The 72,089-nt window shown below is 39.3% G+C and overlaps 1 long non-coding RNA gene across 3 annotated transcripts; it reads right to left on the minus strand.

Annotated features, from left to right (window-relative positions):
- Positions 1-18,489: 18,489 nt before the first annotated feature.
- LOC144219882 (uncharacterized) lies at positions 18,490-42,498 on the minus strand. Of its 3 annotated transcripts, none has more exons than XR_013331532.1 (6): positions 42,291-42,498; positions 36,862-36,954; positions 35,569-35,662; positions 29,240-29,581; positions 27,382-27,457; positions 18,490-18,726 (listed from the first exon to the last, which is right to left on the minus strand). It is a non-coding gene; the product is annotated as an uncharacterized LOC144219882 (long non-coding RNA). The 3 variants fall into 3 exon arrangements; XR_013331531.1 differs by lacking the exon at positions 18,490-18,726 and adding an exon at positions 26,568-26,759; XR_013331530.1 differs by lacking the exon at positions 18,490-18,726 and adding an exon at positions 26,568-26,763.
- Positions 42,499-72,089: the final 29,591 nt, after the last annotated feature.

Raw genomic sequence — 72,089 nt, forward strand, 5'->3', positions numbered from 1 at the left:
GTGTATTTGTATGGGAAAGGCATTGTGGCTTTATATGAGAATGTCTCTTATTCTTAGCACGGGCATGCTGAAATGTTTCAAGAAGAAACGTCATGATCTCTGCTCCTTACTTCCATAGGGATGAGGAAATATATATGTAAATATATGTGTTTGTGTATGTGGATATAGAGAATGGAGTGACCATGATGAAATCTTAACAATTGTTGGAAATTGATAACAGTTGTACATGTATTCATTGTACTAGTTCAGGGGTCAGTGAATTTTTTCTGTTAAAGGTAAATGCTACCTTTTCAGGTAGTCCTATTTACATAAAAGGTGACTATAGTAAGTAAGAGATATATTTTGCTTGGTGGGCCATAAGGTCTCTGCCTCAGCTCCTCAGCACTGCCCTGAGTTCCAAAGCCACCATAGATGATGAATCCAGGGATGGGCATGGCTGGCAGGCATGGTTGGCCAATCCCTGTACTACTCTTCTAATTTTTATGTAATTGTAGATTCTTATCATGTCAAGTTAAGAGAAAGAAAAGGGAGTCCTGATGTACAAGGTCGAAGTATGAAATACCCACAATGAAACAGTCATGGACGAAGGTTGGAGGAAGGGTGCCCTGTGGTCCCTGCTAAAGGCCATGAGTTTTGTGTGTGGGTGATGGACAGTCAATGAAAACATTGCTTACTCGCCTTTCAACTAACTGCCTCTTCTCAGAGCTTGAGCTCCAAATCACAATGCATTTTAGCATTTGACCCTTTCAGATTTTCCTTACTTCCATATAGGTTATTATTGTTTCCTCTTTACCTCCAAATGCTTCTTATGTATAGTTACTAAGATTCAAAAATATCTAGATGTACTCAAGTCTGCCTCTATTGATTTTCCCAGTTAGCAACTGTGTGAAAAGAAGAAAAGGTTCGGGCGATTTGTGAACCAGTTGCAGGAGATTATTTCATTCCTTAAGACCTCACCTCAGGGCTGCCTCCTCTGGCAGGACTTATCTGCTTTGGCAGCTGGGGGACTCTGGGACTTCCTCTTTCCTGACATGAACCACAAATAGGCATGGAACTAGTAAGGGAGTTCATTGGTTTGGAAAAGCGAGCAGCCGGAGGTCTCAGGTAAATGGACAGGAAATGCTAAAACGCTGTCCCTTCAGGATCAATCAGCTCTTAGCTTGCATTTTATCTAAGTAGGCACTAGAACGAGAGCTTGGAGTTTTTCCCTTAGTAAAGCTGCTGCTTTCCAGCATCTCCATGGACCCCTGCTTGCACAATGCCTCCACCTGTGCTCTCTCTGGATGGGGGACAGTCTTATCAGACAAACGGTCTGTTGGAAAGAGTCAGTCGGCCTCATCTGGCAATTAGGCTAAAGATAAGCTATTCATCTCTTTCACATTTGCAGATAAAGTCATGCTTCTCTTTCAAGGGGTTTCACTCTGGGGATAGATGGTGTTTCCGACCACACGGTTTTGACTGATAGTTTTGGCACTGGACTGGGAATCGAGAGGTCAGAGCTCCACTCATATCCAACCATCTTACTATTCATAGATCTTGGTAAGTTATTCCCTTTCTCAAGCGGAGCTGAGATTATTTTAATAAGATCAGGTGGGAAGTTCTGATCAATTTCAGTTCATACCTTCTATCTAATGCATGTTTATTGATCTATTTTGGGGGTTTATTTTGTTTTCTAGTCAAGAAGCTAATTTATCTATCTTAAATAAAAACTCCACGGGGCACCTGGGTGGCTATGTTGGTTAAGCATCTGACTTCAGCTCAGATCATGATTTTGTAGCTCACCAGCCCTGTGTCAGACTCTGTGCTGACAGCTCGGTGAGCTTGGAGACTGCTTCCAATTCTATGTCTTCCTCTCTCTTTCTGCCCGTCCCGTGCTCATGCTCTGTCTCTATCTCTCAAAAATAAATAAAATGTTAAAAAAATTAAAAAGAATTCCAGGGGCGCCTGGGTGGCTTAGTCGGTTAAGCGTCCAACTTTCACTTAGGTCATGATCTCGTGGTTCGTGGGTTCGAGCCCCGCGTTGGGCTCTGTGCTGACTGCCAGCTCAGAGCCTGGAGCCTGTTTCAGAGTCTGTGACTCCCTCTCTCTCTGACCCTCCCCTGCTCACGCTGTCTCTCTCTCTCTCTCCTAGAAATAAATAAATTTAAAAAAACATTAAAAAAAAAAAAGAATTCCAGAGGAAGAGGGGTGCCTTGGTGGCTCAGTCAGTTAAGCCTCAGAATCTTTGATTTCTGATCAGGTCATGATCTTATGGTTCGTGAGGTTCTAACTCTTCCTCTCTCTACCCTTTCCGCCTGCTCACACACATGTGCATGGTCCCCACCCTCACCCCGCCCCACCACCTCTCTGTAAATAAATAAATAAACTTTAAAAAGTTCCAGAGGTAGAATCTGTCAATTCAACTGTGGAGTTTAGCAGATAAGGAAAATAGTGACTAAAGAAAACACACACACACACACACACACACACACTCCCTTGATGTTTTTGGTGACAGTTCCTTCTGAGAACAAATATGTCAGGACTCAAGGAGAAATTTTAACTTGCTGTGCCATTCTTATGCTTAACGGAATAAAAAGAAAGAAGGGAAACTAACATGATGGGTTGTTTTTTTTTACTAACACGATTTCTTATTAAACTGTAGCACATGCTAAAAAATTCTTATCCTAATGTATAATGCATACAGTTCATGATGATGACCCCTGAGAACTGCTTTTACTGCCCTTTCATTTGTAGCTCCTGCTGAACTTTGAGCTGAACGAAGGGAGAGAATCTCAAACCCTGTTCTGTCTCCACTACTCCGTCAGTTTACAGTGCTCCACAAATACCTGGTTAATCAAATGAAATTGAATTAAATCAACTTCTTCAATGATTCCCAGAGTTTGCTGTTAGCAAATAAAGAAAGTGAGAATCAATGGAATCAGGCAGGTCTCTTCCCTAGAATAGAAAAAAGTGCAGTCAGGATTGGAAGCTCAATGTGCCAGATTCCCAGTCAACTTGCGTTCCACAAAACCATTCTCTCTTGTAAGATTATTATTTAGCACAGCCACATTAGTGAACCCAAGGGACTTCAGGCTGCACACAGAAAACCCTTGATTGACCCCCACCATCCTCACCAGGAAGCCCAGTTTCAAGCGCTAGCAGATACCAACAATTCTACTGCAATGAAATAATTTCATCTGGTGAGTTGAAGGCTTTGATCGCCTCGGCGCTAAAAACCTTGGGGATCTCACAAGTAAATTATCAGACGTTGATCCTTTTTTTTTTTTAATAGTTTATTGTCAAGTTGGTTTCCATATAACACCCAGTGCTCATCCCTACAAGTGCCCTCCTCCATGCCCATCACCCCCCATCACCCCCGCACCCCCATCAGTCCTCAGTTTGTTCTCAGCATTCAAGAGTCTATCATGGTTTGCCTCCCTCCCTCTCCCCCTGATCCTTTTATTTAAATGAAAGGTCTTACTCCACCAATACATGTTTCTTTGCTTTTCAGAGTTTAAATACCAGTCACTATGGAGAAACAGATGGGGGAATGAACATCAGGAAGAAGGGGAAATTAAGAAATGTCAAATAATCTGATTCTGTCGTCACAGTTACTGCACTTCCATTTTCCCCCCAGCACCCTTCTCCCAGCATCACAGGCATCCAAGTCATTAGCTGGAAAAGCTTAGCACCTCATGAAGAGTGTGCATTACTTCACTTTTTGAGACAGAGACCTTGTTAAGGCCAAAAGAAAATAAATCTCTGATGGCAAAGGAGGATTGCTATTTTGGGATTTGGGGTTCTGCCCAGCAACCCCCAAGTCACCTTTTTTCTCTGACCATGGATATGAGATCCTTGGAGATACACATAAAAATGCTTGTGTGAAATTAAAGCATGGAGAGCAAAGGAAATGCATTTTTCAGGGGAAAGCATTTTTATGAAGATATGCATCTCATTAGGCTCATTTGATTCTTTAAAATTGTTTCTTTTAAGTGAAGGGGAATGAAAAATCCTGTATAATTCCATAACCGTAAAATTCGATGACTCAATGATTCAGTTTTATACAGGATATATTGGTAGTCAAAATATGAAAAAAACATTATTTTGGAAGAGATTTCCCAAATGAAATGGATTCACCATGTAGATTAGAGAGTGAAGCATGCCTAGAGGTGTCCAATCATAAACTAGATCATTATTTGGCAAATATATTATAGAAATCAGTCCTGCAAAACATTCAGTCCAGAGCTCATATACCAGAGGATCACCTGAGGTATTGCTTAAAAAGTAATCATTAAAATCTCTGATGATACAGTTCAGGAATGTGCATTTCAAATAATTTAACAGGAAATTCTGATAAAGCCTAAAATCTGGGAAGTCTTGTAAACATATTTGGACTCGATGATAATTATATACCCTTTCAGACCATTTTGCTTCTTCGTTTACATTTTTTTTCCTTAAAAGAATTCTGTTTGTTTGAAGGAAGTGAGGGTGGGGTACAACATCAACTAGCGTTCCTGAGTTGGGAGCAACAGAAACAAATTCTGTTAAAAAAATTCTCACATAACCTGGGCGCCTGGATGGCTCAGTTGGTTAAGCATCTGACTTCAGCTCAGGTCATGATCTCACAGTTCGTGGGTTCGGGCCCCGAGTCAGGCTCTGTGCTGACAGCTAGCTCAGAGCCTGGAGCCTGCTTCAGATTCTATATATCCCTCTCTCTCTGACCCTCCCCTGCTCATGCTGTCTCTCTTTCTCTCTCTAAGAAATAAATAAAACATTAAAAAAAATTCTCACAGAACCAAAGAGAAAATAGTTACAAAATGCAGCCCTCAGAAGCACGTGACTTGCAGTCACTCTTGTGAACCTGCATAGCAGGTTCTTTATCTCTTGAAAGCCTTGTTTCTAAAATAACCCAGTTCCAGTTAGTTTCAGATTTCCAGATTAAGATTCAACACTTTATGAGGAAAGTCACTCTAATTGGAAACAGAGAGGTAAAATTAGCTGTTAATGTATCACATGATCTCATGTATAGTAAATCCCCCCAAATCCACAAGAAAGTTACTAGAACTAATAAATGAATCTGGCAAAGTTGCAGGGTACAAGTCCAACACACAAAAGTCAGCTGTGTTTCTATATACCACTAATGAACAACCCCAAAAGGAAACAAAGTGGGCAGTTTAATTTATAATAGCATCTAAAAGAATCAAATATTAAGAATAAGTATAACCAAAGAGGTGAAAGTCCTATACGTGGAGAACTATAAGAAGTTGCTGAAAGAAATTAGGGAGGACCTAAGTAAAAAGGAAGATACCCTGTGTTCATGGACAGGAGGACTTAACATTGTTAAGATGTCAATACCATCCAAAGCAATCTACAAATTTAACACAATTCCTACCAAAATTCTAGCAGCTTTTTTTTCTGATATGGAAAAGCCAATTCTCAAATTCATGTGGAATTGCAAGGGGCTCTGAATATCCAAAGCATTCTTGAAGAAGAAGAATGAAGTTGGAGGACTCAAACTTGACAACTTTGAAACTTACTATAAAATTGTAGTAATTACAACAGTATGGAACTTGCCTAAGGACAGACATACAGACCAATGGAATTGAAAAGAGGGCCCAGAAATAAACTCTCTAACATTTATGGTTAATCTGTTTTAAAAGTATGCCAAGACTACAATATTGCTTGAAAAACTGGATATTCACGTGCAAAAGAAGGAAGTTGCACCCTTACCTAACACCAAATACAAAATTAAACTCAAAATGGATCAAGGAACTAAACTGAGTACTTAAAACTACAAAACTCTTAGAAGAAAACATTGGAAAAAATTTTCATGACATTGGATTTGGCAATGATCTCACAAATATGACACTGAAAGCACAGGCAACAAAAGAACAAACAGGTAAATTGGAATTCATCAAAATTAAGAACTTTATGCATCAAAGAACACTATCAAGAAAAAAGAGATCTGTAAATTCTATATCTGACACGAGATTAATATCCACAATATATAAAGAACTCCTACAACTGAACAACAATAAAACTCCCAAACTTTTCAACTCAAAAATGGGCAAACAACTTGAACAGACATTTTTCTCGAGAAGATATCCAAATGGCCAGTATGGACATGAAAAGATACTTATTATCATTAGTGATTAGGGAAATGAAAATCAAAACACCAATGAGGTACCAGTTAACTTCACAATGACTTGGATGGCTAATATGAAACAAAACAAATCAAAACGAGTCAAGGATGTGAGAAATTGAAATACAGCTGTGTTACTGGCAGGAACTGGCAGAAATGTGAAATGATGCAATCACCATGGAAAATGATTTGGTTCCTTAAACCAAAAAAGACCTACCATAGGACCTGTTCTCCCCCCAAAGAATTGAGATATATATTTCAAAAAAGAACTACAGTATATATTAAATATATAAATTATATATACTGTGTGTAAATTATATACATAATACATGAAAGATGTATATATCTTAAGAATGTTTATATATATATGTGTGTATATACATATATGTGTGTGTGTATATATATATATATGACTCAAACAGATATCTGCACACTAAAGTTCATAGCATCGTTATTCACAAAAGTCAAAGGTGAAAAAACCCAAATGACCATCAACAGAGCAAGTCATTTATCTAAATGAATTATGGTTTATGCATACCACGGAATATTATTCACCCATAGAAAGGAATGAAGTTTTGATATAGGCTACGAGATGGATAAACTTTGAAAACACTATTCTAAGTAGAATAAGCCAGATATTTAAAAAAAAGTCCAAATGTGTGTGACCCCACTTGTATGAGTTCCCTAAAATAGGTAAATTTGTAGAGCCAGAAAGTAGAGTAGAGGTTATTAGGGGCTGGGTGGGATGAGGAATGTGCAGTGGGTGCTTAATGGGTACAGAGTTTCCATTTGGGATGAGGAGAAGAAAAGTTTTGGCTAAGGATGGTGATGTGGTACACAGCACTGTTAGTGTACTGAACACCGGTAAAGCATCCACTCACAAATGGTTACAGTGATAAATATTATGCTATGTATATTTCATCACAATATTTAAAAAAGGGGGGCAAATTACCTCCAGAAAAAGAATGCCATTATCAGTGTAGCCTTGGGTCCTATGTCCACTCCTTGACTGGACGCAGGGGTTGCAAGGTGGGGGGTTAAGGTATGGAAAGCAAAGTACACCTTGGTAGTTGACCTCAGCCAGACTGCCACGTGGGAAAGGATTGTTTCCCCAAAGGAAAATCGGGAGGGGCCAGAGAGAGCTGATGTTCACGGCAGAGGTATCAGAAGGGAGACTAATTCTCTGTATCCACAAACTATTAATCTGTCAAATTCTCATCTGCATAACAAAAGGATGATTCAGCCGGTGCTGGCAGATGTAATTTGTGTCTGCTGCTCTGAAGATTCCATTAATTCTTGGCTATTTAATGCATACCTCAATTAAGTAACTTAGAATCAAAGACTTCTTATAGAAAGGATCAAACACTTCAGTCCCTTCCAGAGAGTGATTTATGAATAACTGTACTTAAATGTATTTATTTAAAATGGAGAGTATTCAGTATATACTCAGGCCCCACAACACCTCTATGATCTTAAACTTGCCCAACACACGTGTCTGGGTTACTACCTGCTCCTTGTAGACATTAACATGGAAACCTGAACTTATGGTGAGTCGGAAAGCATGTGCGAGACAAGTTGGTCTAATCACCTTTGACTCCAAGAGAAAACTCAGATGACCACTTGAGCTCCAGATACCTGGTGGGGCTGATAATCCCTGGAGGGAAGACTACCACCTTCAAAGCACTGACCATAGGAGTGAGGCCCCCCCGAGAACCATGCCAGACACTGCCTCTCGCTCCTGACACCTCCACATCTTCTCTTAGGTCTTTGCCTCACTCGTTTGTCTTCATAGCACTTATTACTACTGATGTGTTCTTTATTCATTGGTTTTCTTGCTGCTTCCTCTCTTAGGATATGTCTAGAAAGAAGGAAGGATCTTTGGTTTGTTCACTGCTCGGCTCAGAGCACCTAGTACAGCGTGGGCAGATTTCACTAGCACAAAGCAGGGAGACTATAAATATTTGGTGAAAGAATAAATGCACATTCTAATTCTGAAAGGTCAACTTTCAAAAACTTCCGTCAGCATCTCCTTCTCCCACAAAACTGAAATTATGTCTGAGTCACAGAGCTTCACCTGGCCCTGTCTGCTGTCTCCTTTCACAGCAAATAAGCAGATACCACAACAAAAATGCAACTGATACAACTGTTCATGTGCTTATCCCTCCACTGCATTCTTACTCTTCAAATACAGCGATGGTGTGAGCCACTCAGGGAACATTTATGAAAAGAATAAAGTAAAGTGATTTGGGAAGTGAACTCTCACCAAGAGTGAACCTAAACAAATGAGCTTTTAAGGTCGAATGTAATCTTTATCTCTTCTCCCTACTGGTCAAATTCAAGAAAGTATATTGGTTCTGATTTGTTGTCCTAGTTATTTAAGCTTCTTGCTTCTAGCTGAGAATATCAAGATTAAAAGATAAAGGTTGGGACAAAGGTGGATTGTAGAATGCTAAAAATATCTGTGATTGTTTTTTCAACAGAGCCAGTATAGTAGGATCTAAATTAATCCTGGATTACTAATTCTTTTATGATCAATCATATGAGAGATCAAAAAAAGGCAGTATTACAATTTTTGATCTTTCTAAACTAGCTCCTGAGGTTTAAGTGAGTTCAAGAATACAAGAATTAAAAAGAAGTCCAGGGGCACCTGGGTGCCTCAGTTGATTAAGCGTCGAACTTTGGCTCAGTTCATTATCTCACGGTTTGTGAGTTCAAGCCCCAGGTCTTGTTCTGTGCTGACAACTTGGAGCCTGGAGCCTGCTTCAGATTCTGTGTGTGTCTCTCTCTCTCTGTTCCTCCCCCACTCGTGCTCTGTCTCTCTGTCTCTCTCAAAAATAAATAAATATTGAAATAAATAAATAAATAATTCAAGTACACTTAAAAGTTATAGTTTGAGAGTTAATTATTTTGAAATTTTCACAGGAATATATGAATACAGCATTTAGAATATACTGATAATAAATATATGCATTCACACAATAACCATACATCATACACTTATGTTTGTATATAGGTTAATATTTTATATATTATGTAATTTTACATGTGACATTTTCCCCTGTTTCACTAAATATTCTTTAAAATTGTAATAGCTATTGGGGCACCTGAGTGGCTCAGTCGGTTATGCATCTGTCTTCAGCTCAAGTTAAGATATTGCAGTTTGTGAGTTCGAGCCCCGCTTGAGACTCTGTGCTAACAGCTCAGAGGCTAGAGCTTGCTTTGGATTCTGTGTCTCCCTCTCAGTCTCTGCCCCTTCCCCATTCATATTCTCTCTCTCTCAAAAAGAAATAAACATGAAAATAAATAAAAATAAAATTGCAGTAGCTATTTTTTCAACATTTGGATCTTTCATTTACTCATTCCCTTATGGCAGGCATTGATAGACTGATAGATTGAAAAACTCACCACGAACCCCTAGGCTTCTCTGTATTTTTGTAATGCAACTTAGAAACCTCTGCTGTGGGGGTGCGTGGGTCCTCAGTTGAGCGTCTGACCTTTGATTTTGACTCAGGTCATGATCTCACGGTTCAAGAGTTCAAGGCCATCATCGGGCTCTGTGTTCATGGTGCAGAGCCTGCTTGGGATTCTCTCACCCTCTCTCTTACTCTAGGACATGTGCGCACTCTCTCTCTCAAAATAAATAAACTTAAAAAAAAGAAACTTCTGCTACAAAAAAGTGAAGTCTGTTTCCACATAGGTCTCTATGACATACTTTGACTAATGGAATGTTGTAGAAGTGGCTATCCAGGCTCTGAGCCTACACATCGGGAGGCCTTGTCAACTTCTGCTTCTCTCCTTGGAAACCGGACAAGTCCGAGCTCACCTTCTGGTGAGGGTTGCACGGGAAATCACGAGAAACAGGGGCCCAGTTCTCCAGTTGCCCAGCTGACAGCCAACTAACATCTAGCAGCAGAACGGCCCAGCTAATGACCACGGGTGAATTAGCAAGTTCGTCCAAACAGAAGAAACAAGCAGCTGAACCAGGAAGTATCTGGCTATCATCCTCTATTTACATGGCTTCTGTTTGCTCCATTCTGTTTTTCCTTACTGTGGGAAAATAGGTGGAAAGTAACATCTTTACCGTTTTAACTATAAAATTGCATTAAGTATATTTGCAATGTTCACAATTATTTCCAGAATTTTCATCATCCCAAACAGAAACTCTATGCCCACGAAGCAGCAACTCCTGATTATCTCCCCCCCATAGCTTTGATAATCTCTTTTCTACTTTCCGTTTCTATGAATTTCCCTACTCTAGCTACCTCATGCAAGTGTAATCATACAATATTTGGCTTTTTGTGTCTGGCTTATTTCACTTAGTATAATATTTTCAGGATTCATCGATGTTGTAGCACGTATTGGCACTTCATTCCTCTTATTGGCTGAAGAGTATTTGCTGGTGCGTATCTACCACATTGGGTTTATCCACTCATGTGTTGATGGACATTTGGGTTGTTTCCACCTCTTTTTTTTTTTAATGTTTTATTTATTTCTAGGAGAGAGAGAGAAAGAGACAGTGTGAGCAGGGGAGGCTCAGAGAGAGAGGGAGTCACAGACTGAAACAGGCTCCAGGCTCTGAGCTGGCAGTCAGCACAGAGCCTGACACGGGGCTCGAACCCACGAACTGCGAGATCATGACCTAAGTGAAAGTCGGACGCTTAACCGACTAAGCCACCCAGGCACCCCTGGGTTGTTTCCACCTCTTGGATGTTGTGAATAATAGTGCTGGGAACACTGGTGCACTAGTATCTGGGTGAGGGCTTGTGTTCAGTTCTTTGGGAAGCTACCTAAAAGTGGAATTGCTGAGTCAAATAGTAATTCCACATTTAACATTTTGAGGAACTACCAAACTGTTTTCCATAGGGACTACATCATTTGACATCCTTCTAGCAATTCACAAAGGTTCTAGTTTCTCTACATCCTTGACAACATTTTTTATTTTCAGCTTTTTAAAAAATTTGAGAGAGAGAGAAAAAGACAGAGAGAGAGAGAGTGAGAGAGAGAGAGTAGGGAGCAGGCAGAGAAAGGTGGAACCTTAAGCAGGCTCCATACTCAGCGCAAAGCCTAACATAGGCCTTGATCTCACAACCCTGAGATCATAACCTGAGCCAAAATCAAAAGTCAAATGCTTAACTAACTGAACAACGCAGGTGCCCCCTCAGTTGTTGTTTTTTTTATAATAGCTATCCCATGAATGTGAATTTTGATTTGCGTAGATTTCCATTTTCTTAATGACCAATTATGTTGAGCATCTTTTTTATGGATTTATTCGCTATTTGCATATTTTCTTTAGGGAAATGTCTGTTTAAGTCCATTGACCACTTTTTAATTTGGTTGCGTATCTTTTTGTTATTGATTTGTAGGAGTTCTTAACTTTTTGTGTGTGTTCATTCATCCCTGACAGAGAGAGAGACAGAGTGTGAATGGGTAAGAGAGAGAGAGAGAGGCACAGAATCCCAAGCAGGCTCCAGGCTCCAAGCTGTCAGCACAGAGCCCAATGTGGGGTTCAAACCCACGAGCCACAAGATCATGACCTGAGCCGAAGTTGAACACTTAACCGACTGAGCCACCCAGGTGCCCCTGTGGGAGTTCTTTATCTGTAACCCCCTCCCACTACACCATGAACTCAGAGAGTGCCAACCGTTCATGACCAGTATCAAAGTAGACTTGTGCACATAGCAGGTTCTCAATGTATGTTGGGTAAGTTAAATTATTACCAAATCATAATCATGGTACCTGGACACCAGATAGGTTGACATTTCCTTGTAAACTGTAGTGCATTTGTCTTCCTGATAAGGGTATGTACTTCTAACCTTTCTAAACACTGCGTAGCACTGAGCCATGCAATAAACATTTATTCATCCCTTTGGGGGCCTTAGAATGGACCATAATTAAATTAGTATTCTGACTTTAAAAAGAAAAGAATAGGGGCGCCTGGGTGGCTCTGTTAAGCCATCCAACTTCTACTCAAGTCACGATCTCACGGTCTGTGGGTTTGAGCCCAGCCTCCTGCTCCATGTTGACAGCTCAGAGCCTGGAGCCTGCTTTGGATTTTGTGACTCCCCTCCCCCTCTCCCTCCCTCCTCCACTTGCCCTCTATGTATCAAAAATAAATAAACATTAAAATTTTTTTAAAAAAGGAAAAACTGAAAAATCAAGGAAAAGGAAAAATAGATGGAAGAAATTACAAAAAAAAGAAGACTTTTGCTCCATCTAGAAGCTATCTAGCAATTGGAGATTTTGGCAGCAAAGAGAGAGAATGCCACAGTGTGGTCTGCTTTGAGAAAAGGCCAACAACGACAAGAACCCTCACATTGGTGTGCTGGGCTTGCTCAGGAACAGAAATTAGGTCTTCCATCATTCTCATTAAAGGCTCTGGAAGTCTGAGTGCTGCTGAACTGAGCACTTCAAGGTCTTGCGAAAGGAAAGTGCTGTTCCTTATTTTTGCCACCTTCCTTGTGCTGGAGGAAATAAGAAACAGCTCTGAGACTAATAACAGTAGAAATGGCATCCAAAGCTGCGGAGTCCAGTGGCACTTTCCAAAGGGAGTATAAATAATTAAGCATCTCTCCAGGCAAGCCAGAAGGAAGAAAGGGGAGCGAATTGCAAAGCATAGCTGCCATTTCAACTCCACTCTGCCATGTTCCTTAAGGGGAAAGGGATGGGGGCGGGGGGAGCGATGATAAAATTGTGGCATTGGAAAGAACACTTGTTTGCTGACTGCTGTATTCGTTTATTCAGTGGCTAGTGAGCATTTATCATCAGAGACCAGTCAAGAGGCTACTGGCTAGGAACTTTGAGATATTGTCTACTCCGACTTCTTTATTCTTTCATGAAGAACCATCTAAACTACGAGCCTGCAAGGGGAGTTCTGTGCACAAAATGACACCCGTTTTATCCAAATCTGGAACTACAACCTAGTTTCCCGACTTGCCTATGAATATACTTTTAAGGACACTCCACGTTAACTTTTAAAAATGTGCTTTTTTCTGGGGTGCCTGGGGGGCTCAGTCAGTTAAGCTTCTGCCTCTTGATTTCTGCTTAAGATAAACTCTTGCCCACCCCAGTCTGCTCCCCCTATGATGCCCCATCTCAGGAAAAACAAACCTTCCTCTTCCACTTGCTCATGGAAAACACTCTGAGTGATAGATTCCTTTTTTCCCTACGTTCTCCACATGTAATCCGTCAGCAAATTTTCTCAGCTCTAACTTCAAAATATACACAGAAATCAACCATTTTTCTCCGTATCTCCATATTACTATGGCCACTCTGACCCAAAGCTCCTTGTGTTTTGCCTGGACTCTCACAATAGTCCCCTAACTGGGCATCCTATATCTCCCTACATCTAAGTCCAGTCCCAACATGGCACCCCAATGGCCACCCACCTCACTCAGACTAATAACCAAAACCTTCACTGTCTCACCTGGACCCTTGCTATCTTTCAGGTCACAGCCCCAAGCCTCTCCCAGTTGTTCTTTCTGCGGCAGCCATCTTACCCCTTGCTGTTCCTCACAGGTACTAAGCATGCCCTGTCTCAGCATATTTGCATTAGCTGCTCCCACTGTCCTTAATGCTTTTCTGCTAGACTTCCACCTGGTTCATCTTCACTTCGTAGAGATCTTTGCTAACACCAATACCTCATCCCTCTGGCCCCTTCCTCTGCTTTATTTTTCATTTTGGTACTTATCACCATCTGACACATGCTTTCCTTTTTGTTTTCTCCTTCTAGAACAGAAGCACCATGAAAGCAGGGACTTCATTTATTTCTGTTTCCTTCTACATCATTGCATTAGCTCTAGGACTCTAAAGTTCTAATTTTAAAGAGGCCATTTTCTCCCTGTAGGAAAAAAAAAAGTTGTGGGGACCCTGGATGGCTCAGTCGGATAAACTTCAGCTCAGGTCATGATCTCACAGCTCGTGGATTTCAAGCCCTGTGTCACAGGCTCTGTGCTGACAGCTCAGAGCCTGGAGCTGCTTCGGATTCTGTCTCCCTCTCTCCTGCCTCTCCCCTGCTCACGCTCTGTCTCTCTCTCTCTCTCTTTCTCTCTCAAAAATAAATAAGCATTAAAAAACTTAGAAAAAAATTTGTATTTCAAAACTACAATACTTCCCGAGTAAATAAAAAGATAAAGGGTTATGGGGCAAGGTGATGGCAGAAGGTAAAAAGGGAAGATGCCAGATTCGTTGGGGGAAAACTTTTGCCTTGAGTGGAGGAAACCTTGATTCTAGATTTTAGGGTAAGAAGGTAGTATTCAAACTTCAGGGGAATATAATTTTTCCCATGAGGCAGCAGGTTAAATAAACCAACAAAACAGCTCAGAATAGAGGCCATCATGGTGGCTTAGAGCATATCTGGGAATGGAAAAATGGAAACAGAGGGCAAGGTTAAGAAGACATCTGCTCTGGCTGGGTAGTGAGAGGAAGTTTTAGTTCACTAGAAGGAAACCACAGTCCAGACCTAAGATGTGGTTTGGCTCCAATCAGCTAAATCTAAGGAGTTTTAAATTAATGTTTCAAATACTTCAGCATGTCAGGTTGTTGGATTATTTGATACAAATTTTTTTGTGTTCCTTACACAAAACACAAATGTGATTATCTTAACTGATGTTGAGAAAGCATTTGGGAGAACCCAACAAGTCCTCCTAGTGAAACAAACAAGTATTTAAGAGGAAAAAGATACTTTCATAATTTGATAAAATATTCTTATCTTAACATTCTTATGAAAAGTAAGAAAAAAAAGACCAAGAGAACAGAATTATCACTTTTGGTTAATATACTCCTGGGGGTTTTATGCCACACATGTAATTGATACAGGGTTAGACTTATTTGAAAGCATGATACAAAGTTATTATTCTTATTCATAGGCAATGAGATGAGAAAACTCAAGGGCCATCTGCAAACTATGAAAACCAATAAAAAATATTCAAGGCAGTAGTTTTGTAAAAAAAAAAAAAAAAGAGGGGGGCACCTGGGTGGCTAAGTCAGTTAAGTATCTGACTCTTGATCTCAGCTCATGTCAAGCCCCTCACTGGGCTCCACCCTGGGCATGAAGTCTACTTAAAAAAAAAAAAGAAGAAGAAGAAAGAAAAAAAGGAAATACCTAGTTGTTTAGTATACTAAAGCTTTAACTAAATAAAAAGCTTTATGAGAGAAACCAAATTCTCTTAACACATTGTTTGGAAGAAGTACATAGAAATCTATTTAACAAAAACTGTTCAGGACTTACATGTGGTAATTTTCAAAGAGGAAATATAACTTGAGCAAATGCCATAAAAACTATTTTGGTGGGAGGGAGGATTGAATGTTTGTATGGCATCAGATCTTTCTGAAGTAATATGCCAATTGATACTTTTTCTGTAATAAGTCTATAATTTCCCTATGGTAAATGTATACTCTCTTATAAGAAAAAAATTCAAATATTATTAAAGGTACCTGAAAGGTTAGTCATCGCTTAATTGCATACCTTATGAATTGATGGAATGAACAGCTTACAGAAAAATAATATAGAAAATAATTGTGATACAGAAATATCAGGGATAAGGGTGCTTGGGTGGCTGGGTTGGTTGAGTGTCAGACCCTTGATTTGGGCTCAGGTCATGATCCCAGGGTTATGGAATCCAGGTCTGTGTTGGGCTCTTCTCTGAGCATGAAGCCTATTAAGTTTCTCTCTCTCTCTCTCTCTCTTTTTCTCTCTCTCTTTCTGTCTGCCACTCTACCCTGCCTGTGTTCTCTCTCTCAAAAAAAAAAAAAAAAAAGAAATATCAGGGATAAATAAGGACTGAATTTTAATAACTGTATTTCATATAAGAAAGTCTTCCTTAGATAACACGTTTCACTTTGGAAACAGATCATCTGTGACCGTTGATGAATTAAACAGTTCAAACTTCATATGCATATTAGTCATCTTTGCCATGGTAATAAACAGGCCATAATCTCAGTGGTGTAGAGCAAGGAGCCTGCATTTCTCACTCAGATTATATGTCAGCAGCTGCAGGTGGCTGCGATTGCTCTTTCTTATTTTCTCATTTGGGGTCCCAGGCTGAATGAGCCATCCCTCTTTGAAGACTACCATTCTCCTGGAGGAAGCAAACAATAAATATCTAATGGGAATCATGCTCCCTTCAGGTGAGAATCATGCTCCCTTCAGGTCAGATTCACAAAAGCCCCATCCATTCACATTCAATGTCCGAAGCAGGTCAGAAGGCCAAGCCCAATGACAAGGGGTCAGGGACAAATACTCCTTCCATGGTGAGGGTGGGCACTACAAGTCATGTCAACATGAGCAGACATACAATCCTTCTCCAAGGAAGTGGGGTGAGGTGGGATGCCTGGGGAAAGATTTACTGTCTGGCTGATAGAATTCCCAAGAGGTCAGTTTCTAGGTGGGGAAATAAGGTTCTCTCTTGCTCAATTCTCTTCCCCTTGACCCTGCCCCTCATCTTTTTTGATCAAAGAATATACCCAGAAAAGAGTTTCTTTACTAAGCTGGGTTTTTGTTTGTTTGTTTGTTTGTTTTTTTCCTTTTTACAACTTGAACCCCACAGACATTTATAAGTTAATGATTTATTTATTGGTTTCCTTACTTTATTTATTTTGAGAGAGAGAGAAAGAGAGCGAGAGCAGGGGAGGGACAGAGAGAGGGGAGAGAGAGAGAATCCCAAGGGGGCTCTGCACCATATCAGCACAGATGGTGCAGACATGGGGTCTGAACCCACCCACTGTGAGATCACGACCTGAGCCGAAACCAAGAGTCAGGCCTTTAACGGACTAAGCCACCCAGGTGACCCATAGGTAAATAATTTATTAAATTAAACATATATATATTGAAGGCAAACATGTGCTGGGCATTATGGTGAATAGTAAATAGTTTTTTTTTCATTTTCTGTTCATTTAAAGCCACTCAATAGAATGCAAAAGCAGTCACACATATATATATTATTTCATATATAATCATAACGGGTTCCCTAGTGCCCCAGAAGTGAATTTTTCTCCTGAAGGCTAACGAGTTGGAGGAAATGTAATGTAGATTGGATAAAAGACAAGGAAGCAGCAATATGAAATAAGAGGAACTTCGTACAGTGTTTATATGAACATACCTTATTGATCCTGATTTGTTTTAAATACCTGTAGTTAAAGGAAACTGAGATGAATGTTGATAAAATGGTGAGCAATCCACTTAATCCATAAGGAAATGGAATTGGCAAAGATATGCATTATGCCTTTCAAAGGATGAATTTGGAAGACTTCAGGGTCATGAGAGTGTTTTCATAATCAGACCCATTTGAAAGCAATTAAATCCAGCTTAAATGATAAGGCTTTGTATTACTTCTGTCATGGTTGGGGGCTGTGGGTGAACATACCATGTTCAGTTGCCACAAAGAATGAAGAATTGGAAGGGAGATGATAACTGATCATATAATCGTAGTCTGCTGGGGGTGGAATAAAAGTGTCAGTGAGTTAACGTAATCAAACTGAAGAATGCAGTGTCAGAGGGATCACTCAGCTACACCTTTGGGGACAATCTCAGGCTGCGGACAATGAAGGGGCAACACATCACCTGCCACAAATGGTCTCTGGAAATGTGTGAAAGTGCCCAGCCCCATAGCTCCCCAGCTCCCTGCTGACGGGGACAAGTGGCTGTCTTCGCCTGCATTCTACACCTCTCAGTCAACAAAAGCAGACCCTGAAGAGTTCTAGGTAGAGTTAAATGTTTCTTCAAGGTCACCCCCATGGACTCCCTCTCAGGCCTTTTCCTGAAGTTCACGTAACCCACGGATACATAGAGCAAGGTGATGAAGACTTAGAGCCCACATGTCAATCAGCCTACCTCCTTTACCACCGAAAAGATGTGTGTGATCAGACAGGGGACTTCACACTTCTGTGTTCTGGTTTCCTGAATCATAAAATAAGGATACTTATATTACCTATCCCTTATCTGGTCATCTTCGGACCAGAAATGGTACAGGTTTCAAAACATTTTTGGGTGTTCTAATATGATATATGTGGAATAGCCTGTTTAACAGAAGAGGTAGGTTGGTGTGCCTATAATAAAAGCACCTATAACCAAAAACATAAATATTTCCACAGGAAAAGCATACGACTATTCTCAGTAGGCAAAATGAAGGTAAATGATAAATGGTCACACATCACTTCAGGTCAGGTGTTCATGCCCAAAGAATGAGAAGCAAGCACATATACCAATAATTCTCTTTCCAAGCCTGTAGAATACTTGAACTGCAGAGAATGTACTGCAGGCCTATAATTCCTACTTCATGAGGGGATATGAGAAGTTAGCGAGACATGTGTAATGCTCTTCACACAGCCTATCTTATATTAAGTCCTTCATTGATATAGCTCTTATCACTGTTGTTGTTTTATCATTATTATAGTAACAGGTCTTGGAGAGCTGAGGGTGTTCCAGGTCCAGGGCTTGCAGGTAGCCAGTTAGAGTTCACTGCCATTCCCTTGATCTCCAGAGTTCACTCCCTCTCACCATCCCACACTGCTTTTCCTGGGCCAGTTGCCTTATCAGTGAAGGAAGCTCAAGTTCAAGCCCACGTGGTGAGGATTTAGGTTTTCTTGTTTCAGAGAAAAGAAGTCTATATCTGTAAAGTGAAAGAATACTTTTAGGCCAGGCATTTTATTGATTAACTTAATTGGAAACATTGGATATACACAAAAATCAATCACATTTCTATGTACTAACGATGAATGCATAGAAACTGAAATTACAAACACAATATCATTTACGAGTGCTCCAAAGAAAATTAAACACTTAGTATCAACTCAACAAAACATGTACAGGATCCCTATGCTGAAAATTACAAAATGCTGATGAAACTCAAAGAAGACTCACATAAGGAGACATACTATGCTCATGAATTGGGAAACTATACATAATAAAACCATCAATTCTCCCCAAACTTATCTACATGTTGAATGTATTTGTGGTCAGAAACATACTTGCTCTAAAAATCCTGTGGAAAGGCAGAAGCCTTAGAACAGCTTTAAATAATTCTGACAAATAATTAAGTGGGAAGAACTACTCTACCCAATAACAAAGACAACTATATCACTACAGTAATCAAGACAGTGCAGTTTTGGCAGAGGGTTAGAAACATAGATCCACAGAAGAGAACAGAGGATCCAGAAATAAACTAAGATTTTTTGACAAAGATACAAAAGCAATTCAATGAAGGAAACACAGCCTTTTTGACAAAGGGTACTGGGGCAGTTGTGCATTCATGGACAAAAGAAGAGGAAAAACCTAGAGTAGACTTGCACTTCTCCCACCTTACAGGAAAATGAACTCAAAATGCACCACAGAATTAAATGTAAAACACAAAATTATAAAACCTTTAGGAAAAAATGCATTAGGGGGAACTTTGGTATTTACAACTAAACAAAGAATTTTCACCAAAATATGGATGGATAAAATATTCCTTATTGAAATTAAAAAGCCTTACTCAATGAGAGCCCACATGATGAGGAAGGATGCACAGGCTACAATCTGGTAGAAAATATTTGCAAATCACACAACCAACAAGGTACTAGAGACTAGAATATACAGTGAATTATCAAAACTCTTCAATTAAGGGAAGCAAAGTACCCAATTAAAACACGGGCACATGATATGAAAATATAGTTCACTGAAGAGGATACACGGAGGGCAGATAAGATGTTCAACATTACTAGTCATCAGAAAAGTGCGAATTGAAACCCAAGATATCACTACAGAACTGCTGGAAAGGATGCACCGGGCGTAATGACACCACCATATAATGGTGAGGATGTAGAGAAACTGGATCCCTCGCACATGGCTGTGGGTATGTCAAATGGTGCAGCCACTCTAGAACACGTGTTTGCGCTTTCTTATAAAACTAAACATGCAGCTATAACTCAACAATTGAGCTCATGGGCATTTAGCCCAGAGAAATGAACATTCATAATCACAGAAAATCCTGAACATGGATGTTCATAAAACACTTATTCTTAAGAGCCAAAAATAGGGGAACAACCCAGATGTCCTTTGGTGGGTGAATGGTTCAACAAATGGCGGCACCCCATATCCTAGAATACTCTTCCGCAAGAAAAGGAACAGATGTCGGATGTAACAATGACGGTGAATTCTAGAAGCATGTTCTGAGTGAGAGAAAGCAAGTCCCAAAAGGTCACAAACTGTATTACTTCCTACACCTGCATGTGAATCTATAATGATCTCAAAATTAAAAGTTTAATTTAAAATATTGCATAGTGGGGCGCCTGGGTGGCTCAGTCGGCTAAGCGTCCGACTTCGGTTCAGGTCATGATCTCATGGTTCGTGGGTTCTAGCCCCGCGTCTGGCTCTCTGCTGACAGCCGGCTCACAGCCTGGAACCTATTTCGGATTCTCTCTCTCTCTCTCTCTCTCTCTCTCTCCCCCTCTCTCTCTGACCCTCCTCTGCTCACACTGAGTCTCTCTCTCTCTCTCTGAAATAAATAAAACATTAAAAAATTCTTTTAAAAATATTGCATAGCATATTATACTTTCTCCCACATACCTGCTTCTAACATTGTATACTCTTCAAATTTTTTATCGATTTATTTTTTCTTTAATTAAACTTTTCTAACAATAAATGCAAACAATAAAATGGAGCAAAAGAAAGTGATTTAAAGCAAAGATGTTCAGTCTCAGATTTAAGCAGCCACCCGTTCACTTCCTGTGTATAGTTCTGTGATAGCACACGTGCACATACATCATGTAGGTGCATGGGATCATACCGATATGCGTCTCATGTTTTAATGGCTGCCTGGTATTATGTCATGATTTTGTTAACCATTCTGTTTTCAAATTTTATTTTCATTCCAGTGTAGTTAATACACAATGTTATAGTAGTTTCAGGTGTACAACATGTTACTTTGACAGTTGTATACATGACTCAGTGCTCATCATGGTAAGCATACTTTTGATCCCTTTCACCTATTTCACCCATGCCCCCACCCACTGCCTCTCTGGTAACCATCAGTCTGTTCTCTGTAGTTAGGTGTTTGTTTTTTGGTTTGCCTCTGTCTCTTTTTTCCCTGTTGATCATTTGTTTTGTTTCTTAAAATCCACACATGAGTGAAATGATACAGTATTTTTCTTTCTCTGCCTGGCTTATCTCACTTAGCATCATACTCTGTAGTTCCTCCCTGTTGTTGTAAATGATATGATTTCATCCATTATATATACCTTTCCATTATATATAACATATAATGTACGGTATATAATATAATGGTATATAATACCATTATAACATCCCATTGTATATAATAATGTATAATGTATTATATGTAATATATAACATATAATATAATTATATATAACACATTATATATTATATATAATGCATTCCATTATATATAATACATGATATTATATACTTATGTATATATATACACACACACCATATCTTCTTTATCCATTCATCAGTCTATAGACACACGGGCTGCTTCCATAGTTTCTTCTAGGAATTTGCAGACAGTTTTACATGTGTATAGGTGAGGCTATAAGAAAGTTAATCAAATTATTTACATTAACCATTGTGTTTTGGTTGACATTCCTTTTTTAAAAATTCAGGGTTTTTATAAGTTTATGTACTTATTTATTCTGAGAGAGAGAGAGAAGGAGATTGCACAGTCAGGGGAGGGACAGAGAGAATCCCAAGCAGGCTCCACATTGACAGTGAGTAGCCTGATGTGGGGCTCAAACTCACAGACCCGTGAGGTCATGATCTGAGCCGAGACCAAGAGTCAGACTCTTAACCAACTGAGCCACCCAGGAGCCCCAGTTATTCTTTATTTTATATTACTTTCTGTATAAGTAGCCTTACTGTGATGGTGCTTACATGATTCTGTAGACACATCAAAACTTACAGAACTCAATAAAAAGTCAATTTTATTGTATATCAATTTAAAAAATAAAATAGTAAACAAGGCAACAGCGAGTCACATTGAGCCTCATGTTTTATGCACTTGTGAGACTGTCAGTAGAGTAAATTCCTGGACGTAGAATTTCTGGCCAGATTGGTTCTTATATTTCTTTTTTTTTTTTTAATAGTTTATTGTCAAGTTGTTTTGCATATAACACCCAGTGCTCATCCTATATTTCTAATCTTGATAGACTTTAACATCTGACCTTCCAAAGAAAATACATCAACTTATTTACCCACAAAGACTGTAGAGGAGCTAGAATGAGCATTTTCAAAAGCTCGACCCTCCTCTGCCTTCAATGCAGAGGGTTAAGGATTTCAGGGAAGAGTTGTATATTCTGTGTACCTCTGGTAATGGGTATAACGTGGCTGGACTATGGATTTAAGACTCATGCATTGTCAGTGAGTACTGGAAGGGGAAAAACCTGACTGTGTCAGCCTATATACATATTGTACGCTTGGTTGCAGAAACACTGAACATAAAATAATGTTCATTTCCATTTGTTATAGACTGAATTGTGTCACCCTACATTTCATTTGTTGAGGCCCTATCCCCCCAAATGACTGTGTTTGGAGATGGAGCCCTGAAGGAGGTAATTAAGGTTCAGTGAGCTCCTAAGGGTAGGGTCGCTCTCTCCTCCGGTGAACACAGAGAAGACCATGAGGACACGTAGTGGGAAGGCTGCTCTCTGCAAACCAGGAAAAGGGCTGTCATCAGAAGCTGGATTTGCCAGCACCTTGATCGTGCACTTCTACCCTCCAGAACTGTAAGAAAATAAATTCCTGTTATTAAAGATTAAAGCCACCCAGCCTGCACTATTTTGTTACGGCATCCCTGGCAAATTAAAACACCATTCTCCTGAGGCACCTGGGTGGCTTGGTTGGTTGGGTGTCCGACTTCGGCTCAGGTCACGATCTCAGGGTTCGTGAATTTGAGCCTCACATTGGGCTCTGTGCTGACAGCTCAGAGCCTGGAGCCTGCTTCGGATTCTGCGTCTCCCCCTCTCTCTACTCCTCCCTGACTTGTGCTCTGTCTATCTCTCTCTCAAAGATAACTAAAAACAAACAAACAAATAAATAAAACACCATTTCCTTTTGAATAAAGTAAGTTAATCTAATAAATAATATTGTAACTTAAGCACAAAGTTCCAGCATTTATTTTTTTTTAATTTTAAGTTGAGATCAAACCCAAATTACTTAACATCTCCCCCATTGACCAACACTTTGTTTCTGATACTATTTCACATGGACTGTGCTTCTGACCATAGTAATAATAATAATAATTATAGCTAACGTTTGAAACCTTACTATGCTCCAGGCACAATCTTAAGTCTGTTACTTCTATTAATAGTTTGAGGTAGATCTTACTATTATCCAATTTTATGACTGAGAAGCCTGAGGAATGATGATCAGGTGAGTTACCCAAAGTCCCAAAACCACTGAATAAAAAGCCAGGGTTTGAACTGTTGCTTTAGCCCATGCTGTTAAAAGTGGGGTCCAAGGACCAGCCAAATCAGCATCCCCCTGGGAGCTTGTTAGCAACAGACTCTCAAGCCCTGCCCAGAGCTACGGAATAAGACTCTGCATCATAGCAAGATGCACATTGCCGCTCAGGGATGCATGGCTCTAAATCACGACCCCTGTTGCATCCTTGTCTCTTCCCACCTAAGGAGAAGGCCCGCTGGCTGTCTCTGCAGCATTGCCCATTTGGAAATGCCACGGTTCTATGTCGGAGCCCAGCTGTGCCCAGTACCCACGCCCTCCCTGCATTAATGCTCCTGGACTGGCCCTTCCAAGAAGNAGGCATTCTTGATCACACATGCAATCATTCTCCCTCATTTCCACGAAGTGACTTCCTGGGAAGCCGCTGATTGACTCTGATTAGAGACATTGATGAGCAAAAACACAGAAATCTGGACTGTCCCCTAGAGGAAGTGAATACATCAAAGATAGAGAAGGACTGTGCTAGTTTTAGTTTATGCATTTGGCCACCCCTCCCCCCAAACATGAATTGCCTCCCTGAAATTTCAACAGTTGCCTGGGGTGGGCGTGGGGGTGGATGTTATTTAAAAGGTTCAGAGATGTTAAGGAAGTTGATCACAGTGACGCAGCTGGGAAGTACCAAAAGGAGAATTTGAACCCTGGGGAGACATCAAAAGGCTAAGCCTTTGATCACTTAGATTCTGCTCCTGCTCTGCCTCTTCTACTTGTGCGGGGTCAGTCACTGCATCTGTTTCACTACCTCTGGAATAGAAATAAAAATCCCGACCTCTTAAGGAGGTTGTGAGTTTTATTTTTTTATTTTTATTTCTTAAATGTTTATTTTGAGAGGGGGGAGGGAGAAGGTTGCGGGGAAGGACAGAGAGAGAGAAGGGAGAGAGAGAGAATCCCAAACAGGCTCTGAGCTGTCATGGCAGAGCCTGATGTGGGGCTCGAACACAGGAACTGTGAGGTCATGACCTGAGCCAAAACGAAGAGTCGGATGCTTAACCGACCTAGCCACTCAGGCGCTCCAAGGACACTGTGAGTTTTAAATGAGACTTTAAATGAGAGTTAAAAAGAGTGCTTACATTTTAATATCATCTATGAAATTCAGAAGTGAGCCTATTTTATCTGGAATCAAATGTGAGAGCAGCGGTTCATAAAATCTTCAATAGATTGAATCCAAACTAACCAGTTTCCTTAATTAGCAGGATAGCTTCCTTCTAATTTGCGGAGAAAAAAGCAAAGCACAAGAAAATGAGTTGACATGGAGCATTTATTTCTTTTAAAATGTCTAAGAAAAAGACTCTGGGTCAATATTAATTCAGTTGCACCCAACATGCCTTTTTATTTCTCCCTGGCCTTGATAATTAGAATGATCGTTTACAATCCACAGGGCTAAGATGTTTAAAAAAATGTGTGTGTGTGTGTCGGTGTTCGGATGGTGGGAGGGGAGTAGTTGTTGGTATTCAGGCACGCAGCTCAGATCGCTGTTACTGTTACTGGTATGCAGTTTTCTTAGGTGGGGATGGGGTGGGGCATGGTAAAATGAGAAGGGCATTTTCAGGAAGGAAGGGCGGAGAGCCCTGCAAGTTACAACAGTAAACACTGACACCTTTTTCTCTGGTTACTGCACAGCTCTGAGTGTTTCCATGTGTACATTCACTGATCCTCCCCCCACCCCCCCGGGGACAATTCTAGGATGCAGTTTCCATCATTGTCCCCCTTTTACAGATAAGAAAAGAAGCTACAGAAAAGTTCGGTGACTTGCCTACAACCATACAGCTGGAAAATGCTAGAGCCAGCGCTTGACTGGACTTGAACTCAGGCAGCCCCGCCTCAGGGGCTGCCTTCCACACACTTTGCATTCCCACCAGTTTTATTCAGCACATCCTCTGCCTTGGTGATAAACCTTAGTGAGAACAAACATGGATTTGTTATCTGCTCTTCTAGGTACAGTCCCTACTTCCCGAACCTTCTGCCCTTCCTAGTCTTTCTCCTGATCAGCTGTTGATCTAGAACCACAAAGATGGCCCTTTTATTCTCATCTCCATTTTGGGAATGACTTTGATGTTCCGAGATTCATTCTATTTCTCAAAGTCACACAGCTTATAAGGGATACGGGTGGAATTTCATCTCAGGTCTTTTCAATCCCTTAGAATCCGAAACCGAGTATTCCTTCCAAATGCATAACAAGTGGAAGAATATTTTACCTCAGCTTTGCTGTACCGATGGTGACTTTAGAAGGACGTACTTGGCATCAGGTTCAGGTCTCAGAAAAATACAGCACAATGGAAGTAGATGTGTGGAGGTATAGGAAGGGAATGCCAGTGGAGGACAAAATAGAAAGCTAGGAGGAAGGCAGGGGACCCTTCCGGATGTGATGTAAGTGTGGCACCTGTCAGAGGAGACAGGGAAATGAGGATTACTGGGTAGGGGTGGTCTCAGACTGTAAGAGATTTTGGGAGTCTGGGGCCAGCCAATGGCAAGATCTCTGGCAAAGACTGACGACTACAGAAGTCACGCCCGACCATTACAGTGCTGGGCAGAAATGGCTCAGCTGTAATCATCTCATCACACGGGGTCATTGTCTAAAAACTGGGAGAAACCCACACATCTCGTGGCTTTGGTTGGAAGATCAAACCTGTGGTGGTAGATGTGAAGGCACAACAGCTGAATGCTGTCAACCGAGTTCATTGCTCATGGTTAGTTCTCTTGAAGGGGGATCTGAGAGGCCTGCCCAATGGCCTCACAGACTTCCCTTGTACAGGCGCACAGGAGAAGATGGCGCACCGTGATGGTTTACTCGCTGGAACATTTACCAATGGACTGGGATGTGACTTTCCTTCCTATTAGATTCCAGTGTTGAGGCAGGCCCGAGGACACAGAGGTAGAAGAGGGAGGTGAGGGAGAGTTGCAGCCTGTTTTCTTGGGATTTACCTTTGATAAAGCCCAGGTTACCTGAAGTCACATCAGGGAGGGAGGGTGTAGGAAAAAGGACACAAGGCAATACTGTTTACGAGGAAGCAGGTTGACTTTTAGGGAAGGCAGCAGCTGGGCCAGGGGTTGAAGAGCGGTTCTGTCCACACAGAGCTGGAGTGTGTCGAGGAAGCATCTGGGCCATAACCCTACAAATCTGACTGTTCGTCATCTCTGCACGATTCCATCCCCTGTTCAGGGAGGTGCTCTTGGTAAATGTTGGCCTACCTGGCTTCACAAAGGAGAAACAGGGAAGGGAGGTCAGTTGTGTACCATAAGGGGTAAACCAAAGCATAAGAAGCAGCAAGGAAGTGAGAGAAGGAAGGGCAAAGAGGGAAACCCAGGAACCCGGGGCTGCTTATACAACTCTTCCTTTTTATTCATTCATTAAAAAATCTTTATATAATATGCTCTAATTAATGTGTGAGGCTCTGAAGATAAAAGCATGAGGAGGGGTGCCTGGGTGGCTCAGTCGGTTAAGCATGCGACTTCGGCTCAGGTCATGATCTCACAGTAGGTGGGTTCGAGCCCTGCATGGGATTCTGTGCTGACAGCTCAGAGCCTGGAGCCTGTTTCAGATCCTGTGTCTCCCTCTCTTTCTGACCCTCCCCTGCCCATCCTGTCTCTCTCTCTCTCTCAGAAATAAATAAAAAAACATTTAAAAAATTTTAAAAAAAGCATGAGTAATCAATATCCCCTATTCTCCAGAAGCTTACAGTAGCGTGTAGAAGAGATCTGGGTCCCCTGAAATCATGGAGAGTTCATTTTAACGAAGGCATCTCTGCTCTTGAGTTTTTCTCTGAGGAAAGACAGGGTGGTGGGGAACGAAAAGTGGGTTTGTCAGACTTACCTTTATTTCCCCACACGGTGTGTGTGAGAAGTGACAGAGAATCCGTCCCCAAACATCTCAGCTCGGAATATATCCTCTGTTTTCAGAAAGGGCAAAAAATGATTATCAGAAACAGTCAGACAAGGCAAATGTAATTCTAGGATCCCTGACAGAGTTGCAGAATCCTCATTCCCTCTCCCTGCCTCCCCCTCTCTCTCCCTGCTTACCTCTCTCTCTCTGTCTCCCTTCCTCTCCCTCCCTGCTTCTCTTTCCCCCAACTTCCCCTGCGTCTCTCCTTCCCCACCTTCTCTCACCTACTTCCTTTATAACTCATTGCAAAACCAATACTGGATATGGAAACAGAAGTCTAGACCTAAATCTCGGGTCTTCCTCTCCCACCAAGTTATTTTACTGTTCAGCGTCAGAAGCACTGTAAACGGCTTCAACTCTATACGGAGACATTTTATAATGATTAGGCTTGGCAAAGTCCAGTGGTCCCCAAAAGCCTCATGTCCTTCTCACCCCTTCCCAGGGTCTCAGATATTGAGGGCTAGACTCAACAAGGAGGGTGGATGAAGGCATTCTGAACAGAGGGGGACACATTTAACAGAATCAAAACAGTAAAGAACACGGCACATTCAGGAAAGTATAGCATAGGAGTCAGGGCAGTAACAAATGAGGTTTCCAAAATTGCCAGAATAATGAAAAGAAGCCAGATCATTCTGTGCTTTGCAAGAGTTTGTCTTCGTTCCATAGGCTTTGAAAGCTGGTGAAGGCCTCAGCTAGCCCAAGGCTGAATGATCACATCTGTGTTTTAAAAACATCTCTCTCTTGGGGCACCTGGGTGGCTCAGTCAGTTAAGCAGCAGATGCTAGATTTCAGCTCAGGTCAAGACCTCACTGTTCGTGGGTTCGAGCCCCTCATCAGGCTCTGTGCTGATGGTACGGAGCCTGCTTGGGATTCTCTCTGTTTCCTTCTATCTCTGCCCCTCCTTCACTCACACATTCTCTCTCTCTTTCAAAGTAAATAAATAAACTTTAAAAATAAATAAATAAAAATAAAAACATCTCTCTGATGGCTAACAAGGAAAGATTTGTAAGAGGCAGCTTTGGAAGTGAGGAACTGAGTGAAGAAGTTATTGCAGATCAGGGTGGCCTGAAGTGGGCCTTTGGCGATGAGAAGGGAAAGTGGGTAGGAAGATAGTCAGGGGTGGAAACAAAAGTATTCTTTGTGGGATAAAACATCAAGAGTTGGGAAAGGTGATTTTTTGAGGCCACAGCTCACATTTCTTAAGGTGTCTGGGAAAGTTTCTTGTACTGAGACAAAATCTAGGATTAAACTTTTTTTAAAAATTTTTTAATGTTTTTATTTATTTCTGAGAGAGAGAGAGACAGCGTGAGCAGGGGAGGGTGAGAGAGAGGGAGATAACAGAATCTGAAGCAGACCCCAGGCTATCAGCTAGCTGTCAGCACAAAGCCCAATGCGGGGGTTGAACCCATGAACGGTGAGATCATGACCTGAGCCAAAGTCGGACACTTAACTGATTGAGCCACCCAGGCACTTCTAGGCTTATACTTCTTACAACGCTAGGACAAATTACAATAGCTAGCATTTATCTGAAACTTGCTGTGGCTCAAACACTGTTCCCACATGTGGTAGATGTGCTCAGTTACAGTTGTGATGAACAAATAAAAAGAGGCAGAAATTAGAATAAGCATTTTGTGGCCAAGACAGGTAATATGATTTCAGGAACCTTCGCTACGGCATCGTGATAGTCGTTTGTGGTTCGCCGTAACTTCCTGGGCCCCCATTACTCGTGGAATCTTCTGGAGACGAGGAGAAGATGCCCAGGAATTAAACAACACACCCTTCCACTTACCAAGCCCTTGTGCTGGGTTGAGATGTGAAGCCACGCCAGGAGTTTTTTTAGGCCTTTATGTTCAGCGCCAAGGGACCAATGGTATTTCCACATAGTGAAGACAGAAGAATGAAAGGGGTCACGACCAGAATCAGCAGATGCTGAGACGAGGTTGGTGGAAGGCTGCTGGGTGCAGTGAATTGACTCAGGAGGTCTGATTTCTAAGCACGGCAGTGTGTGCATTGCTTGAGCATTTGCTGTATGCCTGAAACAATGCTGAGAGCTTTGTGTGACGTCACCATAAACCTTCAAGGTGAAGAATAATCGTTCCTTCTTTTTTTTTTTTAATATTTTTATTTATTTCTAGGAGAGAGAGAGAGACCGCGTGAGCAGGGGAGGGTCAGAGAGAGAGGGAGTCACAGACTGAAACAGGCTCCAGGCTCTGAGCTGGCAGTCAGCACAGAGCCCGACGCGGGGCTCGAACCCACGAACCGCGAGATCATGACCTAAGCGAAAGTCGGACGCTTAACCGACTAAGCCACCCAGGCGCCCCTAATCGTTTCTTCTTTACAGGTAAGGAAAGCCCGAGGCTAAGAGGTCAAATGACTTTCCTAATGCCGCACAGAGAATCAATGAAGGCTCCAGATCCCTTCCAAACCTGCTTCCAAACTCAGTGCGTTCTCCCATATATCATAATGGTTTTATCACTAGTTTAATATATAATCAACTTAGCAAGTATTGATTAAACAGGCTCAAGGTGTCAGGTACTGTGTAAGTTTCTGGGACTCTGTAGACAAAGCACACTCCTGTCCTTGAGGAGCAAGTAAGATAGAGCCGCAGACACTAGAAGAATTTCAATGGAAAGAAGTCAGCAGAATACAGGGCAATGAGGAGTGTATTTTGGAAACATGAACTGAAGCTGCAGTTTGAGAAAGATTTCCTGGAGAATATGACCCCGGAGCTGAGAAGATCAGTGAGATTTGGGGAGAAAAGGAAGGTGAGTGAGGCAGGAAGTGGGTGGCAGGAGATGCGATGACACTTGAAAAAAAATCTAAGGCCAAGTATGTGAGAGTTCTAGGTCATGGAGAGCCTAGAATATTTTGGTAACTTCCTCTTTATCTTTGGCAATGGACAGCCCTTGATGGGTTTTGAAGGGGTCCAAAATCTGCCACTGTGGCATAAAAATTGTTTTAAGCATGACGCATTTGAGTTCCTGAAATACCTTATCCTCCTAAAAACAGCCTCCCAAAAGAATTCTTCTTCCTAAAAGGCAACCAGGGAAGGTGGACTCTCAGCACCGGAGAGAAGTCTGCACACCACACTTAAATAGCCTCACAAAACTATCTTCCGTCTGTTCTCCTCAGGGCCCATTTCTCTTTCCAAAACTTCATTTGTTTCCTGTAAGTGTCCTTCTCCCACCTCCTTCCCCTATTAAGATACTGTATAAACCCCAAATTCTAACCCCCACTTTGAGTCACATTCTTCTGTGAACTCCTGCACATATGAAATTAAGTCATTCTCTTGTTACTTTGTCCTTCGTCAGTTTAATTTGCAGGCCCCCAGAAATTAAACATAAGAGGATAGAGGAAATGTTTCCCTTTGGTGACAGTTTCAAACCATATTTTCATGCCAGAGAGATCATTCTGGCTCAATCTGGGATATGGCATTTAGGGATGTAAATGGTGAGTGGAGTACAAGCGACAAGAACAGACACAGGCTGGCAATGTGACAGACAACAGCCGTTTCCCTCCTGCATCTGTTCACCTGGATAGGCCATCCCCAAGTCTCTGTGACTCTGTCTGGGCCAGTCAGAGCATTTCACCCTCTTGACCAGAGTGATTGTTTCAGGGATGGATGCTAGAGCCATTTAAAGTCCATGAAGCATAATGAAACTTCTACCAAGTCTGCAGAGCAAGGCGAGTCCATTTTATATTGGACTTGACTCTGGGTGGATATAGAACTTGTGTTGCAGGCAGCTTTTATGTCACCATGTGGAGTCCAAAAACAAGGGTAACGCAGAAGAGAGCAGGTCTATGAGGGATAGGTGCCAAGGTTCGGTGCCTGGATCAAGTCATACCTGATAACTCTTCAGGACATTTAATCAGCTAATACATTTCACATCTTGATTAAGCTCAAGTTGAAGTTGGAGTTTCTGCCATTTGGCAAAAAGAAAAAATACAAGAAAAATATTCATATCTACAGAAGGCATGTATAGTACTCTAGGCAAGAAGGAATCATGAGATTTTAATTTGGACAGTATCTTGTCATATCACTTCTCTCAGGTCTCAGTTTCCTTATCCGTAAAATGGATTTGGTTCAATAACTTTTATGGCGTCCCCCTAACACTGTGTGCAACGCTGAGTTTAATGCAGATCTGTTTGCTGCGGCCACACAAGCTGAAAATGTCTCTTGCCGCCCAGCTGCACTTTGCTCCAGTTTTCTTGATTTATCCTTGAGCAGAGAACTTAATTTTAGCTGAGATCCAGTACAGAGATTCATAGCTAAAGGGAAACTTTCAAATGGCTTCCCCATCATCCTCATTTCTGTAGAAGTTCAGGCGAACTCTGTGTTGGCTATACACCCTCTTCCCTTCACAGCAAGGAAAATTGCTCCATGAAAAATTCATTAGTGCTTTGGGTCTCTAGTGCTCAGTGCTCCTGCCCCAAAGGGTTCATAAGTCCCACTGAAAAGACAGTGAATTTAATCTGCACAGAAGCATGCATCTGAATACTCAATCTTGCCAAGACAGGAGGTAGGACATGCATTTGCTTCTTTGTGACATTCCGCAGAGCATTACCTGTCTTTTTCCTTTTGTTTGCAGCCATAAGAACACAGAAAGTTTATTAACAGATGGTGCAAAATGTGACTCATTTGAATTATACGGCAACATTTGCAGAGTGGAATTTAAAGTCTCGCGCTTATGTTTTCATGCACAGTAATAATTCAGTGGGTTATAGCCCTAGTGCATTTGGAAGCATGAAAAAAAAAATCCTCTTCTTTATGATACAGGCTTGATGGAAACCCTCCTTATACCTGCTTAATGAAGTCATGCCTCATACTTTTCAAACAACATGTTCCATTTGATTCAATTCCTCAAGCATATTGAGCTGTGTGTTAGATGCCGGGAATATAAACATAAGAAAGATGTGATTCATGTCTTCATGAAGCGCACGATTTGGTAGCAGGGAGAGGCTAGTAGACACACTAGCAAGTGCAATGAAATGGCTCTGGGAACAAACGGGTTGCATAGATATCTGGTGGAATGAGGGACTGCAAAACAGGAGGAGGGGAAGGAAATAATATCTGGGGTGGATTTAGAAAAAGGAGGTGGAATAAGTGGCTATGGCAAGGCTATGTTTCTCCAGGGAGAGAACAGCAGTGCAAAGTAACAGTAGCACAAAGCAGGTTGGCCCTTTGCCGATGAGGATGGGTTCACGGTGGCTACAGGGTCCTGGATAGAAAGGGAGGCTGGAAGATTCAATGGGAGAGGCCCCGGATGGGATAGTCCAGATAAACACTTGACCTTTGGCAAATTGTGGAAGAAGTGGAAACTGGGAGTCCCAGGGCTATTTTGGGAGGTAGGACAGAAAAGACAGGGTGACTATTTAGTGGGGGTGGAGGTGGTGGAGTGGGTGGGGTCAAGAAGGCCTCCTGGTCTGACTTTGGTACCTGAGTGCCCTTGCACACTCACACAGGCACCTGCTTTTCTTGAGCGTGCTTTTATCGGCTTCTTCCCCCTCCCCCCTCCCACCGCCCCCCAGAGAATCTGGCATGGGGCTTCTTTCCCTGCAGAACTGGCTCATGGACTAAATTTACCTTTTAGGTAAAACATTCAGACATCCTCTTAACCTCACACCTAAACCAAGTTTTCTGGTTTTATTAAAAATAGGTACACTTTGTATCTCCCTCTGCCTGATGCCTGCATCATGATCTCATTTTATCTGGATCTTGGGTAAGAAAGAGAAATGTGTTATTCATCAGCCCCTTCAAACACCAAAGCGTCAGTTCAGTTTTCCTTTTACATCCACACTTAGATTTCTCCTCATTAATTTACTTGAAGACTCAATCTGTTATTCAGGTAAAAGGAGGAGCTTTTCGATGCCTCCACGCCTCCGCCTTTGAATCAGGTCTCCTTTCTCGTTTCTATAGAGCTTCTTTGTCCAGGCTTTGATGGGACAGAGATCATAACTACATACAACCCCTGATTTGTAGACCCTGGTGTGTAATGAGCTGTTTGGCTGGGGTTTTCAATCCCTCAGCCAACCATATCATAAATGTCTATTTAGAGGGGTTCTAAAGAGGCTTTTGTCAATTTTACACAATGAATACAGTTTGGCCATTGTAGCGGACATCACAGTAAAATCTTCCAGTTTATTCCATTATTGTTTTTAAAGGATTAAAATGATTTTCTACCTGGTTGAAATGACTTCTTGGCGATTTCTAGGGGAATCCAGTTGATTATTTCTTGGAACTGATGATAAGCCTGCTAAGGTTCATGATCACTCAATACTTGTTAGACCAACTTAAAAAAACAACTTTCCAATGCCAAATTAATGCAGCTCTAGTCTACTCTGGCAAATGACCCACAGAGCCCTGCCAACAGAATTTTATTGATTTAGACTTCTTTTTCTGTTTCTTACTCTATGTACTTTAACTGCAAAATTCAGAAATTTTATAATTACAAGTTGATTTTTACTGAGTCCCCAAGAACAGGGGATTAAGTGAATAGTTACGAAGTTTCCAACACGCACCTTATTCTTAGCTTAAAATACATTATCTCATTCAATTCCCTTTCCCTCTTTTAAAGAAAGGAAACCAAGGCTCTAAGAGGTTGGGTGAGTTACCTGATATAACACAGCTAAAAAGTTATTAAATAGCTGCTTGAAATCAGGACCTCAAAACCCATGTGTTTGGTTTTTTTCCAAGTAATAAAATACCTACCCCATAGGAATTTTTTCTCATTTAAAATCTGAAATTTTATCAATGCAATGATGAGTTTGAATTCTTATGATGACTCCATTGTCACCTTTGTGGTTTCTGAAGCTAGAAGTGGACAAAGTTATTAAGGAACAGCTTTTTTTATGGAAGAAATCCACATATTGAAGAAATGTAACAAGAGGCAAATCACATTCACTGATAACTATGGGATAAAAAAACTGTTCATCCCATAGTTAAGAAAAAAAGTCTTTCTGTCAATTCTGGAAAAAATACTTTTTTTGTATCCAAAACCAGGAATAATGCTCTCATTATAATGAATCAGTTTATGGAGTTTGAGGTCCACCAGAGATATGAGCACAATATTTTCTGTGTGTCTGCTCAGGGAAGGAGAATTTAATCATTGCACTTTGGCTGATAGTGATTATGAAATTTTGTGGCATTGTTCTATTTCAATAATAATAATGATTCCCTTGAACATATATTCTGCTGTTCAGTTAACAAAATATAGGTCTATTTGATTTATTTGATCCTCACAACAGTGCCAGCAGGAATTAACATCCCAATTTTAGCAGAAGTGAAATTGAGGGTCCTCGAGGTCAAATGTCATGTTTGAGCCACACAATTAGGTTAAATGATGACACTGAGAATGGTGGCTAGGACTTTGACTCCTGGGCTCTCTCTACTATCACATACTGCTTCCAGAAAGTCGGCTTTCCAACTTGTTGGATTATTTAAAGGACATGGACTCTGTTTAATTATTTCAGAGTCCCAGAATGTTTAGGGCTTCTGAAAATGCTGGATAAATGTCCTCCCTTTTCCCAACCCTAGTTCTAGACAAACTGATAGGAAAAAATGTCTTGGTGGATAGAGCACCAAGTTGTGCCCTTCCTACTATGAGGGGAGAGTTGGATGACAGCTTGGAGTGAGAGCCTAATGAGCCTACTCTAGGAGGCTCCTACTCTAGGAGTGAGCTAATTACCCATGGATTACAGGTGGCTCTGAATGGGGGCAGACAGTCCCAGGCTAAGGAGAGCCTGCCCTTCGAGGAGGAGGAGCAGCAGAACGTGGTGTCAGACAGCTTACTTGCAAAGAGAGGAAAGAGGCATGTGAGCTGATCATGTCAGGTTACGTTTCCCAAATTTACTAATTCTTTGTCTTCTCCAGGGGAGAGTAATTAAAAGAATGAGTGCATTAAAATCAATGGATATTCATGTCTTTGCAAGAAATATCAGGTTTGGAAAGAAAGAAATAAGCCTGACATGCCTGTATGTCATCCATCCATCCCTCCATCCATCCTTCCTTCCCTCTATCCATCCCTCCATCCCTCTCTCCATCCCTCCCTCTGTCCATTCATCCATCCACCCATCCATCCATCCATCCATCCATCCATCCATCCAATACTTATTCAGCACCTCCTCTGTGCCAGGCACTGCTGTCACACAGGCGAACACTTCCGTGACATTCTTTGATTTCATGAACATTAATTTTCAGTCCAGGTTAGGATGGCTATAATCAAAAGAACAAAATACAATATGGGTTGGTGAAAATATGAAAAAACTCTAACCCTTGTACATTGTTGATGGGAATATAAAAAGATGCCACCTCCAAGGAAGGCAGTTTAGAGGCCCCTCAAAAAAATTAAACAGAGAATTGCCTTAGGACCCAGCACCCCCACCACTGGGTATACATATGAACCAAATGAAATAAGTATATTGAAGAGGTATCTGCACTCCCATGATCATAGCAATATTATACACAATAGCCAAGATAGGGAAAGAAACTAAACCTCCACTGATGAGTGAATGGATAAATAAAATATTGTATATCCATACAAATGAATATTATTTGGCCTTAAGACAGAAGGAAACCTTCCCATGTGAAACAACATGGATGTTCCTGGAAGACATTATGCCAAGTAAGATGAACCCAGTTCCAGGAAAAATATTGCATGATCTTCCTTATATGAAGTATCTAAAGTAGCCAAAAATCATAGGAGCAAAGAGTATATCGGTCGTTACCAAGGGCTGGGAAGAGAGGAAATGGACATTTGTCCAATGGGTATAAAGTTTCAGTTATGCAAGATGAATCTTTCGGAGGTAGTAGGTATGCTTATGGCTTCATGGACATAGGCAGATGTTCACGCCCATCAAACTGTGTACATTAAATTTGTATAGTTCTTTTGTATAGCAGCTACACCTCAGTAAAGCTGTTAAAAATAATATAAACAAGTAAACAGTCAATCAGATGAGTTCTTCAAATAATAAAGGCTACAAAGTAAATCATCCATGGTACCATGATAGTAAGTGACTGGAGAGGTGTCTGCTTCATCACTTTCCTCTTGTCCTCAATGTCAGGTGCACAGAGAGCAGAACTGGACCTGTATGGCTATGCTTCCTTGTTTAAATCACTTAGCTTCTCTTGGCTCTGATTTTGCCTGGGCTTAGCCACCTTCCTGCACAACATCCTACATTAGGTTCACCTTGGTCCCCAGGGGCCAAGACTATAAAACTCACAGATCCTCAGCCTCCTTGTGTCTCCATCTGCCTCACAAGACTGTCTAAAAACTATGGCCCCTAGATCTGAATTCTTGACAAGTCTCCGGCTAACACAGATGATTCTTGGATTACATGTGGTACCAAATTGCTCCAGGGACATAAGTAGCTCCAGCCCCAACTGGGCATCAAGCCTCTTACTAAAAGTCTCACCTCTTCATAGTTTGCTATTTGTTAAAATCCTGGTTCGGCAGCTGTGTAGCTTTGGGCACGTTGTGCAGATTTTCTTTGCCTCCGTCTCCACATCTGCAAGATGAGAAAAAATAGCTCCTATTTCTCGGGATTGGTTTATCTATTAAAAGAGATGATATCCATGAAAGAGCATAGCTAAATGACTGGATTCTAGCAGGTGCTCCTAAATCTGTGATGAATCGAATAAGTGGAAATGAATGAATATATAGGACTGTGGCACATTCTCAAAACTTAGTCCAACTTTTTCATTCTTTGTTCCTTTTAGGAGAGCCTTCTTTCCTTTTCATGTCTGAACTTCTTCCTTAGTAACAGCCTATTACTCCAAAGCCCCAGGACAAAGTCCTCATCCTTTTTTTTTTTATCCTGTCCCACCTCCTTGGCCAGGGTCCTCATTCTGATCTCACATTCATTGCCAGTTCTGTTATCTGCTTACAGACTTCCATCCACCAAGCACTATTGAGCATTCAGGGTACCAATCTCCCACTTGTTCAACATTGGCATTATTTTTAGGGGAAGAGCATCTTAGGAAAACCTATGCCCATTTTCATGATTTACACACTACAGTTTGAAAATTCTATGTTCACCACTGTGCTCTATACACCATGATGGCTGGTTCTCCATACTCAGCACTGATGTGGCTCAGAAATATAGCGGTGGCACCCACGGCCGCACCAGCTCCCAGGACATCTGCCTTCACTCTGTACATGGCTAAGGTGTTTGATCTGGGAGATAATGCAGAGCAGAAAGCATTTGCCTAGTCTGCCATGAAAATGGGTTTGAAAGTGACAAGAAAATGTCTGCTGGTGCCACAAAAGATAGAAAGAGTAAGAAATGCTCTAGAAGAGCAGAGAGGGAGGTGGGGGGAGGGGGGGAGGGAGAGGGGAGCTAAGACACCTGTGTTATGAGAGACGAGGTTTTAAGAAAGGTGCTTTTTAGAAGAAAAACAACATAGTCCCTTTAACAAGAATGTTTCCTCATCTAGATCATGACCTTTTAACTTACTAACTGTGCCTTTTATGCTTCATCTTTATCTTTTATTATTCACCATCTATGTATCATGGGATGGGGGATTTATACTGGTTCACAGAGTAGACTCCAAGGGGAGAATATGGGCCAATTCCAGGGCGAACTTGAGCAAGCTACCTGTTCTGAGCCAATGTCAATAACTCCTTTTTTTTTTTTAAAATGTTGTTTGTGTGTGTGTGTGTGTGTGAGAGAGAGAGAGACAGCATGAGTAGGGGAGGGTCAAAGAGAGAGAGAGATACAGAATCTGAAGCAGGCTCCAGGCTCTGAGCTAGCTGTCAGCACAGAGCCTGATGCGGGGCTTGAACCCATGAATCATGAGATCATGACCTGAGCCAAAGTCAGACACTTAACCAACTGAGCCACCCAGGTGCCCTCATTATCTCCTTTTTAAGTGGGAAGAAGACTATACAGGACTTCTGGCTTTTAAAGGAGGAGATGTATATAAAGACATAAAGTACTTAACAGAGTGGCTTGTCTGGGGGTGAGCACTCCTTATGTGTTTGCCTCCATCATTGTCACCTGCTCTGCAGTCATGTTGGGCTGTACCCTCTGCTTGAGACCTTCTTGAGGGAGTGGGCAGTGACCAGCTCCTAGACCAAATAATGCAGGATTCAAGCCTTTGTTCCTTAGGTGTCTGGTGATATGTCCTATATCAGAAAACTCCTTCTAGACTGTCTAACCTAACAGCACCCTTCACCTCCCATGGCCACTCTTTGCCCTGTGCCTTAATTGGTTTTTCTTCATAATGTCTATCACTGCTGGTCACACTATGTATTAGTTTTGAATTGTACCCCATTTTCTCACCCATCCATGAAATTGTAACTTTCATGAGGGCAGGATTTTGTTTTGATCACTGCTCCAATCCCAAGGGCCTGACTCACAGTGAGCACTTAAAGACTATTTGGTGAATGAATGCAAGAATAATCAGCACATCAGGAAGAGACACAAAGTGTGAAGACTACTGATCATAAGGATGTTTAATAGTAAAGTGAAATTGGAAGCAACGTGCGGAAGGGGTGTAAAGAACTCTGTTTTTTCCCTGCCGACATTCAATATCTGATATTTTGAATAGCTTTGGGGGATCTATCTTATTGTTAAAAAGCATCAGTTATTTCCCATTTGTCAGAGACAAGAACAATCTTCACAGATAGGCACTATTTAAGTAAGCTCAGTAGGCAGAAGACCTTCTCAATTAAGTGCTCAGGTGCCAACACCAGATTAGCATCTTTTAAATCTACTTTAACAATTTACCAGTTTGGGGACCTTGATTCTGGTGTTCTCATCTGAAAAAAATAATGCAAATCAATATTTATTCCATAGGGGTTTTTGTAAAGATAAGGAGATGACGTATGAAAGCATTTGGTTCAATGTCTGGCAGATGGTCAGAACTCAGTAAATCTTAGTTGATATTAATATTGTCTCCAAAGCATCAAATCATATGCCTTGGTCATGGTGTAACCATGGAAGGTCACAGTAAGCCAAGTCTTCTCACCAGAGAGCCATGTGGACTTCTCCTCCTGCCATTCAACTATAAGATACACATCTCCTTTTTTAAATTTACCTATTTATTTTGAAAGAGAGAAAGAGAAAGTAAGAGAGTGAGTTTGAGTAGAAGAGGAACAGAGAAAGAATCCCAAACAGGTTCGATGTTGTCAGTGCAGATCCTGATGCAGGACTCGATTCCATGATCCATGAGATCATGACCTGGGCTGAAATCAAGAGAGGGATGCTCAATCGATTGACCCACCCACACACCCTAACATCTCTTTCATATTATAGTGGATTTCATAATTACTAACAGCCAGGCAACAGTCATGCCTTAGATTTTACAGCCTCTGAATGTGCATCAAAACTTTCAGAAGGGACATCAACAGCTTGGAAGCAAATTCTAGAAGCGACAATTAAATATCTTCAGAGAAATGCTATAATTCCAATGCCATAGTATCATCCTCTGATGATGATATTGTGCCAAAGCAGGGGGAGGGAGATGATTTCAATATCTTATAAGGTCCAAATGTGATTTAGAAAAATCAGATAATGTGAAGAAATTTTAGAAGAAATTTAATCAATGTATTTCACTTTCTTTTTATGTATGCACATACATGATATTGTAGAAAATAGAAAATAGAAAAATCTATATCTTGTAAGTAGAAAACAATCTTCCAATAAAAACAAAATAAAATTTCAAATGGTAAGAAAACATTGTAGTATCATTTAATTCGTGGCTTTTTCTTTGTTGGACATTTATAATTAATGTTTTGACTTACAATCGATTGTATTTTTAGATTCTTTAGACTTCATTGCATAGATGGTCATAAAAAGATGTATGGAGTTCATTGGAGAATATATTACAATGTTATACTGAAAATATTTAGAGACAATTTATCTTTCAGAAAGCTTGACTCCTATGATATGATGGATGTAAGTGATCAGTCAGATCTCCAAAGATTACTCCCACATAATACACTTATCTCTGTGTAATTCCAGGATCCTTCAGCTCAGAGTTGTGGGAGAGATGGACTTTGAAACTAATAACAAATATGTGTTTTTGAATGAGAAATCAAGTTAAGTGAATACAAGCTCAAATATAAAGTAAATCATGGTTTGTCTCTAGTCTGGACACTTGACTCAAGAGTAGACCATGACTCCCTGCAGCATGGACTGACTATCTTTTTAAAAAAGATTCCATGACTGACCTCTCTCAATCTATCCAACCCTGTCCCTAAACTTTCTTGACTATATGTCTTCTCTAAGGTAATTTAACTCCCACACCTGGCTATATTCAAGAGTGAAATGGGGAGTCATTAAAACTGAGGAGCTATTAAAAATTAAAAAGCAAGGATGGGAGCTATTAAAGCTGTTGAAATGTACTTATTGTTGGGACAATCAGTAAAAAATAGAAATCATCGAAGGAAAACAGAACATATATATGCTGTTTATTTGCTCCAATTGGAACAATTTCTTCAGTGAGCTACACAAACATCATATCCAGTTCCCTTTGGTACCTTTTCTTGGACCATGTTTCTTTTTTTTCCTCACTAGGTATTGATTTCTCACTTCATAATTTTGGGTATTCAAATATGACATTTGACCCCCAAATAAGAGTTTCCCTAAACAATCTTTCTCAGTGGGATATTTCCACATAGCATTATCCAATTAAGGACTGGGGGTGAGGAGGGGTAGAAGATGAAGAAGAAAGCAGCTTTTTCCACTGGTTTCACTCCAGGATGTTATTTTATCTCATTTCTTTTCACAGAAACTTTGTAGAATAATTTTCTAATTCTAATTTCAGGGATTCAGTCACCAACGTTAACACAGGTCATAGTGGCTGGACTGGGATTCAAACTATGGAATGTCTTGACTCCAAATTCAAATACCTTTCCAGTACTGCCCTTCTTCAACAATGTGTTTTTGTCATTTTATTTTACTATGCTTTGTCTCTACAACTAGACTATAAACATTTGAGATACAACTACTGTTTTAAAAATTTCCCACAATATTTATCCTAATGGGGAAGACACAGGAGATAGGTACATAATTTATGTCATTGTGATTTGAAGTATAAATTAAAGTACGATTATAGTAATTTCCACAGTTCATCTACATTAGGAGAAGGATTAAAAATAAACAAATTGGGTGATTATTTCCATAATGTCATCCCTTGGGTGGAGGATCATTTCTCTGTAAAATGCCTTTATTTTCATTATCCTACATGATTTTCACAATTAGGAGGGTGCTATTATCCTCATTTGACAAATAAAGAAACTAAAGCTCAGAAAAGCTAACTGGTATAATGAGACACTGTGGAATAATGGAAACGGGACAGATTTTCAAGAAGAAATATTAATCATCAAGCATTGCTTTGGATACTGGTATTCTCTAAAGCTCTGAAATGCAGAATCATGCAAAATGGCATTTTTAAAGAAAAATGTCAACTGCCATAAAAATAAAATTTAAAGTTTAGCTATGATTTTTATATAACCCTAGAGCTTTTTATCAAGTTTTTTTCTGAAGGAACTCAGTTGTGAGTTTTAACAAACCAGTTTCTACTATGAAATAAGTATGAGCAGATTTTGTTTATCAAACACTTGCTAATAAATCCACTGATAATGATCTGTTGCTTTAAACATAATATATTATTAGAAAATAAAAATAACATTTCACATAGTCCCAATGCTTGGAAATCCCACAGAATGATGTATTTTATCAAAATTTTAGTTTGGAATATCAATAAAATACAGAATAACAGGAGGTTATAAGTAATGACCAACATCTTATAACTTATTATGAGGCATGTGTGTCTGAACTTTGGGGAAATGAACATACAGTGTCATTAAAAGGAAAATAGAAAAATATGAACATACCTAAGTGTAGAAGGATTTCACTTTCAGTTCCACACGTAAGAATCTTGGAGGTCATTACTCTGTCCTAACAAATAAAGAGCTAAACAAACTGAAAACAAACTGCTCTTGTGGGATCTGTGGGAGAAGCATATCTGTCTGTAGAGGATGTGGGGTGAACTCTACTGCTCCCGAGATTAGAGAGCCCACAGGTGAGCAGAGAGATTAACAGCTTAGCAGAGCACAGACTCACAGGCAGAAACTGAATCGACACAAAACCTACAGCTGATGTCATAATTAATGGTGAGGCACTCAAATCTCTCCCACTGGGATCTGTTTCAAGGCAAGGTTATCCAACTCACCACTCCTTTCCAACATCATACTGGAATTCTTTGCTAATACGAGAAGGCAAATACATACATACATACATAGTATATAGTTGTGAAGATACAAAGCTGTTACTGTTCACAGATAACATGATCATCTACGTAGACAATCCAAAAAGTTTGACCAAAAAAATCTCTTGGAACTAATAAACAATGATGACAAGGTAGCAGTATACAAGGTTAATAAACAAAAGTCAATTGCTTTCCTGCATACTAGTGATGAATGAGTGGAATTTGAAATTAAAAACACGATATGATTTATGTTAACATCCTCAAAAATGAAATACTTAGGTATATATCTAACAAAATATGTACAGTATCTATAGGAGGAAGACTATAATACTGTGAGGAAAAAAATAAAAACACTAAACTTATGGAGACATATACCAGACGTGGATAAGGAGACTCACTATTGTCAAGATGTCAGTTCTTCCCAATTTGATCTGTGCAATCCCAATCAAAGTCCCAGCAAGTTATTTTTTGGATATAGACAAATGATTCTAAAGTTTATATGGAGGGGCAGAAATCTAGAATGACCAATACAATATTGAAGAAAAACAAAGTTGGAAGACTAATGCTACCTAAATTTCAGAGTTACTATAAATGTATGGTTACCAAGAGAGTGTGGTATTGGTGAAAGAATGGACAAATAGATCAGAAGCCAATTTCTTAAAAACAAACAAACAAACATACTCTTATCCTGTCATCAAATAATAACACATTTTGGTGTCTGCCTAAATATTTTGAAAAATGATGTCCACACAAACATATGTACAGGATATTTATAGCAGTTTTATTCATAATTGCCAAAGCTTGGAATCAACCAAAATATTCTTTGATAAGTGAATAAATAAATAATCTTTGATACATCTAGACAATGGACTATTATTCACTGCTAGAAAGAAATGAGCTTTCAGGTGATAAAAACACATGGAGGAACCTTAAGTGCACATTACTATGTAAGGAAAGAAGCCAATCTGAAAAGCCTACATACTATATGATTCCAACTGTAGGACACAGAGTAGAAAGATCAGCAGTCACCAGGGATTGGTGAAGGAGGAATGAATAGTTACAGCACAGAGGATTGTTAGAGCAAGGAAAATATGCTGTTACACTATGACGATGGAAACATGGCATTATAAATTTGCCAAAATGCATATAATGTACACCATCAAGGAAGAACCCTAATGTAAGCTATACACTTTGGCTGATTATGTTGTGTCAATGTATGTTCCTCAATTATAAAAACATGTTCCACTGTGGTAGGGAATGCTGATAATGGGGGAGGCTATCCATATGTGGGTGTAAGAGATAAATAGGAAATCTCTGTACCTTTCTCTCAATTTTGCTGTGAACCTAAAATTGCTCTAAAAATAATGTCTTTAAGAAGATTTGGAGAAAAGAGTTTTGAGAAGAGCCAAAGGATGACCCCACAGAGACCTAAGTTAATGACATGTCAACACCAACCATCTGGAGCAGGGCAGACTATAAGAGAGAACCTATAAATAAACCGTGGGAACACCTGGGAGCTGTGAGATGGGGCACAGAAAGGGGTGGCAGAACCACAGGCATGGGAAAGTGACTATAGTGTCTGTGGGTCCCAAGTTCTCACAGTCATGGCCCTTGCTCCATGCAGGTGGCTTATTCACCAGTGCTGTTTTGACCTTACCTTGGAAAAGTCCACTATTTGCTTCTAAGACTGCAATTGCCATCAGAAGTCAGGATGCTGTGATGGCAGAATACCAGGTGCCAGCCAGATGGAAGAAGTATGGTTTCTAGCACCTGCCGTGTATCCCTGACTGAGGAGAAGTTCCCTTTGGCATGCCCTTGATCTTTCCCAGAGCTACATCTATACTCTATAGTCTTTTAATTTACAGGATCTTAAGTGTGAGGATAATTTCTTGTTGTCAATAAATGTAAAGGTACTTCCCACTGATCTTACCAAGATCAGTCTGATCGTGTCTGATCCTACCACACCCATGTCTGATCTTACCAAGTAATGATCTTGTTTAATTTCTACTTTGAAGAAAAAGCAAGCACTATGAACTCCATAGCTGGAGTCTCTTTGATTTAACTTGGGAGTCTCTTTGATTTAACTTCTGAGCAGATTTTGATATATGTTGTCCCATAAGTACCCCCACGTCACCCTCAGGCATACTCTGATACTGTGTATGTGAATGTTGGTGTTACTCTGATGTACTTTGTGAAAGCCCTTATGGTAAGGTTGGAGTCTGCTGAAGGGCACTAAATTTTCACCACTAATCACTTGAAGAAAGTCAGGTTCTTAATAAAGTAAAACCAGAACTCAGAAGATAAATCCTGGTGGGTGATATGGGAAATGGGATTACCTTCTTTCCCCTGTTTTCAAATCTTGAGTCTACACTAAAGTCCAGAGTTAATTCTGGAGGTGAAATCTTGGATAAAGATAGTCAGGTGGGTTCTTTCTCTAGTGGCAGGTTGGGAACAAGGAAATGACAGTAACCAAGAATACCCAAGATTGCATCTTTCTCTCAGATCCTAACAAACTAGCTTCCCTTGTTTCCTATTTACTGCCTTACTATTATCTGCTGAAACACAAAGAACATTTGGCCTGCTTGCTAGAATTTTGTCTCAGTTAAGACTCAAAGCATAACATTGAAGATTTAAGTCAAAAATTAACATGAAAATACCCCTTTCCCTCTCTTCCCACTTTTTAATTTCAGAGATCAAATAGTCATGATGGCAGGAGATCTCACTGAGGCATCACCACAGGGGCTACAGGTGAATAGGTGTCTCTCACCAACTGGAGAAATTTCTTGTAGCATGAATCCTGAAAGATCTGGATTTTCTTTTCCTTGAGAAAGATCTCATTTTCCTTTCCCTAAATTACAAAATGTCTTGAAGGACTGAAGCTTATTGATGTCTCTTTATTGTTTTGGTTAAATCTAAAATGCATACTGGTCTTTATGGGGCAATGAAGAGTGATAAAACAACCAAAAAATTAAAAATCACAAATTTTTACTTAGATCTCAGTTATAACATTGCCAATTAGAGGTGTCTAAAGAATGCAAGAATTTATATTTTCTGATGCTGGCTTCTGATGTTTGTGTGTGCGTGCGTGTGTGTGTGTGTGTGTGTGTGTGTGTGTGTGTGCATGCTTATGTAAGTTCTCTATAATTGGAGCCATTGCACAGATGCAATTTTGCATTCTTGCTTTTGACATACAATTAAGAGTCTCCATTATGGTGTATTGTTTCTATACTTTCTCTTCTTAAAGTCTGAATCTTAATCCCTCTAATTTACAACAAATAAACACACAGATTAGCATTATAAATGTTTGTCTTCAGCTCATTTGTTTTCTTCTTGTATACATTTTTAAACCTCAGGAAATAGGATCAAAATGGCATCTGAGAGACTTTTGCAAAAAGGGCCTTTAATTGTTCACAAGGGAAATGATGTTCAGCAAACTGGAATGACATGGGAGCTACAGAGCATACTAGTGCTGAAAAGTGAAGAGAAGCCACCTTGGTCTGGAAACCTCTTGTCTAGAAACCTGAGGCTGGTGAGGGAAAAGATATCAGGAAAAATGACTTTCTCCTTCATCTAGAGAGAAGAAGAAAACATAGTTTGCTCCTCAGTCTCCCTGGGAAGCAGCAGACTGGTATTGCCCAGTGTGGCATGTCATACACAGCCTAATATATAGGATGACCTCAAAAGACTCATTTCAATAATTACACATTTATTTTCAAGGGCATCAGAATAACTTATTACCAATATCTTAAACATATATGATTTGGGGGACACATTTTTTTAATTTAAAAAAATTTTTTAATGTTTTATTTATTTTTTGAGAGAGAGATAAAGACTGCGTGAGCAGGGGAGGATCAGAGAGAGAGTGAGACACAGAATCTGAAGCAGACTCAGCACAGAGCCCGACGCAGGGCTCAAACCCATGAACCATGAGATTGTGACCAAAGCCGAAGTGGACGCTTAACCGACTGAGCCACCCAGGCACCCCTGGGGACACTTTTGTTTAACACAATACTAATTTTGAGAAATGAGGGGATTTAAAATGAACTTAAAGAAAAATATCCACCATTGCTCTGTTGGTACGTTGATGTGGTAAAAACAAAAATGGTGCCATGTGAATGAGTCGAGACCAGAAACAACGGCTATAAAGGAGTCAGAAAATCATAGTTGAGTTTCAGCTCTATTGCTGATTGGCTGCACTGATTGCCTCTTGATTGTGTTATCATTATGACATAAGGAATTTTGTTAGATGACCACTAAGCTTCTCTGTACCCCTGTGATTAAGAGAAAAAATGAAAGTCATTATGGATTTAAAAAAACATAGAAGCTTTATTTCTTGAAAAGCAAATATCCGAATGTGGTCTTCATTATCATGCTCTTCATCAGAATACTTGATTAGTTAGATCCCTTTCTTTTTTGTCAGTTAACTTCTGGCATACTGGATATGACAGAATCTTTAATTTCACAGGACAATATTTCCTGAAAGGATAATATGTCTGGGCTTACCCCATTCCCAAGCATAGTGCACCATATAATAAAATTGTTAAGAAATAGTCAGAGGAGGAAACCTAAAGCATCAGAGACAAAAGACATTACTTAGAGGGGGACAAAATTAAGAAATTCATTGTCAGTCAACAATGCAAATCAGCAGATGATGGAAGTGTCTGATATTTCTAAAGTGATAGAATACAAACAAAAACAAAATTATCATCCTAGAATTCCGTGTACAGCTAAAGCATCCTTCAAGACTAAAGGCTAAATATAAACATTTACAATAAAAGGCTTAAAGATTTTGTCACCAGCAGACCTTCCCTGCAAGAAACATTGAAGTTCCTTAAGCTGAAGGAAAATGAAATAGGATGAAAAATCAAATCTACCAAAATGAATTGAAGCACTGGAAGTGGTTAAATATGTGGGTAAATATAAATGCAGAAGGGATTGATTGTTACTAATTTAACAAAAAATTTTATATTCTATATTCATTTTTAATGATGATAACATCCAATTTGGTTATTTTCAGAGAGAAGAAGTTATGTCTGAAGGTCACAACCTACTGCTTGTCATCTAATTGGGGGTATTACATATTTGCAATATTCTCTGTTAATTTATTTTTTAAGTTTATTTTTATTTCTATATATTTTAATTTTTGCAATGTTTATTTATATTTTGAGAGAGAAAGAGGGCAAGCAGGGGAGGAGCAGAGAGATGGAGACACAGAATCTGAAGCAGGCTTCAGGCTCTGAGCTGTCAGCACAGAGCCCACAGGGCATGAACCCATGAACCGTGAGATCATGACCTGAGCCAAAGTTGGACACTTAACGGACTTAGCCACCCAGGCTCCCCTATTTTTATTTATTTTGAGAGAGAGAAAGAAAGAAAGCAGGCATGGGTCAGAGAGAGAGGGAGACAGAATTCCAAGCAGGCCCTGCACTGTCCACACAGAGCTCATTGCAGGGTTGGACCTCCCCAAAGGTGAGATGATGACTTGAGCCGTAATCAAGAATCCTAGGCTTAACTGACTGAGCTACCCAGATGCCCCATCTCTTAATTAATTTTTTAAAATAATTAGATCCATTGGAAATATTTTGCTCAATACAGGGGAGAAGAAGATGGGAAGCTTGACAGCATATCCAATTATTGACCTCTTTACTTTGTTCTCATACAACTTTCCCTGAAATTCATAAATAGGCATCATAACCCCATGATAGAAATAAGAGATTAGACTCAGACAAGCTAAGCAATGAGACCAATGTTTAGAGTTAATTTGTTTCTCATTTAATTCTTGAGTCCCAGATGCGTTTTACTCTAAACACTTGGTTTTAGGGGAATGCTCGCTGTATTTTGAAAAGTTTTAAAAGTCTATGCTGGAAAGGGTACCCTAAGAATAAATAGCATCTTCTAAGTAACTGAGTCACTACACTCCTCTGGTTCTCAGACCTCTCCTAGCCCACCACCTCTGGCCCAGGCACTGTTACCAAAGTGGTAGATTCGTTTCCTACTCAACGCCATTGGACAAATAGCCCAATAATAAAATAGCATTTGACAACAAGCAGGTAATTTATTTAAAGAACAAAGAAGTAAAGGAGAAGGGATGCTTATACTCTAAAGGCATCTTCTCTCTGATTAGTTCTCAGGGTCAAGGTTTTTTTGTAGTTAAGGTAATTAAGGGGCTGGTAAGAAAGCCGACATCTTGGGTTTTCCTTGGAAGGGTAAGGAGACTTCTCGAAATTAGAGTGTCACCTCTTATTGTCCCTAAATGGGAAGAGTAGGACCTGTCACCGAGCTGGTAGGTATGTTCTTTGTTATTATAATTAGATGCTAATGATTTCCAAGGCTTCTGTAGGGTTAGCCTCAAGTCTGAACTGAATCAAACCAGTTGAAAACTAGGTGTTGGGTTTGTTTGCAGCATGTGGCTTCTGGCACCCCAGCTTCCTTTCAGGTAGCAAGCAGCGCTAGAAAAGTGGGTTATTGTGGCTTGGGAGCAAGTCCATAGTGACAACACTTCTCAGTGGTACCCTCATTCGCCCAGTTGCTGACCCCATCCCTCTGTGAGTCATTCTGAGATTCTACCTAAACTTCTACCTATGACCAGTCACTAAGCCCCATTGATTTTATTCATTGTATATTTCTCAGATTCCATCCATTGCTTTCTATTGTCATCAATTTTGTCCCAGCTCAGGGCAGATGCATATCTTGACTGAACCATTGCAACACCTTCCTAATTCCTATATCCTCTATATTCTGTAAGTATATGTTGACATGTTTTCAGTCCTTTTGAAAAATGTGAAATATTTCAAACACATAGAAAAATCAGAAAACCATAGTAACTATATACAATTGCACTCAGACCCAACACGTGAATTTTGTCATTTATTTCAGATACGTTTTTTTTAAGTTTATTTATATTTTTTGAGAGAGAGAAAGAGAGAAAGAACAAGCAAGGGAGGGGGAGGAGAGAGAGAGAGAGAGAAAGAGAAAGAGAGACAGAGAGAATCCCAAGCAGAACCCCACTGTCAGTGCAGAGCCCAATGTGGGGCTGGATCTCACCAAGGGTGAGATCTTAACCTGAGCTAAAATCAAGAGTCACACATTTAACTGATCGAGCTACACTGGTGACCTTATTTAAGATAGCTTTTTTAAAAAACTAAACATAATTTTTATTGAAGTCCCAATTTGTAGGTCTCGCACTTTTGGTTTCCTATCCTCCCCTCACAATGTTATGTACATTGCTCTAAAAATGTGTACAGTCCTCTGAGCTATTATTTCCAGTGTTAGAACCATGAAAAGACCCTCATGTTCTGGGGGCCTACAGACTATACAAATTTGGGTGGATAATTATTTTTTTTTAGTTTAAAATTATGAATTCAAAATATAAACAAAAATATTATTTTAAGTTTTAATTTAAGCTCCAGTTAGGATTTTTTCATAATGTTTCCTTTATTTTTTTGTTTTTTATTTCAATTCCAGTGTAGTTAACATACAGTGTTATCTTAGTCTCATGTGTATGTTATAGTGATTCAACACTTTCATACCTCACCCAGTGCACTCTTTCTTCCCATCACCTATTTCCCTTATTCCCCACCATTACCTGTCCTCTGGCAACCATCAATTTGTTCTCTATAGCTAAGAATCCTTTTCTTGGCTTGTCTCTCTCTCTTTTTTTCCCTTTGCTTATTTGTTTAGTTTCTCAAATATAAACAAAATTTTCTATTTATTTAGGAAGTGAATCTTATAACAACTTGAAAAAAATTTGAACTGACAAATGACAAAATACAGAAAAATAACATAATATTGTATTTACTAAAGGCTTGACTCACCTCTATAATACTTGTTCCCTGCAGTTTTGACTACATATTTTTTGACTGACACTTCAAATTGGAATGCTTTTATAATACCATTTTGTATAGAGAGAACAGACAGATAATTCAATTTTTCTCCAACACAGTTGATAAAACTTGTTTCTTTATTATTGATATTTTAGAATAATTTATTCAAGCTTTACTTCATTCTAGTAGTGCCTTGTAAACTTGGGGGATTTTGTCCAATTTGGGGACAACTTAATTAAGTTTCCTTCATTTATCAGCTGTAATATTTCAGGGTGAATTAAGTTTTCTTGTGCGGTGACCAATCTTAAATCTCTTTGGGTTGACAACCATGATGAATCACCTCCCACGTCTTCTGGTGCTGGGTACCTTAGGAGACTTGCATATTCACATGTGACCTCTGGCCCTGCACCTGTATGTCCCAATATCTGGTGAGTTAGCACACAGGATGGTAAGAATGTTCCTAGAAACTATTCTTACATGGAGTATGTATACAGAGAAGTGACTGAACCCCCAAAATATATTTCTCTAAACCAAGACTAAATTATCTCCAATGCAACTTTCCCTTAGTAGATCCTAAAACGTCTCAGGGCTATTTCAAAGTCAGTGGCAATAGCAGCAGTTGGATAAAGGGAAATTTCGAGTGGAACGAGGTAGTGGTCTTAAGCAATTAAGTTAAAATAATAGATTGTTACAAAATTTGTGAAAGTGTATGACTTTGAGAACAGCATGCTAGGATTCCTCCCAGGACTTTGGAAGGGGTCCACAAGGGAGAAGCCTGAGGAAGATTCCATTAACATCATAACAAATCCCCCTCCGATGACCACATATGCAATACTATGTCTGCAGACCCCGTTAGTCTATCAGGGTGCTCAGTGCAATTGGCAAAAAGTGCTTCTCTAGGTAGACACACCTGGATGAGTGAATGGCTTTATGAACAACACCATCGTTGAGTAAATAACATGGTATTGATTCCTCCAGTCAGGGGAGGGTCTGAGAGGGTGCCAGATTTTGTTCCCTGAGGGTTCTTTCAGCCTGTTGTCCCATGTGCCCCATGGTGCCTAGTCCTGGGTCCTTGCCCTATATGCATGCACTCATAAGAAGAATACCATACCTTCTCCTGTGATTTAAATTTATATTTAAATATAATCGTGCTGATATATCACTCTGCAATTATCTCTCTCACAAACTCAGTTTCTAAGAAATACTCATGATAATTTGAATAGATAGATGGATATATATACTCCAATAATTTTCTTTGCTATAACTTTATTCTTTGAATATTTCAAATTATATCATATAATCTATCCCCATACTACTTAACATTAACACTATGTCCCTTAAATTCCACATATGCGTGAAAGCATATGATATTTGTCTTTAAGAAACAAAACAATGGACATACGGGAAGGTGATAAAAAAAAAAAGGAGGGGGGTGGGAAACAAACCATAAGAGACTCTTAATGATAGAGAGCAAACTGAGGGTTGATGGAAGAGGTGGGGGGGGTTAAATGGATGATGGGCATTAAGGAGGGCACTTGTGATGAGCACTGGGTATTATAGGTAAGTGATGAATCACTAAATTCTACTCCTGAAACCAATATTATACTATATGTTAACTAACTAAAATTTAAATAAAAATTTGAAAACAATAATCATAGTAATAATAAAACTATGTCCCTGCCACTTCTCTCCCCCACTATATTTTAAATTACAAGTAAGACAGCAATGAGCATCTTGGAAATATTTCCTTTTGTCCATGAGTTTACAACCTATTTAATTGGAAGTGGGATTTCTGGGCTGTGTAGTTTGGTGCATATTGGCAAATTATTGTCCAATGTAATTAAAGCTGTGTGTGTGTGTGTGTGTGTGTGTGTGTGTGTGTATAGTCCAATGTAATTAAAGCCATACATATAATTCTCCAAAGTAATCATACACACACACACACACACACACACACACATCNATCCTCTAGTAACACATGGATTCCAAACTGCCTACATCTTAATAAATAATTTTTGTTAGATTTAAACTTTTGCCAATTAGAAAAAGAGTGAAATTGTATCTAATTTTTTTTTTGTAAATTCTGTTTTCTGTGAATAAAAGAAAGGTGGAGAAAGTTTTAAAATACCACATTTCTAGCTTCTTCTGTTGTAAATTGAATAGTTATATGCTTTTTCCATTTTTCTTTATAGTTGTTTGACTTAAAAAAAGCTAAATTGACAGGACTTTTAAAAAACATTTTATGACCTCCAATTTTTCGTGTGTATGTGGGTGACAACTTTTCCACTCTCCTGATTATTTTTCAACTTTGTTTATAGTTAATTTTAATGTAGCTATATTTATGAGTCTCTTATTATGATTTTCACTTCTAGCATTTTTCTTAAGTATTCTTTTCCTATCACAGACAGTTGAAAGTTATTCTATTTTAGTTACCTGAAATAAATTATTCTATTTTATCTAAATTTTGAAAGGTTTTAATGTCAAGTTTTAATCCATATAGTATTTTTTTTCTGTCTGGTATAAAGTAGGAATCTATTTATGTTTGTTTTTACATAACAGTAACCAGTTTTCTCCCAATGCCTTTTACTGAGTTGCTCATCTTTCGTCTCTGACCTGCAGTGTAACTTGCTACATGACGTTTCCCTATGTGAGATGGTTGCGTCTGGGTTCTTTATCTCCCTCTCTTATCAGTTTGCTCAGTCTTAAAACATCTTGCTATCTTTTACTTTCAACTTCTTTAAAATGCCTTGACATTTGATTAAATGATCCTCCTTTATTTCCCCCTTATCTGCAAAATTGGTTGGCCATTCTTGGCTCTTACCTTTTTCAGATATGTTTTAAAATCACCCATGTAAGTTACACACACACACACACACACACATCAAATCTATTGTGATTTTGTGTGAAATTTCATTATGTTGATTGACTGCCTTGAGGAGAAAATGACATCTTTGTGAAGATTATTCTTCCTGTCTATAAACTCTACTAATATCTCTAGTAAGGTAGGTCCTAGGGCCAAAGTAGCATCAGAAGCATTTGGGGACAGATGGATTAAATTAGTCTGGGAGCAGAGTCATTAATCTGTAAGTGGAAACATTCTGGAGGCAGAATGATGTTTAAGTGATACTTGGGCACTGACTCAACATTCTTTGTCTGGGTATTAGAATGTGGCTAAAGAGAATTCAGTATCTGTAAACACTGAACACAAGCGGGGAGACTATTGGTATAGGCTCTCATTCTAATGCTCACTTATGGTATAAGGCTAAGAATATGAAGAAACAAAGGGATACCAAGTTTTCTTTCTTTCTCAGTTCCAGCCGGACTATCTCCACACGGAGAGAGCCACCTACACTGTGGGTCCTGTAGGTAAGTAAGAGCAAAGGGGAAAGTTGAATTCATCTAACACTAAGGAGCCACCTCAATTCTACTGTGTTCAGAATCCTGATTAAACACAATTAAAGCTTATACCAGAAATAATGCCATCCACTTCCACCATTGCATTGATGGTCTGCAGTTTCACCAAAAGGAGCCATTTTAAAAAACATCTCTCTGATAACATACAGAGCTCATAGCATCTAAGGACTCAGTGTACAGACATTCTCAAGCATTATGTGTTAAATATTGTCACTGCCCCATTCTTTCATTTATTCAGCCTGGAACCCCTTTTAGATGTAGTTGGATCTCCTCAATCTGTTCTTCATAATGCTTTGTTATGTCTTTTTACAGCTTCCTTTCTTTACAGGTTTGAGTGCTGACATTCTGCATGGTGAGCTGAGGCTGAAAAACTGAAGTCTGAGGATTTACATGATTTTCAAACCAGTTATTTTGTCACCATTTAAAATGTACAGTGGTAGGAAAACAGAAGACCTCCAGATCAGAGACAAACACAGTTTATTACTCACGGCAAAACAAGAGCCAGAGTAACATCACAGCTTTGAAACAATAAGCCCCAACTCCCATAGGGTGACACGTCCAGGGCCAAGCAATATCAGCACTTGCAGCAGGAATGTCTTATAGGAGAAAATCCTGAGTTTAGGAAACATTGATCTTATATAGAAGCTGCTGGTAAACTTGCCTGTACTTTCTTACAGAGAGAAACATGATTTTTCTCACCCTTGCATGAAAGCAAATATTTCTGGGGAGGGAAGAAAATGTCTCCAGCTTTATTACCCTGGAATATATCCAGGAGAGATATCTCAAAATCTCTCCAGAAGGAGGTACGGTCTTTATCTTTACTTTTCCGTAATGTAATGCATTTCACCAGGGGAGTTCCTATCTGTATCTTTCCAGAACTGCCTGCTTGTATAAACATTTCTGAAAAAATAATCCTGGAACATATGAACAATTAATGCCTGGATGTGCAGAAATGTACTAAATTCGCAGAGAATTATTTCCCAACACCACATAATCTTCTCTTGAAGATTTTCTAATCTATTTTTTAATTCATGTACTATGTATTTCATTTGTCTCTATAATTCTTTCCAAAATTTCATTTCTTTCTTTTAAAATATTTTTGTGTCTTTTTTTTTTACATTTTCACATGCTGTTATTTATTTATTTATTTACTTGTTTGTTTGTTTATTATTCTCAAGTTAGTTAACATACAGTGTAGTTTTGGCTTCAGGAGTAGAAGCCAATGATTCATCACTTACCTATAACACCCAGTATTCCACCCAAAAAGTGCCCTCCTTATCATCCATGTTCCCCACCCTCATCAAACCTCAATTTTTTGTCTATATTTAAAGGTCTTTTATGGTTTGCACCCCTCTTTGTTTTTATCTTATTTTTTTTCCTTTCCTTCCTCTATGATCATCAGTTAAGTTTCTCAAATTCCACATGTGGAATATCTGTCTTTCTCTGACTCACTTAATTCACATAGCATAATACCCTCCAGTTCTATCCATGTTGTTGCAACATGTATGTATGTATATATATGTATGTATATATGTATATGTATATATACACACACACACATATATATATAGCATCTTAATTTATTCATCAGTTGTTGGACATCTAAGCTGTTTCCATAATTTGGCTATTGTTGATCGTGCCGCTATAAACATTGGAGTACACGTGCCCCTAGGAATCAGCACTCCTGTATCTTTTGGATAAATTCCTAGTAGTGCAATTGCTGGGTTGTAGGGGAGTTCTATTTTTAATTTTTTGAGGAACCTCCACACTGTTTTCCAGAGTGGCTGCATGAGGTTGCGTTTCCACCAACAGTGCAAGAGGGTTCCCGTTTCTCCACATCCTCTCCAGCATCCGTTGTTTCCTGAGTTGTTAATTTTAGCCACTCTGACCCGTGTGAGGTGATGTCTCATTTTGGCTTTGATTTGTGTTTCTCTTATGATGAGTATCTTTTCATGTGTTTGTTAGGGATCTGGATGTCTTCTTTGGAAAAGGGTCTGTCTTCTGCCCATTTCTTTACTGGATTACTTGTTTTTCGGGAGTTGAGCTTGGTAAGTTCTTTACACATTTTTGATACTAAGCTTTATTGTGTCTTCTATTCTTGAATTAAAGTTACTCTTTTACGTTCTTTGTAAATATTATGATTTTAAAATCCCTTTTAAATTTCTCTTGTTTTGTTAATTTTCCTATTGGTTGAGTTGGGTCCCTTATTCTTACACTTAGTGGTTTTCTTTCCTCTCATGTGCATTGCTTTGTTTTTGTTATGGTTTTACTTGTTTGTTTTGATGAGAGAATCATGTGCTCTGAGTTATAGAGGCACCTCAGTGTTCTCATGCTTCTGACAGATCTCTAGGATTTCTCTAATTCTAGATCAATTATTCCACTAGATTTTGACGTTGAATTTTAGATACCAAAAAGGTAGAGTAAACCTGGACTACCCATTTGTACCCATATTTTCAGCTAACATTTCTACTCTCTAGTGATTTTTTAGTGCCAAGCATTTATCAACTAAAATGTACTGAGCACTTATTAGGTGCCAGGTACTGTGTTAAGTACTTTATGTATATCACCTTATTTTATCCTTGCTATAACCTTAAACTATTCTTATTTTTTTAATGTTTTATTTATTTCTAGGAGAGAGAGAGAGAGAAAGACAGCGTGAGCAGGGGAGGGTCAGAGAGAGAGGGAGTCACAGACTGAAACAGGCTCCAGGCTCTGAGCTGTCAGCACAGAGCCCGACGCGAGGCTCGAACCCACGAACCGCGAGATCATGACCTAAGCGAAAAGTCGGACGCTTAACTGACTAAGCCACCCAGGCGCCCCAACCTTAAACTATTTTTAATCCCGTTTTATGGATGGGAGAATGAGGCTTGCAAAAATCAAATTAATTTCTTATAATCTAAGCTATTAGGTAGTAGAACTAAGATTCAAATCTGAGCAGCATAGCCTCAGACCCTCTACTCCTAACCTGTATATTAAGTATCCCTTGAAGAAGACAAAAGGAATATGTGCTAAGTGAATAAATGAATAATCTAGAAAAAATTCATTAGTAGATGCTGCCAGTAGCCCCTCTCCCCATAAACTCCCAAAGTCTTCTCCCAAGGACACTGTCAGGATACCCACAATCTCATCGACTCAACCATAACAACTGTGATGGTATAAAATCTGCAGAATAGTCAGACCTATCGCTGGCCTCCCAAAAAGGCTTGAAGGCATTTCATGGTCTTCCCACTGGCGTGGAAAATGCTATTAAAAGATTGTGCTGAGAAGCTCTACAGAGGCCGGTGTGCTCACAGTCTTAACAGCTGCCATCCCGCCGACATCTGTAGCCTTTATTTGTCTGGGTGATATGTGGCACTTTTGAAGAGATCTGGGCTTTCAGGAAATGACAGGCCTCAAGTGAAGAGAAACATGAAATAGACCCTAGTTTGAGAGCCATTATCGAGCGGGTAAGATATGACAGAATGACTATCCATAAAAGGCAGTCAGGTGTCCCAGCTCTGCAAATGCTATGCAGAAGCATCATAGCTGTGAAATTAAATTCAGTCCTTTGTGGATTTATGGTAACTGTCTTCTAAATTAGGAATCAGTCAGGCTGTAGGATTCTGAGTATCCCATTTACAGTGCAGGAGGTAGTGATGGCTGATAGGGGATTGGTCCTTTCCTGGAGTCACATGCAACCAGATAAGTGAATGTTTTGCCTCTAGACGTTATCAGGATAAATAAAAGCATTTCCGATAGTCTAACCCCTATGAACAAATAAGCCTCTGTACATGTATTTTATTAGATTTTAAAATATTATTAAGTAATAAAGGCATGCCTATGGTAACATATCAAACCACTCAGATCTACTTACCTGAGGTTATGCTGTTAATTATTTTGACTTGTATCCTTCCATACTTTTCTTACGACTCTTAAAACATTGAACGTGGGTTATGGAAAATACCAGATCTTTGAAGGCAGAATATTGTGCCTGTTCTGTTCACTAGTATATCTCCAGTCCTTAGAACAATGTCTGGTATGCCTGGCATTCAGTATATCAATATTTGCTGAATATGTCATATTCCATTGACTCTCACTTTTAAAAAGTTGAAAAATGAAGATAATACACTGTGGTATCTCACGATTTGAAAAGGCAACACATTTGTTCTTTCTTAATGGTGTAAATTAATAATATATCAAGGAATTATGCATTGGATTTGCTGAAATACTGTCTAAATGCAGATAGAGGGGTTTATTACCTTTTCCTCTCTTTAAAATAGAGTTATTCTTTATCTGTTATTACTCAGAGACTTGTTATTATGCTTAACAATGTTTATGGACATCCTTACCTTCCATTTAAATGTGTTGAGATCTAACTCAATCTTTTTAATACATGTATGCTATTTTCTAGGGTAGATGTAGCATAGTCAACCCATCCATTCTTCTACCTACTAAAACTCTCACTCTTCCCAGTTTGGCTTTGCATTCTGAATAATATTGTAGTAACTCTCTGTGTGCTTATATCTTTATGAATTTTAGGTTTATATATACAAGAAAGATTGTCCAATGTTACTGATGGCTTATAGGAGATAACCATTATGGCTGTTAAAAGATACTGCCAGGTTTCTTTCCAAGTAGTTTCTAACAATTCTTGCTTTAACCTGTTCTACAGAGTGTGTTGATGTCCTTACATTTTTAATAGCTTTGTCTATTATTATCTTTCTGTTTGTTTGTTTTAAGGTTTCATTTTTTTAAAGCAGTTTGAAGTTTACCACAAAATTTAGAGGAATATACAGAGATTTCCCACTGGCCATTATAATGGGTATGTGATGGTATCATCTTGTTTTAATTTGCATTTTCCTGATGACATATGATGTGGGGCATCTTCATGATCTTATTTGCTACCTGTATATCTTCCTTGTTGGGTGTTTGTTAAGGAGTTTGGCAAAATTTTAAATCAGGTTGTTTCCTGATTTTATAAGTTGTAAGATTTCTTTGTATTTTTTGGGTAGCAATCCTTTATCAGATATGTCTTTTGCAACATTTTCTCCCAATGTCAGGTTATCTTCTAATTCCCTTGATGCTGTCCTTTGCAGAGTGAAAGATTTTTTTTAAATTTTAATAAAAAAATTTTTTAGGTTTATTTATTTATTTTGAGAAAGTGAGAGGGAGGGGGAGGGAGAATCCCAAGGAGGCTCCACACTGTCAGTGCGAGCCTGATGAGGGGCTCAAACTCATGAACCTGTGAGATGATGACCAGAGCCAAAATCAAGAGTGGGATGCTCAACCTACTGAGCCACCCAGGTGCCCTGCAGAGCAAGTTTTTAATTTGAATGAACTTCAGCTTATGAATTATTTAATTCATGTGTCATGCCTCTGGTGTTGTACCTAAAAAGGTGTACCCTATCCAAGGTCATCTAGGTGTTCTCTTAAGTTATTTTCAAGGTGTGTTACAGATTTGCCCTTATATTATCTATGATCTATTTTGAGTTAATATTTATAAAGAGTATAACGTCTGCGTTTACGTTTTTTTTTTGCATGTGAATATCTAGTTGTTATAGCAACATTTATTGAAGAGACTATCTTTGCTCCGTTGGATAGCTTTTGCTCCTTTGTCAAAGATTAGTTGACTATATTTATGGGAGTCTATTTCTGGATTCTCTATTCTGGTCCATTGATCTACAGTATTCTGCTACTGTTGGTCAAAGTTGTCTATAGATGTCTATTATAACCAGTTGATTAATGGTGTTGTCAAGTTCTATTTTGTCCTTACTGATTTTCTGCCAGCTGGCTCCATTAATTTCTAATAGAGGCGTGTTGATATCTCCAACTTCAGTAGTGGATTTCTCTGTTTCTCATTGACTTCCATCAATTTTTGCCTCACCTATTTTGACATTCTGTTGTTAAGAAAGTACACATTAATAATTGTTCTGTCTTCTTGGAGAACTGACCCCTTTATCATAATGTGATGGTCTTTAAATTCCCTATAACTCTTTTCACTTTGAATTTTGATCTGCCTGTGATTAATCTAGCCATTCCTGCTTCCCTTTGAGCATATTTAAAATGGGTTTCCTGTAGAAAACATATAGTTGGCTCATGTTTCCTGATCCACTCTAATAATCTCTGCCTTTTAATTGCTGCATTTAGACCATTAACATTTAAAGTGTTTATTGATTTATTTGGATTAATCTATCTACCATATTTATTAATATTTCCCATTTGTTGCTCTTATTCTTGTTCCTATTTTTAAATTCCACTCATTTTTTTCCTTTTGTGTCTTTGTTTTAACATTTTATATTATTTTGTCTTCTTTCTTTTCTTAGTTATCAGTTATACTTCTTTTTTTTTTTACTTTTATTCATAGTTGTCCTAAGGTTTGTCATATATGTACAATTAACCCAAGTCTACTTTCAAATAACACTATAACATTTCACAATGAGTATCTTATAACAAAATAATCCTAATTCCTTCCTCTGGTCCCTTTTATCATTGCTGCTATTCATTTCACTTATTCATAAGCATATACAACTATATATATAAGCCTAGAAAATTGAATACATTGTTGCAGTTCTTTGAACAAAATGTTACCTATAATATCAATTAAGAATTACAAAAGTAAATAATTTTTATTTTACTTAATTTTTTTTTACTTATTTCTTTTTCCTGTCTTTATGTAGATGAGAGTTCTGACCTATATAATATTTTTTCTCCGTAAAAAACTTCTTTGAACATTTCTTGCAAAGCAGATCTACTAGCAAAAAAAATTCCCTCAACTTGTGTTTGTTTGAGAGAGTCTTTATTCCCACTTCCCTTTAGAAGGATAAGGCACAGGGCACAGAATTCTAGGTTAGTGTTTTTTTTTCTCTTGACATGTTAAATATTTCATTCCACTCTCTTCTTGTTTGCATGATTTCTGAAAAAAGTTTAATATAATTCTTATCTTTGTTTCTCTATAGATTGAGGAGGGGGGATTGGATCTGACATCTTTCAGAAATTTTCCTTTATCTTTGATTTTGATTTCCTATAATTGGAAAATAATATGTCTAAGTGCAGACTTTTTTTGACATTTTTTCTGCTGGTTGTTCTCTGAGTTTCCTAAACTAGTGGTTTGGTTTCTGGCAATAGCTTATGGAAATTCTCACTCATTATTTTTTCAAATATTTCCTCTGTTCCTTTTCCTTTGTCACTTTCTTCTTGTTCTAATATTCCCATTACGTGTACACTACAACCTTGTGTAATTGTCCCACAGTCCTTGGATAGTTCATTCTGTTTTTCTCAGATTTTGTTCTCTTTGCTTTTCAGTCTTTAAGCTTTCTTGTTATGTATTCTCTAGCTCAGAAATTCTTTCTACAGGTGTGTCCAGTCCACCAATAAGCCACCAAAGACATTCTTTCATTTCTATTACAGTGTTTTTGATCTTTAGCAGTTCCTTTCTGTTCTTTCTCAGGATTTCTATTTCTCAGCCTACGTTGCCCATCTGTGCTTATATGCTGTCTACTTTACTCATTAGAGGCACTAATACATTAATCATAGTTGCTTTAAATTCTGGTCTAATAATTCCAACATTTCTGCCATAACTGGTACTGATGCTTTCTCTGCTCTTCAGAGTATTATTATTATTATTATTATTATTATTATTATTATTNAAACTAATCTAATGGTTTAAAAGGACATCTCACATATATCAAAATGATTATAATACTTTGAGTTTTCTTTCTAACTCTAACAAACCTTTCTTTGAATCTCCCAGAAAATGGTTTCATCTCAACTATTAAATATAGTATAAAAAAATAATTCTTCATATTATGGAAGTAGGAAACGACTTACCCTAATGTTCTGGATATTAAACATAGGCTAGTGAAAATACTCTTAAAGTCAGTGAGAGGTCTTGGATTAAATATTTGATTTCTTTTATAAGAAGTCATCTGACATTGACCAATTTACTTAAATTTTCTGTGCATTAGTTTCTTTAAGATTCAATACAGTCATTCATTCAACTGACATTTGTAAGTTCCTATTACAGCCAGTCCTTGAGATAAATTCTGATAACACTAGGACTATTAGACAGAGAGGTTCACCTTGTAAATGGAACTGGATTCATGGAGGTTGTTTTTCAAGACAGAGGGAAAAGCTGAACACACAACCTGGAGAGATGGTGTAACATGGAGTTAAAGAAGCAATTATCTCCAGGACGAATCATCAATGCATCTGGCTCTCCAATGTCTCTTACATTTGGGAGGGGATTTTTTCTCTTTAATTTCTATTTATTTTTACACTCCATAAAATATAAGTACTTTGAAAGTAAGCCAAAGACTTCTTTATCTTAGTATTCCCTGCATCTGTCATAGGACCTGGCTGTAATCAGGACCAATACATATTTGCTGAATGAGTAAATTCAGAATCTGAATACAAGCTGACTCCAGACCATGTAATGTATGCTCTTACTTTTGGAAGGACTAAATGATATATAAATTCTATAACATAATTCTGTAATAAATTTTTTACTAAGACATTATTCTTTTACCCTTCATCTGTCCCTACCTACTCTTTCATTCTCTGTCTTTCTCTGTAAAAAGTTAAATATAAAGTTCTTAGATGAGATATTTATAGATAATGCAAGATACATTTTTTCAGAAGATAGTGATTGATATGAGTAATGGCATCAGCCTTTTCCATGGCATCCTCTCTGCCAATGTGCACTATGATTTCTTGACTTTATATTTTGCATGATCCAAACAGCAGGGCCAAGTGAGTTAGGAGGGATATTCCTATGAGAAATGCATTTATCTGATGAAGAAAGATGACAAAATGAAGCCCTCTGCACATACACGTTTTGCAGCCCTAAGGGGGCTGGCTGTTTGTACAGATATCAGCAGGTTGGACTGAGGTAGACATGATAACACTTTTTAATAACGTCTAAAAGCAATGTGCTCAGGAAAGAAATGTCCTTGTGTAGGGGAAGTATATCAAAATTGATTAAATCAAGGGACACAATGTCATGATAAAGCCTTGGGAAGAGGTGTGAGACAAGAAATTTACAACAACATATGCCTAACATTTAATGGTATTATGTATTTGCTCAACACCTTAACCCTTCAAATAACTTTGTTTTATAATGACACTGATTGTTTGCCCTTTATTGAAGAATCATTTTTCCACATCCTTAAAAATAATATTAAATGTTTGATTTGTAACAGAAACTATAGTAAGCATTTTACATATGCAACATACTCATTTCTCCCAAGTACTCCACAAGACAGATATTACTGACGTCCTCATCTTACAAATAAGGAGACTGAGGCATGGGGGGGAGTTAATCACAGATTTAGTAACAGCTGGGTTTTGAATCCACTTTCCCTCCAGTATGTGGAATCAGTGTGTGGCACTGCCCCAGTTCACCAGCAACAGAACCTCATTTAATGAACTTATTCTAAAAGATGAATTGCAAATAGCAGGACATTGAATTCAGAGGGAAGGACTAAGTTTCAACAAAAATGATAGGTAAAAACAAAGCAAAACAAAAGGCAGAAGCATCAACCAGAATAAATAATTTCTATAAAACAGTAAAACAATAACAGAACAATTAATGATTTATTTTGCCACAGAAAATGAAGAGAAATGAAAATACAGACAATATATATAACATGTAGGAGAGGACGGCAATACTGAGAGGTTAAGTGTTTTGTGTTCTTATAATTTTGAAGAAACACGTAGGAAAATGTATTTATATTAGAATCTCTTTAGTGTGAGTATTAACATTTGAAGCATAACCTAAAAGAAGGCATAGAATCCATAATCTTGAATAAATGGAAGGATAATAAATGAAAACAAAATCTGGTCACTCGAAAGAAAGCAGGAAGGGAGAAAAAAGCTTAGAAAAAGCAAGCTCTGTAGAAAACACAAAATAAGATGGTAAAGTGAATCAAAATGAATCTGTAATGACTTATGTAGTTTGTAGGATGAAAAAGTTTTACCAATAGAGGGGAAGAAAATGAACTACTTAACTACATACTATCTATAAGAATACATAGATAAGTTAATGCTAAAAATAGTATTTTTCAGTTAAGACTGAAAAGCTGAATTTAAAAGGGTAGAGAAATATATGTTGGGCAAACTTTAAGCCACAACAACAAAATTTATAGAGTTATATTAAAATCAAGCAAATAGATTTTCAGGAAAAACTCATTATTAGACATAAAGCTTCACTATACGATGACTGTAAGTCACACTTCATATAAAAAATAGAACAAGTCCTAAAATCAATAAAATTCAAGGTGGAAATGGACAAATCCACCAATACAGTGAGAGTTTGAATTCACTAACTTCCCTCAGTAATTGACAGAGGAACAGATACAACATTAACAACATATAGGTGATATGAACAATGCAACAAGGAACAATTCAGCCCAATGGACAAATGTAGAACCCTATGCCCGTAAATAGAAAACATACATTCTTCTAAAGCACAAACAGAACCTGCATAAAAATGGACCAGGTATCAGGCCATAAAACAAATCTGAATAAGTGGCAACAAATTAATCTCATTCAAAAAAGAAGTCTTCTGACTTACAAGCTGTAAGAGGCAGCATTAAGATGGAGATGGAGAGTAGTTTGTGAACAGCCACTCACTCTTTCAAGAGGTAACAACATCAATTCTGGAAGTGAGTTTGAAGTTGTGAGCCCAGGAATGAAGCCAGATCAAAAACTGGAATAGATAAATCAAGAATAAAGGATATCACTTACGTGTAGAATCCAAAAAGGCCAGTTCAGAGAACCGAGGGGCTAAGGTGTTGGGGAAATGAGAAGATATTGGTCAAAGGGCCCACACTTCTGGATAAACAAGTTCTGAAGATCTAATGTACAACACGGTGATTATAGCTAATAATATGGTATTAAATACTTGAAAGTTGCTGAGAGAGTAGATCTTAAATATTTTCACCAGAAAAAAAAAAAAACATGTTTAATTATGGGATAGGATGGAAGTGTTAGCTACGCTGTGGTGATAATCATTTGACAATATATAAATGTATCAGATTAACACATGTACACTCTACGCTTACACAGTGTTATATGTCAGTTATATCTCAATAATGCTAGAAAGAAAAACCAAAGACAAGAATATGATCCCTGTCTTCTTGCTGCTCAGATACGTTTTGTAGAAGGCATATATTGGCTCTCACCCAGAAGGTATGTTAAACCACCTGTTGGCCTGGGGCTGTGTCAACAGATTCAATGAGGTAAAATAGGCAGGGAAGAATGGAATTCTGTTTCCCACTAACACCTTGCTATAGAACCAGGACCTCCCACTCATGTGTCAAAATGTTAGTCACACTCACCAATCCGATAAAAATAGCAAAGTCACTGCTTTATTCCCCAGCTCTGCCAAAGGACACACTCTATTTGTGAAAGTGTTTGTGGACAGTTCTTTTCTCAGCCAATTTCAAAACAGGCTAAAATATTTCAATCTCTATTTGAATCGAGTTGGTTATTACCTTCCTTTCTAAGCCACACGTTTTAAAAGAAAATCAATATAGATTCTATTTGGGGCCAGTAAGAATCTACTCCTACAGTAATTTCAAGTATATTACTTCTTATTCATTCCATGTTTTTCCAACCGATGGAGCATTGTTCTATTGTAATCAAATCACCATAAAACATCAGAAGAATTTTTTAAGAGTAAACACAGTAGTCTGAAGGATATTACATTCTAAGAATTTTCCATTATTTGATTAACATCACTCAAAAGATTGTCATGTCTTTTACACTCTAGAAAACATACGCAAATTCTGTAACAGATTTTTAAAGGTAAGGTAAGTGGCTTTTAAGTAGACTGAAGAAAATTTGGATGAATCATGGCACAAAATGGAAGGGGTTAAAGCAAATTAAGAGAAAGCACATTTTCAGGATGACCCAGAATTGTGGAAAAATCTGGATTTTACAGGTCTAGGACTCCTTTGAAATATATTTTGCAGAAGAAGTCTAATTCTAGCTCTTAGATGTCATGATCAGTAATGCATAATTATAAACCCTCATAGGAGACTGGTTTCTTTTGCCCTTTGTAAGAGCAAAGGCAAATACAAATAAATTTTCTTTTCTTATCATCTCTTTTATCTGGGTGTTCATTCCTTGGTCTATCTCTTTTCTGAGGATGTCATATTTCAGGAGATCTAGTTTTATGTGGAGGAGGCGGCACTCAAACCCATATTTTCCGTTGTATTGGTGTAAGTTTTATCTCTTTTTTCCATGGCTTTCTGTAAAACTATCGCTTTGGGGTCACCACAAGTCAGCAGGTGCCCCCAGGGTAGCCCCAGACCTGGCTGCTTGCTCACCTCTCTGAATATGTATCTTCTCCATGGGTTGGCCTATGAATATTTTCCTTACTTTTGTCATGTCCTGTGTCCATTGAAAAGGATTGCAAAACATTGCTCTACTTGTTGTAGCTTAGATTCCCATAAAAATGGAACCAGACACCAGGGACCAACACCAAGGGATGAGAGTGCAAAGGCAAGAAAGAGTAAAATCAAAGACAAGGAAGCCAGTGTTACTGTGAGTTATGGAAGTTGGTTACTGCTCTGGACCTCTGGAGTTCAGTTTCACTGGGGACTTCAGAGGAACCATGTGGAACATACCTCAGACCTGCCCCCCGACCCCAAGGCATGGGAGAGGTGAATATTTGTACAACAATTTCAGCCCCATAACCTCAGGAGGGGGCTGACTTTGTAGAATATTTTGGTGTGGGCATGTGTGGGAATGGCCAAGCAGGCACCTATCAGATGTCCCACCTAGCTGAGGGAGAGTGGGGTCAGAATACACCTGCCCATAAGGGGTTCCCATAGTGACAGCCAGAGCAATAAGGTGGGACCAGATGATATAAATGGAGCCATGAAAGATGCCACCATGCATGTTATGCAGGAAGGACAAATTAGAGGCTGGGTAGGTCATATTGTCAGAAATCTAACTTAAGGCTAACTAACCAGACTTGAGACTCTGGTAAGTTCAGCCTGTTCCGTGGCCCCAAATTGCTCCTCATGGTGATTGATGTACTGTGTCTGGACCACTTTACCTTGGCCCTTTGTCTTGACTACCTCAATCTTAACCCAGGAAGAAAGAAGAAATGGACAAAATCTTATAGTTTATCTTATTACTGTTGCTAAAACCCAGCTAGGGAAAACTAACACCCAAGGACATCAGGATTCAAACAAAGGGTAATTGCTAGAAGTTACAAGAGAAATTGCAACTATGGTCTGAACATCTGTGTTTCTCCCCCTCTCCCCCAACAAATCCAAATGCTGGAGTTCTGATACCCAATGTGATGGTCTTAGCAGGCAGGGCCTTGGATAGGTGATTAAATCACAAGGGTGGAGCCTTCATGATTGTAATTAGTGCCCTTATAAAAGAGCCCCCAGAGAGCTCCCTCACCCTTTCTGCCATGCAAAGAAGCTATGAGAAATCTGTGACTGGGAAGAGAGCCCTCACCCAACCATGCTGGCACCCTGATCTCAGACTTCCAGGGTCTAGAATTGTGAGAAATACATTTCTGTTGTTTAGAGGCTGCAAAGTATGTGTCATTTTGTTATATCAGCCCCAAAGGACTAAAACAGTATGACTGAACAAAGTCAAGATGGAGAAATCTGAAGAAATCAAAGAACATAAGATGTGTTTAGGGCAGGTACAAGTATAGGCTTCCCAAAGGAGCACCACCCACTGAGACCATCATTTTGGAATGCCAGTTCCTAAAAGGTATGAAAGCACTTGAGAAGAAGGGTCCTATGTTCTTTCAGCTGCACCTCAAAACATTCAATGCATATAAAATACCTAATACATATCTAGTAAGTTGGAAGATGACTTCCACTATCATGTTAATCACGCACTGAATACATGAAAAATGTCACGTGTTGAGTCCAGCAGTACAGTTGAAATGGAGCAGAGTAGGCATAGTGTGACAGGCCTGATTTTTCCTGCATTTCCCCTTCCTTTTATGCTACATTATGCCGGGCAACTCTTCCTTCTTGAGCTCCTTGTAGATTCTGCATTAGTTAAAAAAAAAGACAAGGCTGTGGTTAGGAACCATATGTGTGTGATAGAATATGCATGTGAATTCAGCCTGCTTGCTCCTTGTTCTTTGAACAAATTCTTTGTTCTGTGAACTAGCCAATCATAGCCACAGCAGGCAGAAGTGCAAGTGTATGTGGCTTCTCCACATGCACTTGTGGAATTAATAAATGAAAGAATGAATGATTTTTTAGTCCCATGAGGGAAGGAATAACCATGTTTATATTTCCAGCCTTTAGAAAGAAAACAGAGAGCAGGTACCTTGTCTGTTTCAGTCACCACTCCATGTCCTCCCTGCCCAATGCTTAGCACCTGTACATGAAAAACTCAACAGTCATATTTTAAATAAAAGTGTTGACTGAACGAATGGATGTTTGTTGGTTTGCTGAATGGATAATCAAGTGATGGATGATTGTGTGAAATTTACTTCTTTCCCAAGACATGACTGATTCTATAGCCAAAAAATAATGTTCACTAAACCCAACCATTTTTCTTAGTGGAGATTCCATAGTAGGTGTGAACCCCAAATGATACTTGAAGTGTGCATAGTCTGTGCTTTATGCCACAGATAATGGCCTGACCAATTCAGAAGCACTTGAAAAGGAAACAATTGTCCTTTAGTCCCAAATATTAGCTTTGAATGGAAGTGAGACAAGACCTGGCAGGCCTGTTCATGTGAGATTGGGCACCGATACTTCCAAACAACTTCTGATACAGTGCCTCCCATTCTTTCCACTCGAATAAGGTCAGAAGGCTTTTCAAATATGGTGTCAACAGATTTAAGTTTTCTCAAATACTCCTCTTTGGATTCTCTAGAATAGTAACTTTCCCATTCATGATATGTGGATTAGAGTTCTCTAGTTCTCTCAGTTCGAATTTTGAAAAGTGTGCGCATGGCAGCCATCCATGGTCTGCTATATGTGAATTTTATGTGAAGAGCACAGGGGAATGATTGGTGGTTTGGAATCATGCAACCAGCATACAGGCCCTGAGTCTGTCCCTAGGTCACTGGGTGACGTGGGCCCCCGTTTTCCCATCTGTAAACTGTGCAGAGGTATCTATCGAGCGGTAAGTGTTAGGCCTTGGGAATCCAGAGATAAGGGGGATGGGTTTCACAGCCTCCAAGTTCTTCAGAGTGAATGGGGAGATAGATGTGCACACAGAACACGTCTTGAAAGATGTGTTAAGTGCTAGAGAAAGAAAGCGAAGCATTTGAGGGAAATAATTACATTTGTACAAGATAATAAAACACATCTTATTCAAATTCAAGTGTGATGGTTGTAAGCGAGGAGTCAGAAAAGGTAATGTTAAGGTGGTCCTGAAGGAGAAAATGTTCAGAGACTGGCATGATTTCATTGGAGCAGAGAAGCATTTCTACCAACCTGAGGGTTCTGAAGAGAATTTGCTAGAAATCCTACTTGAGCTCAGAGTGAAGACATAAGTAGGGCTTGACATGTAAGGTGAAGGATAAGGGAGGAGAGGCTGTGTTTATGTGAAGTCGTATCATGGCAGAACTTTGCCATAGGAATTTGAAGTTTATTTGAATCATGTGGATGTTATGGGTGTGGCCTTTGGATTCAGATTATTCAGATTTAAATCTTGACTCCCCACTTATGAGATGAGATGTGTAATTTGGTTAATAATAGCAACTGATATAATATCTATTTTGCTGTCATAAAGATGAACAAAGTCTTAGAGCAAAATGCCGAAAACACTGCCTTGTGCATTGTAAGCACTTAATGAATGCTTACCGTCATCATTATGGACTCAATGGCATCTTTTTCTTCAGCTGGAGAAAAAGAAAGAGATTCTGAAAAGCAGCTGGGGTGAGCCACAAAGAAGACATAGATGGATCTAAGTACTTTTCTTGCCATTAAGAGATCAAAAGATTCCTAGCTAGTTAGGAAACTGTCCACGGCTAATGAGGAGATACAGTTCCCTGAAAAACGAGGAGATCAATGCCTGAAAACAATTACTCCTAATTAGAAACAAAGTCGAAGTCACAGATTTGTTCAGGATATTTATCCTCACGAGGCCCCCGGTGTTTATTGTGTAATGGTAATTGTTACAGTGATAGGAAGAAGGCTAAGCTGGGAAAGTATGGAGAAGCATCTTGCGTCAAAGACGTAAGTCTTAACATACATCAACCTTTGTCCATCTTTGATTTCTTGATGTGAGTTTGCAGCAAGCCTCAACATATTTCCCTGATGCTGGTGGACATCCTTCGGATAATGAAATGTCCAAGGGTCTGTGTGGGAGATGGTCTCTGCATTCTCTCTGCCCTTGAACCTTTAAGGGCAGTCCATGGGCCAGCAGCAACAGCATCACAGGAGAAATCAGAACTGCAACCCAGAGACCACCCCAATTCTCTGAATCAGGACTGGAACCGAGAATGTGCTTCTCCAGCACATTCTGCGCAAGAGGCACTGCTCTATGCCAAACGTGGATCCCATATAAGGCCAGCTAACGGGGAAATAACCTACACGTGATAACCAGTTAAGATTTTGAAGAAGGAATTTTAGGTCAAATGTGCAAAATAGGAACTGAAATGCATGTCCTGCACGTATAAAATGATAACCTCGAAATGACAACCTTGTATGAGGTCAGACTCTTAAGAGCAGCAAAGTCTAGACTCGAATTACTGTGTTTCAAATTGAGTTCATTATTCTTTTTGGTGCCACATTCAGGAAACATGAATTCTAGGTCTGGTTTCCTTTCCTACCATCTGGGTAACCTAGAATGTGTTGCTTCACCTCTGATCAGTTTCCCCACCTGCACGATGATTGCCTGGGTGCCCCCTGATGACCCCCCAACATCTCCCATGTATGAGGAGATTACCATGGTAATACTCACATATGAAGTCTGCCCCAATACCAGTTTCTAAGTCAGCATAACTAACATATCTGCCTGACAATTTGAGTCATTTTGTCCCCATTCATGGGGGAAAATGTCCCTTAGAGAATGATTTCCCATTAATTCATGGTTTGACTTGGCTGTCAAATTAATTGCAGCCATTTTCATTGCTGATCAGAAGGACACACATGCTTTGGACACAGTCTGATGCTGATAAAAGTTATTATCTGTTTGGAAATCTGCCTGCCTTTCCCATCCTGCCTGCTGTCGAATTTTAACAGCATTGAATCAGACCCCTAATAAGAATTGTAATGACAACCTGCATTTTATAGTGCTTTATACTTTGCAAAGCACTTTCAAGGGAATTAAACACATGCATTATCTCACTGATCCTCCCTGGCAGGTAGGGAAAGAGGGAACACAGTGGATGATTTGCATGAAAGCCTGGATTAGCTTCTCCCATTGAATAGTTGACACCCATGTTCACCCTGTAGAGAACAGAGATTTAGTGTTTAGTGTGGCTATTATGTATTGCAGGTCGTTCATACTTCCGTCCAGACGTTGTATTTGTTCCATTTGTTTCTCACCCCCCGGCTTGGAGGTACTTGTTTCCTATTTTTGAGGGAAAGGAAACAAAAGCACATGTAGGTGCAGTAACTTACGCCAGGTCACCTGCTCAAAAGAGGAGGATTCAGGCTGCAGACCACAGACTTCTGACCACGACCCCCCTCACCCCACCCAGCCATGTCCTCCCTCATTCCTAAGGGAATAAAAATGCAGAGTGTCCTTGTCTGAATGTTGGGGTGGAGAGAATGGTGTTGACAGACAGTGCCACATAAGCCTTTCTGGCACCTCACTGGTTAAAACTGGAACAATCACACTATTCACAGGTTATCGAGTAGTGCTCCCAGGAGCACATTCACTAACATTTTTTTGTTTGTTTGTTTGTCAAAATAACATTGCATACCTGATATCGTTAAATCCATTTAACAGATGGGGAAACCATTTTACGGATGGGGAAACCATTCCGAAAGTGTGTGCTCTGACAAGACATCACAGCCCTGCAGCTACATTTATTTTACCAACTTGCCTGCTGGGTCTTTGTTATCTAGGGCCCCAGTCGATTATGCTTACTTGTTCATTCATTTACAAGTATTGATAAAGCAACACATATTAGGGATGGCTATTATAAAAACAAATGACAGAAAATAAGCATGGGCAAGAAAATGGAGAAATTGTAACTTTTGTGCTCTGCTGGTGGGACTATGGAAGACAGTATGGAGGTTCCTCAAAAATTTAAATAT

Source organism: Crocuta crocuta, unplaced genomic scaffold (assembly GCF_008692635.1).
Source record: "Crocuta crocuta isolate KB4526 unplaced genomic scaffold, BGI_CrCroc_1.0 scaffold119, whole genome shotgun sequence".
Lineage (NCBI taxonomy): Eukaryota > Metazoa > Chordata > Mammalia > Carnivora > Hyaenidae > Crocuta > Crocuta crocuta.